The sequence below is a fragment of the Coregonus lavaretus genome (assembly GCF_964263955.1).
Source record: "Coregonus lavaretus genome assembly, contig: HAP1_SCAFFOLD_783, whole genome shotgun sequence".
Taxonomy (NCBI): domain Eukaryota; kingdom Metazoa; phylum Chordata; class Actinopteri; order Salmoniformes; family Salmonidae; genus Coregonus; species Coregonus lavaretus.
In genome coordinates this window covers 108,780-180,868 of record NW_028157426.1, presented here as the reverse complement: position 1 = coordinate 180,868, position 72,089 = coordinate 108,780, and the positions used below count along the sequence as shown (strand labels likewise).

The window sequence follows — 72,089 nt, the reverse complement described above, 5'->3', positions numbered from 1 at the left end:
GTTTGCCCACTGACAAAGACATGATCAGTCTATAATTTTAATGGTAGGTTTATTTGAACAGTGAGAGACAGAATAACAACAAAGAAATCCAGAAAAACCCATGTCAAAAATGTTATACATTGATTTGCATTTTAATGAGGGAAATAAGTATTTGACCCCTCTGCAAAACATGACTTAGTACTTGGTGGCAAAACCCTTGTTGGCAATCACAGAGGTCAGACATTTCTTGTAGTTGGCCACCAGGTTTGCACACATCTCAGGAGGGATTTTGTCCCACTCCTCTTTGCAGATCTTCTCCAAGTCATTAAGGTTTCGAGGCTGACGTTTGGCAACTCGAACCTTCAGCTTCCTCCACAGATTTTCTATGGGATTAAGGTCTGGAGACTGGCTAGGCCACTCCAGGACCTTAATGTGCTTCTTCTTGAGCCACTCCTTTGTTGCCTTGGCCGTGTGTTTTGGGTCATTGTCATGCTAGAATACCCATCCACAACCCATTTTCAATGCCCTGGCTGAGGGAAGGAGGTTCTCACCCAAGATTTGACGATGCATGGCCCCGTCCATCGTCCCTTTGATGCGGTGATGTTGTCCTGTCCCCTTAGCAGAAAAACACCCCCAAAGCATAATGTTTCCACCTCCATGTTTGACGGTGGGGATGGTGTTCTTGGGGTCATAGGCAGCATTCCTCCTCCTCCAAACACGACGAGTTGAGTTGATGCCAAAGAGCTCCATTTTGGTCTCATCTGACCACAACACTTTTACCCAGTTCTCCTCTGAATCATTCAGATGTTCATTGGCAAACTTCAGACGGCCCTGTATATGTGCTTTCTTGAGCAGGGGGACCTTGCGGGCGCTGCAGGATTTCAGTCCTTCACGGCGTAGTGTGTTACCAATTGTTTTCTTGGTGACTATGGTCCCAGCTGCCTTGAGATCATTGACAAGATCCTCCCATGTAGTTCTGGGCTGATTCCTCACCGTTCTCATGATCATTGCACACAGGCTCACACACTGGCTCTCACACACACACACACACACACACACACACACACCTGAGCGAGCGCAGGTGGGACTACAAACACGCAGCACTATACAGTTTAAACAGTAGCTGGAGAGGAATCAAAGTAGGGACGTTTTCCAACTTGTTACAGCGGCAGCCTGCTGATTAAAGGTGTTTCTGAGTTCCAGAGTTTCTCACAATGTTTTCTCTTCTTGAAGATATGCCTGCTGCAATGATCAAAGACAACGCAGTACACAGCTGGCAAACACTCAAATAGCATCCTAAAATATCCCTTTTCAAATGGCTGAGATTAGAGAACAAAGATGCCAGAAAGGGTCTGAGTCACGGAGAGAGAGAGCGAGAGAGTGTGTGTGTGTGTGTGTGTGTGTGTGTGTGTGTGTGTGTGTGTGTGTGAACCTCTATAGGGGAATGATATTATGTGGAGAAATAAAGATGGAGAGTACAAAGCCAATAGCTGGAACATACGGCTGCTATGGCACACACACACCCATGTACAGTATGCACACACACACACATGTACAGTATGCACACACACACACACATGTACAGTATGCACACACACACACCCATGTACAGTATGCACACACACACACACGTACAGTATGCACACACACACCCATGTACAGTATGCACACACACACGTACAGTATGCACACACACACACCCATGTACAGTATGTACATTTACATTTTAGTCATTTAGCAGACGCTCTTATCCAGAGCGACTTACAGTTAGTGACTACAATTTTTTTTTTTTTTTTATACTGCCCCCCCCCCTGGGAATCGAACCCACAACCGTTGCAAACGCCATGCTCTATCAACTGAGCTACATCCCTGCCGGCCATTCCCTCCCCTACCCTGGACGACGCTGGGCCAATTGTGCGCCGCCCATGAGTCTCCCGGTCGCGGCCGGCTGCGACAGAGCCTGGATTCGAACCAGGATCTCTAGTGGCACAGTTAGCACTGCGATGCAGTGCCTTAGACCACTGCGCCACTCAGGAGAGTGGCGCAGTGAGAGTGGCGCAGTGCACACACACACACACACACACACACACACACCCATGTACAGTATGCACACACACACACCCATGTACAGTATGCACACACACACACACACCCATGTACAGTATGCACACACACACACACACCCATGTACAGTATGCACACACACACACCCATGTACAGTATGCACACACACACACCCATGTACAGTATGCACACACACACACCCATGTACAGTATGCACACACACACACACACACATGTACAGTATGCACACACACACACACACCCATGTACAGTATGCACACACACACACCCATGTACAGTATGCACACACACAAACACCCATGTACAGTACACACACACACACACACACACCCATGTACAGTATGCACACACACACACCCATGTACAGTATGCACACACACACACACACCTACGTACAGTATGCACACACACACACCCATGTACAGTATGCACACACACACACCCATGTACAGTATGCACACACACACATGTACAGTATGCACACACACACACACACATGTACAGTATGCACACACACACACACCCATGTACAGTATGCACACACACACATGTACAGTATGCACACACACACGTACAGTATACACACACACACACCCATGTACAGTATGCACACACACACCCATGTACAGTATGCACACACACACACACACACTTATGTACAGTATGCACACACACACACCCATGTACAGTATGCACACACACCCATGTACAGTATGCACACACACACACATGTACAGTATGCACACACACACACACACCCATGTACAGTATGCACACACACAAACACCCATGTACAGTATGCACACACACACACACCCATGTACAGTATGCACACACACACACCCATGTACAGTATGCACACACACACCCATGTACAGTATGCACACACACACATATACAGTATGCACACACACACACACACATGTACAGTATGCACACACACACACATGTACAGTATGCACACACACACACATGTACAGTATGCACACACACACACCCATGTACAGTATGCACACACACACACACACACATGTACAGTATGCACACACACACACACACCCATGTACAGTATGCACACTCACACACCCATGTACAGTATGCACACACACACACACACACATGTACAGTATGCACACACACACACCCATGTACAGTATGCACACACACACACACCCATGTACAGTATGCACACACACACACCCATGTACAGTATGCACACACACACACACACCCATGTACAGTATGCACACACACACACCCATGTACAGTATGCACACACACACCCATGTACAGTATGCACACACACACCCCCATGTACAGTATGCACACACACCCATGTACAGTATGCACACACACACCCATGTACAGTATGCACACACACACCCATGTACAGTATGCACACACACACACACATGTACAGTATGCACACACACACACACCCATGTACAGTATGCACACACACACACCCATGTACAGTATGCACACACACACACACCCATGTACAGTATGCACACACACACACCCATGTACAGTATGCACACACACACACACACACCTACGTACAGTATGCACACACACACACACATGTACAGTATGCACACACACACCCATGTACAGTATGCACACACACACACACATGTACAGTATGCACACACACACACACACGTACAGTATGCACACACACACACCCATGTACAGTATGCACACACACACACATGTACAGTATGCACACACACACACATGTACAGTATGCACACACACACACACACACACACACACACACACTTATGTACAGTATGCACACACACACACACACACACACACTTATGTACAGTATGCACACACACACACACCCATGTACAGTATGCACACACACACACACACATGTACAGTATGCACACACACACACACACCCATGTACAGTATGCACACACACACACACACCCATGTACAGTATGCACACACACACACACCCATGTACAGTATGCACACACACACACACACCCATGTACAGTATGCACACACACACCCATGTACAGTATGCACACACACACATGTACAGTATGCACACACACACACACATGTACAGTATGCACACACACACACACATGTACAGTATGCACACACACACACACACATGTACAGTATGCACACACACACACACACACACACACACACACGTACAGTATGCACAAACACACACAGATTTGATTAAACTTCAAGTGGATGGGCTCTCGTCATAACACATTCTGCCTTTTCATCCCTCCATCCCCCACATCTCTCTGTCCCTCTCCCACCACGCCAGCCATCCCATCCACTCAGCACAGAGCACGTTGTGCTTGCTGCTTGGCTCAACAACAAGGACAGGCAGGATAAAGGCCTTTATTCACCCTCAGCACAACAAGGGCAACTTGTAGGCCAGCTAGCTAGCCAACCCTCGCTGTGACAAGAACAGAGTCAGCAGCTTTCACCTCTCACAGAGATGAAATGAGAAAAGATATGGAGGTGGAGGGCCATCCATTCACTCACTGCTAACAGAACAGCCAATAGCACATATAGCTAGATGGATATGAAGTAGGTAATTGTTTGAGAGCTTCTATTGAAGGTTTTTGACTCACTCATTTTCACAGCTGTGTATTGCTGATGCTGATGCTTTGCGAACGGTCCATTGTAGAGCTAGCTGAGAGCCCGAAGCACAGCAGACACAGATCTCATATTAGGTTATGTATTAATGGATGACCAGGGCCGGCTACAGGCATAAGGGACATAAGCGGTCGCTTAGGGCCCCCGGCCGCTAGTGGGCCCCCAACCCCCATATATATTTTTTCGGGGAACTCAGTTGGGGTTTTAACTTACTGTTGAGAGTTAGAATAGTAGAATACACAAGGTGCAAATTCGAAATGTCTTTGTGCATCAGCAGTTTTTCTCTTTGTTTTGTCAGTCACTGACAGTCACTCAATTAGCCACGTTGGCTAACTATTTTTAGATTGGTAAGTTAGTCTAGCCAGTTATCTAAACTTGTAGTAATCACGGCCGAATACTGACTGGCACGCAGGGCACGTGCCCAGGGGCCCTGACTTTCAGGGTGACCCATTGATTTTGTTAGTCACTCTCACTCAGATATCATTATTAAGTCATGGCAAAATGTGTAGAATTGCAGGAAATTAGCTTTAAAACTGCAAAAATATCTCTCTATCCCATGGCAAAATTGGTAGAATTGCAGGAAATTAGCTTTAAAATTGCACAAAAAATCTCAGCCGCATGACAAAATGAATAGAATTGCATGAAATTGGTTATAAAATGGGCAACATTCTCTCTCCGCCCCATGGCAACTCTGGTATCAATGTCTCTGGCCTAACCTCTTTAATTACTCTGGCATCCATGTCTCTGGCCTAACCTCTAGTAAATTATTCCACTTAGTCTGAGAGAGAACACCCAGCACAATAGGATATCATTAACACCCCGCAGCCATACACACGTGAGCACACGCGTGCACACACATGCACACACACAAGCACGCACAGACACACGCACACGTGCACCCACACACACATTCGCACAATCCGATTCTCTTTACTGAATCATCAACTTCATATTCATAGCTTTTCTCCTTACTTGACAGAGAGAGAGAGAGAGAGAGAGAGAGAGAGAGAGAGAGAGAGAGAGAGAGAGAGAGAGAGAGAGAGAGAGAGAGAGAGAGAGAGAGAGAGAGAGAGAGAGAGAGAAAGTGAAATAATGTGAATTATTCTGATGCTCTAATGGAAGAAAGAACCTTGTTTACGACACTTAATCTGAGATGAGAGGAGGAGGAGGAGAGAAATGGAGGAAGAGAAACCGAGGGAAGACTTTATTTAACTTTGTTTTAGATGTAGGAAGACAGTTGTAGCCCCAGGTAATAGAGGAACACAGCTAAGCTACTTCTCTGCTCCAGCTTGCAGGAAAACTGCTGAGAAAGGAGTTTCTCTGGAACGGAAGTAATTAATTATCATAGATAACATCTTATATTTTATAGTCATCATCACATACAGGGGCCTATACAGCCTCTCCAGAATAAGATAATATCTTATATTGTAAAATCTTATAATAGTATATTTTATAGTAATCTTTACATACTGTACAGGGGCCTATACAGTCTCTCCAGAATAAGATATATTATATTGTAAAATCTTATAATAGTATATTTTATAGTAATCTTTACATACTGTACAGGGGCCTATACAGTCTCTCCAGAATAAGATATATTATATTGTAAAATCTTATAATAGTGTATTTTATAGTCATCTTTACATAGTGTACAGGGGCCTATACAGTCTCTCCAGAATAAGATATATTATATTGTAAAATCTTATAATAGTATATTTTATAGTAATCTTTACATAGTGTACAGGGGCCTATACAGTCTCTCCAGAATAAGATATATTATATTGTAAAATCTTATAATAGTATATTTTATAGTAATCTTTACATAGTGTACAGGGGCCTATACAGTCTCTCCAGAATAAGATATCTTATATTGTAAAATCTTATAATAGTATATTTTATAGTAATCTTTATATAGTGTACAGGGGCCTATACAGTCTCTCCAGATAAGTTTAACACAGTCTGAGAAGACGTCATTAACGGCACAACAGTAAAGCTAAGTATACTGCAGAGACCGGCAGGACTAGCAACGACCACTGAGGAGACTGAATCTCTACTGAGAAGTTCCCTCGCTGTGTCCCAAATGGCACCCTATTCCTCTGTAGTGCACTACTTTTGACCAGGGCCAATAACCAACTCAGTGGTTTTGTGGTTAGAGTGTCCACCCTGAGATTGGAAGGTCCGTCTCTGCTTGGCACGCCGTATTCAGGAGATATATTGGGGGTAAGGCCCTGCCATTGACTAGTTTCCTGTCCAGGGGGTGTACTTGTACATCAAGCTGCCTCAACAATTAAGAAACAGGAGATAGGCTCCTACTCCTATGAGTCGTTCTGGCTCGCACAACCCAAGGCTACTTACTCTTACTTTATAGGGAATAGGACGCCATTTTGGATCCAGACCAGCCTGGTGAGATGTTATCAGCAGTAGATCAGGTCAGACACTACAGGTCAAGTCTTGCTCTGCTGCTGTCAATCTGTCTCTGAAATGGCTCAAGCTGCTTCCTACACTAATCCCCTCTGATTGTGTGTGTGTGTGTGCGTGTGTGTGCGAGCTCGCCTGTGTGTGCATGTGCATACATACAGTACCAGTCAAAAGTTTGGACACCTACTCATTCAAGGGTTTTTCTTTATTTTTACTATTTTCTACATTGTAGAATAATAGTGAAGACATCAAAACTATGAAATAACACATGTGGAATCATGTAGTAACCAAAAAAGTGTTGAACAAATCAAAATATATTTCATATTTGAGATTCTTCAAATAGCCACCCTTTGCCTTTATGACAGCTTTGCACACTCTTGGCATTCTCTCAACCAGCTTCACTTGGTATGCTTTTCCAACCATCTTGAAGGAGTTCCCACATATGCTGAGCACTTGTTGGCTGCTTTTCCTTCACTCTGCCGTCCAACTCATCCCAAACCATCTCAATTGGGTTGAGGTCGGGGGATTGTGGAAGCCAGGTCATCTGATGCAGCACTCCATCACTCTCCTTCTTGGTAAAATAGCCCTAACACAGTCTGGAGGTGTGTTGGGTCATTGTCCTGTTGAAAAACAAATGATAGTCCCACTAAGCCCAAACCAGATGAGATGGCGTATCGCTGCAGAATGCTGTGGTAGCCATGCTGGTTAAGTGTGCCTTGAATTCTAAATAAATCACAGACAGTGTCACCAGCAAAGCACACCCACACCATAACACCTCCTCCTCCATGCTTTACGGTGAGAACTACACATGCAGAGATCATCCGTTCACCCACACCGAATCTCACAAAGACACGGCGGTTGGAACCAAAAATCTCAAATTTGGACTCCAGACCAAAGGACAAATTTCAACCGGTCGAATGTCTATTGCTCGTGTTTCTTGGCCCAAGCAGGTCTCTTCTTCTTATTGGTGTCCTTTAGTAGTGTTTTTTTTGCAGCAATTCGACCATGAAGGCCTGATTCACACAGTCCCCTCTGAACAGTTGATGTTGAGATGTGTCTGTGACTTGAACTCTGTGAAGCATTTATTTGGGCTGCAATTTCTGAGGCTGGTAACTCTAATGAACTTATCCTCTGCAGCAGAGGTAACTCTGGGTCTTCCATTCATGTGGTGGTCCTCATGAGAGTCAGTTTCATCATAGCGCTTGATGGTTTTTGCGACTGCACTTGAAGAAACGTTCAAAGTTCTTGAAATGTTCTGTATTGACTGACCTTCATGTCTTAAAGTAATGATGGACTGTCATTTCTCTTTGCTTATTTGAGCTGTTCTTGCCATAATATGGACTTGGTCTTTTACCAAATAGGGTTATCTTCTGTATACCCCCCCTACCTTGTCATTACACAACTGATTGGCTCAAACGCATTAAGAAGGAAATGCATTCCACAAATTAACTTCTAAGAAGGCACACCTGTTAATTGAAATGCATTCCAGGTGACTACCTCATGAAGCTGGTTGAGAGAATGCCAAGAGTGTGCAAAGCTGTCATCAAGGCAAAGGGTGGCTATTTAAAGAATCTCAAATATAAAATATATTTTGATTTGTTTAACACTTTTTTGGTTACTACATGATTCCATATGTGTTATTTCATAGTTTTGATGTCTTCACTATTATTCTATAATGTAAAAAATTGTACAAATAAAGAAAAACCCTTGAATGAGTAGGTGTGTCCAAACGTTTGACTGGTAGTGTATATGCGTGTTGAATTGAAGTGAGCTTATTCCTTCAAGGTAGATGTGTTGCGTTAGCTTCATTAATAATGTAATGTACCGTGGCTGTGAGAAATATATGGCTGTTCTGAACTTCCAGGGTACTTGGCATCCACACCTCACTCAGAGAAATCTATAAAGATATTTATTTGGTGCAACACAAGAGAAATCAATGCTGCAGAGATACAGTGCTTAATAGCGCTCCATTAACCCACCTCAGAGGGGCTGTAGACAGGACCGCAATGATGCTATGGAGTAATAGAGGGGACTGTTATATTGTGGATGTGTCTCAAATGGCACCCTATTCCCTATAAAGTGCACTACTTTAGACCAGAGCAACATAGGGCTGCCAAATAGAGCTCTGGCCAAAAGTAGTGCACTACTCTCTGTAGAATAGGGTGTAACGTGAGATATGCTCTCAGATATGGCTTCTATGGCAGGGCAGAGAGGGCTGCTATGGCGGAGCAGAGAGGGCTGCTATGGCGGAGCAGAGAGGGCTGCTATGGCGGAGCAAAGAGGGCTGCTATGGCGGAGCAGAGAGGGCTGCTATGGCGGAGCAGAGAGGGCTGCTATGGCGGAGCAGAGAGGGCTGCTATGGCGGAGCAGAGAGGGCTGCTCTGCTGCTATAGAGGAAAGCAGAAGCAGAGGCACAGAGTTTTCAGAGGAATCATAATCTGTCCCCCAAATGGCACCATATTCCCTATTTAGTGCACTACTTGGGCCCTGGTCAAAACTATATAGGGACTATGGTGCCATTTGGGATGCAGCCAGAGAGTAGACAGAGAGAGCCAGTTTTCACCAGGCTACAATTTGGGTTGAACAGAGTCATGCTCCATTTTCAGCCAGCCCTGACAACTGCACTTTTAAATGACACCCGATACCCCGGCACTGCTAGGCTCTGCTAGCGACACACTGGAGAGAGGGGGAGGGAGGAGGGGAGGGGAGAGAAGGGAAGGAGGGGGGAGAGACACATCTCAATCCCACAGCAGTAGCTCAGTAACAGCGGTAGCTCTGGTAGCTCCAGTAGTATCTATACTCACTCTCACGGTGTTAGCACAGTTCAACTAACAGGAGGCAGCCCAGGCCAGGGTGAGAGTTAGGCCATAATGTTGAGATAATACCCTCTACTCTGCATTGTCACAAATAAACAGGTGCTTTACACTTGTCTGTTTAGGGTTAGGGTCAGACACAGGGCTACAGAACACAAATACACAGGTACGCTGCTCTATCAGGGTTCTTTCAGGGTGCAATCAGGGCTCTATCAGGGCTCTATCAGGGCTGTATCAGGGCTCTATCAGGGCTCTATCAGGGCTGTATCAGGGTTCTATCAGGGCTCTATCAGTGTCACGAACGTTACAGGAAGCGGACCAAGGCGCAGTGTGATAGGCGTACATACTTTATTTAGTGTACACAACACGAACCAAAACAACAAAACGATACGTGAAGTCCTAGGTCATACAACACAAACCTTACGAATCAAGATCCCACAAAATAACAGTGCCAAACAGGCTGCCTAAGTATGGTCCCCAATCAGAGACAACAAGCTACAGCTGCCTCTGATTGGGAACCACCCTGGCCAACATAGATATACACGAACTAGAACACAAACCTAGAAAACTAAACAATGAAACCTACACACCCTGGCTCAACATATAAGAGTCCCCAGAGCCAGGGCGTGACAATCAGGGCTCTATCAGGGCTGTGTCAGTGTTCTATCAGGGCTCTATCAGGGTTCTATCAGGGCTCTATCAGGGTTCTATCAGGGCTTTATCAGGGCTCTATCAGGGCTGTATCAGGGCTGTGTCAGGGCTCTATCAGGGTTCTATCAGGGTGCAATCAGGGCTCTATCAGGGCTCTATCAGGGCTGTATCAGGGCTGTGTCAGGGTTCTATCAGGGCTCTATCAGGGCTCTATCATGTTTCTATCAGGGCTCTATCAGGGCTATATCAGGGCTCTATCAGGGTGCAATCAGGGCTCTATCAGGGCTCTATCAGGGCTGTATCAGGGTTGTATCAGGGCTGTATCAGGGTTCTATCAGGGCTCTATCAGGGTTCTATCAGGGCTCTATCAGGTTTCTATCAGGGCTCTATCAGGGCTCTATCAAGGATCTATCAGGGCTCTATCAGGGCTCTATCAGGGTTCTATCAGGGCTCTATCAGGGTTCTATCAGGGTTCTACCAGGGTTCTACCAGGGCTTCCAGCCAGGAATAGAGTATAGGAATATACAGAATGTACCAATAGTTTTAATGTCTTCCTGTGGGTTTTTATGTTGTCTCTTACTGCCATTACGGTTGGTGATTTGAGGTGATAGAAAGCTCTATGCTGATGGGTGGAAGCCAGGTCCATGCCTCAGCATTATTGAAGTGATGGTTTGGAAAATAAAATGCTGACTGTTGAGTTCACTTGTATCTGCTTTGATAAACACCTGATAGTCCTATTGACTATTGTTCAACAGCTCAGTAAAGTAGAATATCACAGATCTACCTACATACCTACCTAACCCATATATCTAGGGGCTTGGCTACAGAAGTGGAGCAGTAGAGCAGTGGAGTCTAGCTGAAGCATGTTCTAGCTGGTCAAAGCCTCACGTGGAAACAGTGGAAAACATTAATATATATTAACCCCTTGACGGTTGACTGGGGGCTGAGAGAGAGGGAGAGAGAGAAGAGAGAGAAGAGAGAGAGAGAGAGAGAGAGAGAGAGAGAGAGAGAGAGAGAGAGAGAGAGAGAGAGAGAGAGAGAGAGAGAGAGAGAGAGAGAGAGAGAGAGAGAGAGATTTCCCTGTTGGTGTGTGTTAATTAGTACAGAGCAGATAAAGGCTGAGCCTGCTGCAGCTTGTCAGTGTGTGACCTGTAGAGATGGGATGGGATTACATCTCCAGCTGCTCTCTCTCTGATCTCCACACACACACACTTCCTGTCCCACCACACCACACCCCACCCCTCGTTACAGCCTTTATAAAGGCATGGCGTTACAGGTCATTAAAGGGATAGGCTAATAAAACGTAAGGATCGGCTAGGATCCCAGCTCAGTGTGTCAGTCGTATTACTAATAATGACGTGGAAGTCTCTGGAAACGTCCTGGAATAGAATGAGGAATACTTCAGGAGCAGATCCTTCAGGAAACAACATGATCTATGAGCAATTGTTTGGCAATAGGGGAATGATCTGTAAGGGCTTGGTGGAGACACGTAAAAGTTAAGAAATGGTAGAAAGCAGTACCATGCATCCAATATGAGGGATGGGGTGAGAGAGGACAGAGTGGTAAACCAACACCCATCCCATGAGTTGTCTATTTAAACGTATTGAGTTACACTTAAACTGTATGTGTGTAATACTTTGACATACTGCCCCCTCTTGCAAAGCCCAGCACTTGCTATTGTCATGCAGGGAAACCGGGTCCAACCCTTTTTTTACACACACACACACACACACACACACACACACACCTCCAGCTGGGTTGACACCTGGTCAGCCGTAGACATTCCTAAAGACAGGAACCTTAATCCTTAGATTAGCCCAGTGTCCTGTCTGTCTGTCTGTCTGTCTGTCTGTCTGTCTGTCTGTCTGTCAGCCTGAGAATACTGGGGGAGGCTGTGCCAAGACCATACCAAGGCAGCACTGGGACTACAACTCACTACTACTCACTATGGAGCAGTCACAGGCCTCTTTAGACTCACCTAGCAACACGCTATGGGGTGTGCAGAAATGAATGTACTAGACACCGAGGGAGTGGAATTACAGAACAGGGGTATAATCAGTAGCTTTACAGTTGTTGTTAAAGAGGATACCAGTTAAATGTGGATTCTTTGGGGGGACATTCCCATCCTCTCAGGGTCCCCATATAACATAATAGATAGCTAATACAGACCTCTCTTCTAAAAAGCTTCACAGCTTCAGACAGGCAGAGAGAGAGAAACTATTTACAGCTCTGATACGGTTCTGCTGAGTGGTCTGTAGTAGAGGCTGTGCCAGTGAAAGTCCCGGGATAAACAGCTTTTCTCTTAAACCCCTGATAGCCTCACAGTTCACAGGGCTAGCAGGTTATACAGGCAGGTTAGGCTGAGGTGTGGGACTGTAGCTGGGGCTAGGGATGAGGCTGAGGTATGGGGCTAGGCTGGGGCTGGGGCTGAGGCTGGGGCTGGGGCTGGGGCTGGGGCTGAGGTATGGGGCTAGGCTGGGGCTGTGGCTGGGGCTGAGGTATGGGGCTAGGCTGGGGCTGGAGCTGAGGCTGAGATATGGGGCTGGGGCTGGGGCTGGGGCTGAGGTATGAGGCTGGGGCTGGGGCTGAGGTATGGGGCTAGGCTGGGGCTGGGGCTGAGATATGTGGCTAGGCTGGGGCTGAGGCTGAGGTATGGGGTTAGGCTGGGGCTGGGGCTGAGGTATGGGGCTAGGCTGGGGCTGGGGCTGAGATATGTGGCTAGGCTGGGGCTGAGGTATGTGGCTAGGCTGGGGCTGAGGTATGGGTCTGGGGCTGTGCCTGGGGCTGTGGCTGGGACATCGGTAGATTAAACTGTCTGAAGGCTTAGTTTGAGTATAGGGCTGGGGCTGGGTCAAGAGAAGCTAGAGCAGTGTTTTCCAATTCTGGTCCTCGTGACCCAAAGGGATTCACACCTAATTCAACTAATCAACTCATCATCAAGCCTTAAGTTGAATCAGGTATGTTAGTACTAGGGCAAAAACAACATTGCACCCCTTTGGGTCCACAGGACCAGGATTGGGAAACACTGAGCTAAAGGCTGGAGGTCTGGAGGTTGGAGGTGGACAGAGGCGCCCAGGGACTGAGAGCTTTCTCCATTTCAGGGCTTGTGAATGCCACCCCACAGCTGTCTGGGCATGCATATCTGTGGGAGTATGTGTGGGGGGTGGTGGGGGCTCTGTGTCCGGTGGGTCAGTCTGAGAATGTAGAACCATTACCTCCCAAAGCGCCACTGACGCTTCTCCACACAACTGCTGTCCAGTCAGCACATCTCCACAACACCTGTCTGAATACCCCCGTGTGTGTGTGTCTCTCTCTCTCTTTCCCCATGGCCCCACACACAGACACAGGAATAGATAACACCCAAAGAGTGTGTGAACAGAACGTGCACGTGCACGCGCACGCGCACGCACACGCACACACACACACACACACACACACACACACACACACACACACACACACACACACACATACACACACACACACACACCTTGTGGAAGCTCAGAAAATAGATTTACTCTGAGATACAACCAGCCAAATATCTCCCCAATAATAAAGCCATTGAACCTCTAGAACACTTCTCCATGCATCTATAAGCTCTAGAACACTTCTCTATATAATTAAGGCTATGTTTACACACACACACACACTCTGCCCTTTGCTTCGTTAGGACATTGATCCCATTAAAGTTTTTTGTTAAGACTCATCATTTACTCCCGAGTGGCGCAGTGTACTCCCGAGTGGCGCAGTGGTCTATGGCACTGCATCGCAGTGTTAGCTGTGCCACTAGAGATCCTGGTTCGAATCCAGGCTCTGTCGTAGCCGGCCGTGACCGGGAGACCCATGGGACGGCGCACAATTTGTCCAGGGTAGGGGAGGGAATGGCCGGCAGGGATGTAGCTCAGTTGGTAGAGCATGGCGTTTGCAAAGCCAGGGTTGTGGGTTCGTTTCCCACGGGGGGCCAGTATGAAAAAATAAAAAAAATAATGTATGCACTCACTAACTGTAAGTCGCTCTGGATAAGAGCGTCTGCTAAATGACTTAAATGTAAATAACTCCTGTAATGATGGTTCTAAACCAAATAGCCCACCACTCAGGTCAGAGGGCTTGATCACACCTCTCTAACTAACCCATCAGCCCAATTATGATATTTTGCCCAATTATTGGCAAAAGATTTGATCTGATTGGTCAGAATACCTATTAGTGGCAAAATATCAGAATTTGTCTACCTGTGTAGAGAGCCCTGCTCTGACCTGAGTGGTGGGCTGTTTGGATGAGAATGTAGAACCATCATTACAGGAGTTATGATGATAGACTTAGCAAGAACCTTTAACGGGATCGATGGCCTAACAAAGCGAAGGGCAGAGTGTGTGTTAATGTGTTAATGTGTGTGTGCGTGTGTGTGTGTGTGGGAGGAAACACTCATTATCATTTGCTATAATAATGAACCTCTCCTCCTTCATAATGATAATAATGAAGCAACACAAACACAGCCAGAAGGCCTTGCAGGTTAGAGCAGAGACCTTGAGAGGAGTAAACAACATTATCTAACAGTGTCAAGGTCACAGAACACGGGATATTATGAGATGTGTTTGGAGTTGTTTATCCTAGTCTAAGACAGAGGCCTCATTTGAAAACATTTCAACATTCAAAGCATCAACCTCCACAAACACTAAACAGTAGAAACAGCATCTCCCCTGTGAGGCCTAATGTTGGGCAGCAGATGACAACATTACGATAGGAGCTAGAGGGATCAATACATCATGAGCTCAGAATGTCATCTACTTTCCTCAATCAACGTGTGTGTGTGTGTGTGTGTGTGTGTGTGTGTGTGTGTGTGTGTGTGTGTGTGTGTGTGTGTGTGTGTGTGTGTGTGTGTGTGTGTGTGTGTGTGTGTGTGTGTGTATACTGTCACGAGTCAGTCAGTCGCTGGTCTATGAATATGATTATGTATCCCATTCCCAGCAGGGCAACTATAATAACCACTATCATCAGCTGTCACAGATTATATTCTACCTTTACAGGCCGTTCCTCTGTTGTCACATTGTGGCAGTCATCTGGTACATCACATTACAGCAGACTGGGTCATTTCCTGGTTATTTATGGAATATACTGTATAAACCCAGATATAACTAAACAGGTTAGTTATGGAATATACTGTATAAACCCAGATATAACTAAACAGGTTAGTTATGGAATATACTGTATAAACCCAGATATAACTAAACAGGTTAGTTATGGAATATACTGTATAAACCCAGATATAACTAAACAGGTTAGTTATGGAATATACTGTATAAACCCAGATATAACTAAACAGGTTAGTTATGGAATATACTGTATAAACCCAGATATAACTAAACAGGTTAGTTATGGAATATACTGTATAAACCCAGATATAACTAAACAGGTTAGTTATGGAATATACTGTATAAACCCAGATATAACTAAACAGGTTAGTTATGGAATATACTGTATAAACCCAGATATAACTAAACAGGTTAGTTATGGAATATACTGTATAAACCCAGATATAACTAAACAGGTTAGTTATGGAATATACTGTATAAACCCAGATATGATCTAAACAGGTTAGTTATGGAATATACTGTATAAACCCAGATATAACTAAACAGGTTAGTTATGGAATATACTGTATAAACCCAGATATAACTAAACAGGTTAGTTATGGAATATACTGTATAAACCCAGATATAACTAAACAGGTTAGTTATGGAATATACTGTATAAACCCAGATATAACTAAACAGGTTAGTTATTGAATATACTGTATAAACCCAGATATAACTAAACAGGTTAGTTATGGAATATACTGTATAAACCCAGATATAACTAAACAGGTTAGTTATGGAATATACTGTATAAACCCAGATATAACTAAACAGGTTAGTTATTGAATATACTGTATAAACCCAGATATAACTAAACAGGTTAGTTATGGAATATACTGTATAAACCCAGATATAACTAAACAGGTTAGTTATGGAATATACTGTATAAACCCAGATATAACTAAACAGGTTAGTTATGGAATATACTGTATAAACCCAGATATAACTAAACAGGTTAGTTATGGAATATACTGTATAAACCCAGATATAACTAAACAGGTTAGTTATGGGATATACTGTATAAACCCAGCCAATATTTACTTTGTAGCTGGCCTATTTAAGGGGAAATCGCTCAGTTCTGCCTCCAGGACAAGACTCATGACAATAAACGTCAACCTGCATGCAGGCAGGTAGGAGGCTTGCACCTTTCAAATCCGAGTGTGGAATGCCCTTCTTCACTCGTCTATAACATTTACGGTCAAATATTCAAAAAAGTCCCTTTACAATTCAGAACGTTGAATAAACTTCATTTGAACTTACTCTACCTGTTGTCTGCTGATTTCGTCCTGATTCGGGTGGATATATGAGACAAAATATCCACAGGAAAGTGTTATTAACCCAACTTCAAAACGCGTGTCTCTGTGTGTGGCTATCACGATTTGTTTGTTAATCACCTAACCCACTGGGCACAGACATCAATTCAACGTTTATTCCACGTTGGTTCAACGGGGAAACATTGATTCAACCAGTGTGTGCCCAGTGGGAAGGCACTCGCACAAGACGTGAGTACATGCACGCGATGCACGCATACTAACTGAATTTTGAATTTCGCTGCACCTTTAATTAATACCTACTTTAAACGAATACAATTGTTTTTTATTTTATTTTGATTTAAAGTCTTGCAGGTGTTTTGCTCATGTGCCAGGTGATAGAAATCTCAACGGCAGTACCAGCGTTGTGAAAGTTGGTTTAATAATAATAATGTTTTTTCTCAAATTTCGACCCGAATAAGGACCAACTGCACAAACAACCGGTCAAGTAAGTTCAAATGTAATTTTATTCAAAATTCTGGCTTGTAAGGAAACCTTCCAAGTTTTTGCAGTGCTTTAATTCAGACTGTATTACCAGAAAGCTGGTATCACACTGATTTATTAGGCAAGCAGGAGGCAAACTATATGGTGCAAAAGTGGTTTAATTAACAAAATCATGGTAGTGATGATGATAGCAATGGTTTGGTAGAATAGGCTAAAATTACAAATGCTTAACAGAAATAAACAGGTTCTGAAATCAATCCGAACTGGATCTGGCCTAGGATCAGGCTACAGGCACTGTAACATTACAGACAACCTACCCACACGGACACTCACAAATGCTTACATAAAACAAGCAAAGCCAGGTTGAAATACCTTAAAGCCTGTTGAACTTTCCCTTTGCTCTCTAAACTCTAACCCACGTAGTGACAACAACACATACTGCCGGTTTCCAACCACCACCACGAGTAGGGGAAATCCACAACATACTGTAGGTAGCATTTCATTTGAACCTCAGCTCACAGGGTGTGCAGTAGTTGTATAGCCAAATAAGGTGAAGGAAATTATGACTTTGTTACAAAATGACTGGTTGAGCATGAGGGTGGGGGGATAAGGGGGTCTCAGGAGCACTAAACACTAGGGTGTCACATGGTCAAAAGTAGTGCACTATATAGGGTGCCATTTGGGACACAGCCTAAGTGACAAATGGTGAAATTATAGACTGATCATGTCTTTGTCAGTGGGCAAACGTACAAAATCAGCAAGGGATCAAATACTTTTTTCCCTCACTGTACAATACACAATACGGTAAAAATACTATTTATTCTTGGGGGGTAATGATGTGGTTCTGTAGCTCAGTTAGTTGGTGCTGTAATAGATTTGGATAGAAGCATCTGCTAGGTAAATGGCCATATTTCCCATGTCATATCTCAACTGCCAAACCTTCCATCTGCCATTCTGTCATCTTAATTCCTCTCAGATTTTGGGATATCCTTTGAGTGTTCTGGAACATTTATTGTGCCTCCACCTGTGTTGTTGGATAAGATACAGCTGATTCAGACAGTGACTCATGAGTCAGAGAGAGACCACAGCTCAGACAGGTACACAGCCTCACCCTGCTGGCTGGGAATTAACCTCACTGTAACCTCGTCCTTAACGTAACCTGGTCAACACATGACCTTTTGAATGGATTAATAGCTAATATCATTTCTGTATCTCCAGCCTTGTATCATCCAGCCACTAACTCATTCTCAGCCTCTACCTCAGGCCCCAGCATCAAGGCCTAGCCCCAGCCATATACCCCAGCAGCCCTATACCCCAACCCCAGCCCCAGCATCAAACCACAGCTCAGCCCCAGCCTTGCTTCCAGACCCTACCTCAGAGCCCCATCTCCATACCCCAGTCTCTACATCAAGACCCCCAGGAATGAGCCCTAGCCCTGGGACATCTGTGGAGGCATATTCTGTCTATAAATCTGGTCGCAATGTTGGCCCTCTGGCCCCTGGCCCAGCCCTATATACCCCCTAAGGTCATCCCACACACCCCCTAAGCCTCAGGCCCCTGCACACCCCCGACGGTCACCCCGCAAGTCTCTCCCTCCTCTCGGACACACAAGGGCTTGGAAGCACCACTTTCTCCTTTGTCATCTGTCCATCCTCCCCCACCATCCATCCATCCATTCCCACCCGACATACTGCTGTCCATCTAGCACCATCAATACGTTGATTTCTCCATTCCGCCAATATTGGACACATTGATCCATCCCTATTTCCATCTTCACAATAACGACAGATGCCTCTCCTTCCTCCATGCTGACACAGCAATCTGGGGAACAGACAGTGTACTAGACAGACAGGAGACTGACTGGTAGAGACAGACAGGAGACTGACTGGTAGAGACAGACAGGAGACTGACTGGTAGAGACAGACATGGAACTGGTAGAGAGACAGACAGGGGAGAGTGAGTGAAACAGTGGAGAGAGTAAAACAGTAGAGGGTGAAACAGTAGCGGGAGTGAAACAGTGGAGAGAGTGAAACAGTGGAGAGAGTGAAACAGTGGCCAGAGAGTGAAACAGTGGAGAGAGTGAATCAGTGGCCAGAGAGACAGTATGGGATCAGACAGATCAATAGTGTAAATTAGCTCTTCTTGTAGAACCATTCACATGGAAATACCACTTTCACAGTTACTAATGGGGGCCGGAGTGTGTGAGTATGTGTGTGTTGGGGGGGCAGAGTGTGTGTGTGTGGGGAGGTGGGGGGATAGAGTGTGTGTGGAGGGGGGGTCGGGGGATAGAGTGTGTGTGAGGGGGGAGGTGGGGGGGCAGAGTGTGTGTGGAGGGGGGGTGGGGGGATAGAGTGTGTGTGGAGGGGGGGTCGGGGGATAGAGTGTGTGTGAGGGGGGAGGTGGGGGGCAGAGTGTGTGTGGAGGGGGGGTGGGGGGATAGAGTGTGTGTGAGGGGGGAGGTGGGGGGATAGAGTGTGTGTGAGGGGGGAGGTGGGGGGGCAGAGTGTGTGTGGGGGGATAGAGTGTGTGTGAGGGGAGAGGTGGGGGGGCAGAGAGTGTGTGTGTGGGGGGGGGGTTCACATACATCTGCTAACCCTCCCTACTAACGGGTTGCAAATGGACGGCCACTGTTTGGGTAAGTGGCCCTAGAACGACTTGACACGGTCAATAAGGACTTTCACTCCCTTCCCAACCCCTATCTCTCTTTGTCTGTCTCTCTCCCTCTCTCTCTCTCACACACACACTGTACACACATAGAGAGAGAGCGAGGGAGAGACCCACACACTCAAACAAACACATACATTCTGATTCTCCAAATGTGCATCGAGAATCATCCGCTGCTTGAACACGGTATTGCAGATTTGATGAGTGACTGAAGCACGTTATGGGAGTGACTGAAGCATGTTATATTTGTCACATGCGCCGAATACAACAGGTGTAGACCTTACAGTGAAATGCTTACTTACAAGCCCTTAACCAACAATGCAGTTTTAAGAAAGAATACCAAATTATTATTTTTTAAACACACTAAAAAATACTATATAAAATAATATGAAATAAAAGTAACAAATAATTAAAGAGCAGCAGTAAAAATAACAATAGCGAGGCTATATACAGGGGGTACCGGTACCGAGTCAATGTGCGGGGGCATCGGTTAGTCGAGGTAATTGAGGTATAGTCCCGTGTAGCTCAGTTGGTAGAGCATGGCGTTTGCAACGCCAGGGTTGTGGGTTCTTTTCCCACGGGGGACCAGTATGAAAAAAAATGCATGCACTCACTAACTGTAAGTCGCTCTGGATAAGAGCGTCTGCTAAATGACTAAAATGTAATGTAAATGTAATATGTACATGTAGGTTATTAAAGTGACAATGCATAGATAATATACAGAGAGTAGCAGCAGCGTAAAAGAGGGGGGGGGGCAATGCAAATAGTCTGGGTAGCCATTTGATTAGACGTTCAGGAGTCTTATGGCTTGGGGGTAGAAGCTGTTTAGAAGCCTCTTTGACCTAGACTTGGCGCTCTGGTACCGCTTGCCGTGTGGTAGCAGAGAGAACAGTCTATGACTAGGGTGGCTGGAGTCTTTGACAATTTTTTAGGGCTTTCCTCTGACACCACCTGGTATAGAGGTCCTGGATGGCAGGAAGCTTGGCCCCAGTGATGTACTGGGCCGTACACACTACCCTCTGTAGTGCCTTGCGGTCGGAGGCCGAGCAGTTGCTATACCAGGCAGTGATGCAACCAGTCAGGATGCTCTCGATGGTGCAGCTGTAGAACCTTTTGAGGATCTAAGGACCCCATGCCAAATCTTTTCAGTCTCCTTAGGGGGAATAGGTTTTGTTGTGCCCTCTTCACGACTGTCTTGGTGTGCTTGGACCATGTTTGTTTGTTGATGATGTGGACACCAAGGAACTTGAAGCTCTCAACCTGCTCCACTACATCCCCGTCGATGAGAATGGGGGCGTGCTCGGTCCTCTTCTTTTTCCTGTAGTCCACAATCATCTCCTTTGTCTTGATCACGTTGAGGGAGAGGTTGTTGTCCTGGCACCACACAGCGAGGTCTCTGACCTCCTCCCTATAGGCTGTCTCGTCGTTCTCTGTGATCAGGCCTACCACTGTTGTGTCGTCAGCAAACTTAATGATGGTGTTGGAGTCGTGCCTGGCCATGCAGTCATGAGTGAACAGGGAGTACAGGAGGGGACTGAGCACGCAACCTGAGGGGCCCCCGTGTTGAGGATCAGCATGGCGGATGTGTTGTTACCTACCCTTACCACCTGGGGGAGGCCAGTCAGGAAGTCCAGGATCCAGTTGCAAAGGGAGGTGTTTAGTCCCAGGGTCCTTAGCTTAGTGATGAGCTTTGAGGGCACTGTGGTGTTGAACGCTGAGCTGTAGTCAATGAATAGCATTCTCACATTGGTGTTCCTTTTGTCCAGGTGTGAAAGGGTAGTGTGGAGCGAAATAGAGATTGCATCATCTGTGGATCTGTTGGGGCGGTATGCAAATTGGTGTGGGTCTAGTGTTTCTGGGATAATGGTGTTGTGAGCCATGACTTGCCTTTCAAAGTACTTCATGGCTACATACATGAGTATTACGGGTCGGTAGTCATTTAAACAGGTTACCTTAGTGTATGAAGCATGTTACAGGAGTGACTGAAATATGTTATAGGAGTGACTGAAGCATGTTATAGGAGTGTGTGAGGCATGTTATAGGAGTGACTGAAGCATGTTATGAGTGACTGAAGCATTTTACAGGAGTGACTGAAGCATGTCATAGGAGTGAATGAAGCATGTTACAGGAGTGACTGAAATATGTTATAGGAGTGACTGAAGCATGTTATAGGAGTGTGTGAGGCATGTTATAGGAGTGACTGGAGCATGTTATAGGAGTGACTGAAGCATGTTATAGGAGTGTGTGAGGCATGTTATAGGAGTGACTGAAGCACGGGGGCCAGTATGAAAAATGTATGCACTCACTAATTGTAAGTCGCTCTGGATAAGAGCGTCTGCTAAATGACTAAAATGTCAATTGGATCACTAAAAAAAGTTATAGGAGTGACTGAAGCATCTTATAGGAATGTGTGAGCCATGTTACAGACATTGAGTCAGTGAATCCTGGGGTCTGAGTAATGTAAGGGGCTTGTGGGGGATTTCCTTCAGTTCAGATAGAATGTAACTGTATTTGTGTGTACTTCCAGTACATCTCTCTGTCTGTATCTCTCCCTTCCTCTCCCCATCCACAACCCTCCTCACCCCTCGTCTCTGCCTAGCTAGCCCTCAGCAGACCACCGTTATCCCTCTGATGTGATTCTCACTGACAAACTGGGTTAATGGAACAAATTGTAAGAATGTATTACCAAAGGCCATACCAATTGTTCTGTTCAGCGCTGGGCTCTGCATTTGTGTGTGCATTGTTGTTAGATCAGGGCATTACTTACTGGTTTGTTAAAGAAACACGTTTAAATCCATCAGCATCATTGCGTGATGCACAGATTTACTGTGGGATCCATTTGTGGAATGGCAGAATGGGTACAAATGGATAAAGTGCATGGAAAATTATGTCTAAGTTTCATACATACAAATGCATTTGGTCTATTGCGTTCAACAACTGCAAGGTGGTGTAGAAAAGTCATAGCATTAGGCTAGCTGTAGTATAGTATAGCAGACATGGAGTTAAAGGGTTTTAAAGATAGTTCCTTTCTCAGCAAGTCCCCCTTTCCCCCTCCGAAAACAATTCTGCTGAAAAGATTTACCAACGGGCTTCACTTAGTGGCTTTGGGGGATGGGAGGAAGGATAGGGGGGGCAAGGCAGGGTCATGGGGGAAGGTGGGGGCCTCTCTCCTCTCTTTCTTTTCTCTTTCTCTCTGGCAGGAAAGAAAGCGGTCGGGGAGGGAGAGTCGCCAGAGATGGGGGAGGGACTGAAGCGAGAGCGCGGCCTATTGGAAGACAGGCAGAGCGCTGTGTGATGGATTGACTCAGTATGGATCGAGTTACACCATTTGCCGTGCATTAGATTGTTTTTCTGGCTGCCCACTGCAAGCTAACAGCGACAAGTTGGACTATTCGTGATTTTGTGATTGTATAGCAACTAAAAAGGATAAAAAAATATCTACCCCGATGAGGTGAGTTTATTCTTTAAAACCCGCAACGAGCAGCGAAAGTGTCCTTGCAAACTGAAGGGGAAAGGTTGTATTTGTTGCAGCCTGAGTCGGCTTGTAGGGCTGCCCTGCACAAGTGGTGAATGCTACAGAAATAGTTGTCGACCAGGCTATTTATACATGGGCTTTCTTCGTATTGGCTGCAGCCTATATTCTCATAGTTTATGAAACATTATCATTCTGCTTGTATCTCTTATGCCTGATTTGTTCTCTATGCGCGCTCAGTGCTGAACGGAAAGCGTACTTCTCTTATTTACGTTTTCCCTCTGGTTTTAAAGTTAATAATCAAGGGGGATGAATGGGGGCGGTAATGAAGGTACGAGGGGACTGTAGCGCTATTTGATCACGGTTGAGCTTTGAAGATCAGTAAGCAGTGAGCCGGGCCCAAGGACGCAGAGAGAGAGAGAGAGGAGTCCGCGTCTCTGAATTAATGTCCGCTGTCCGCGACTGGAAAAGAGAAGTGTGGAGACCTTATGGCCCTGGGAATAAGGAATTATATACGTTTATAACTCCACCAAATGGAATTATTATAATGGATTAACATTATAGGGATATAGCCTTCATTGGGATTGTAAAGAGATCTGCCATACGCTTTCATGAATCATTTTGGAACCACAAGGTAGGTTGTTGGTGTTCATATTAAACCGTTTGAAAAGTGCTTAAATGGGTTTGTTAAATGTTTTTTTTCTTCTTAACATTCGTTTGGCTATAGTTTTCGTCCTATAGAGATTGGTACAGAATTCAGAATAGATGTTTGCTGACGCCACTTTCATATAACATCACTTTATTGTTGGAGTGAATAAAGTAATAGTCTAATTAGATTATTATTCTTTCATGGATAGATGGTCAGGTAAACATGATATTTACAGAGAAGATAAGAGTTTGCTATTTTTCTAATACTGTGGCGCAGATAAGATAGATAGATATAAGATCAAATTGATGAGCCCTGATTGTTGATTTAAAGCGCAGGGGGAAAAAGCTTTTCTCACATTGTGTTGGGGGTCGTTACGGTGTACAGGCATGTAGGAAATGGGAATAAGATGTGAACTTTTACATTCTCACACAGTGGACTTTGGTACTGATCAACAGAACATGACCAGCGAAATTGCACCTTCATTGTGATTGTGAAACGGGCTATTTTATTAGGGCTTGTCCAACAGTTATTGGCGTTAGGTTGGATAGGTAGGCGACTACTTTACGCGTTATCCAATGCTTAATTTCATTTGTTGTTAGATTGTATTTTAGTAAGATACAGGTCTAAACATGTTGGCAAATAGGGATGGTTGATGAGCCTAAATAAATCAGTGTTGCCTGTGAACTAAGCAGCCAATGTTCCGCGATGGCAGGGATCTTTTAGCGCCGAGCCCATCCCTGCATTAGCGGCGCAATCAATTCTCTCCTATCCCCATTACTGGTGTGTCACTCCTCTGCTCTCCCTCCCTTCTTTGTTGTCTTTCGCATTTCATGTGGAGTATAAAGGTTAGCACAGATCCATTTTGAATGCGTTCCCTCCCAGCCGGGACAATAGGTGTTGTGGAGCCGGGATGTGGCTTGGGTCCACGGGCACTAGAAAGCTTCCCCCCACGCACTCTCCCTGGCCTGCCCTGTCCGCTACGGTAAATAGACAGATTGTCCCGCAGCTCTGGATCCCTAAACATCTGTGTTCTACTCCAGTGATAGGATGAATGGGTTAAGGTTAGGGGGAGTTGGGGTGGGGTAGTGTAGGGGTTAACGTGGGAGAATGAATGAAACGGCGCAATAGAGTCAGTTAATTGAATGACAGCCGTGGAAGGACTGTGTCGGAAGATAAGTTATTCAAGTCAATATTCACACGCTGTATGTAGTGTTTAGGAGGGCCGTGCTCCATTTAGTTCAGTTAGATAAATGCTTTTGGTAAAATGAGCAAATAATTTATGCAATTCTGATTATTATGTGACATATATAATATCACAAGTCCTAGATTTCTTTGTGTCTGAAATTATATGGAAAGTTTAATTTTATTTAAAACCCATGTTTTAAGGGTAAAAGTAATCCAGTAACCTCCATTCACCCTGGACAGTAGTAGCATGTCTACACGGTCTCCAGGCTCAAATCCATCAATATACAGTGAGGGAAAAAAGTATTTGATCCCCTGCTGATTTTGTATGTTTGCCCACTGACAAAGACATGACCAGTCTATAATTTTAATGGTAGGTTTATTTGAACAGTGAGAGGCAGAATAACAACAAAAAAATCCAGAAAAACACATGTCAAAAATGTTAGAAATTGATTTGCATTTTAATTTATTAATTTTTTTATTTTATTTTATTTTGTCATTTAGCAGACGCTCTTATCCAGAGCGACTTACAGGAGCAATTAGGGTTAAGTGCCTTGCTCAAGGGCACATCGACAGATTTTTCACCTAGTCGGCTCGGGGATTAGAACCAGCAACTTATCGAGGGGAAAAAGTATTTGACCCCTCTGCAAAACATGACTTAGTACTTGGTGGCAAAACCCTTGTTGGCAATCACAGAGGTCAGACGTTTCTTGTAGTTGGCCACCAGGTTTGCACACATCTCAGGAGGGATTTTGTCCCACTCCTCTTTGCAGATCTTCTCCAAGTCATTAAGGTTTCGAGGCTGACGTTTGGCAACTCGAACCTTCAGCTCCCTCCACAGATTTTCTATGGGATTAAGGTCTGGAGACTGGCTAGACCACTCCAGGACCTTAATGTGCTTCTTCTTGAGCCACTCCTTTGTTGCCTTAGCCGTGTGTTTTGGGTCATTGTCATGCTGGAATACCCATCCACGACCCATTTTCAATGCCCTGGCTGAGGGAAGGAGGTTCTCACCCAAGATTTGACGGTACATGGCCCCGTCCATCGTCCCTTTGATGCGGTGAAGTTGTCCTGTCCCCTTAGCAGAAAAACACCCCCAAAGCATAATGTTTCCACCTCCATGTTTGACGGTGGGGATGGTGTTCTTGGGGTCATAGGCAGCATTCCTCCTCCTCCAAACACGGCGAGTTGAGTTGATGCCAAGGCGTTTGCAATGCCAGGGTTGTGGGTTCGATTCCCACGGGGGCCAGTATGAAAAAAAAAGAAGAATGTATGCACTCACTAACTGTATGTCGCTCTAGATAAGAGCGTCTGCTAAATGGCTAAAATGTAAAATGCCAAAGAGCTCGATTTTGGTCTCATCTGACCACAACACTTTCACCCATTTCTCTTCTGAATCATTCAGATGTTCATTGGCAAACTTCAGACGGGCCTGTATATGTGCTTTCTTGAGCAGGGGGACCTTGCGGGCGCTGCAGGATTTCAGTCCTTCACGGCGTAGTGTGCTTTCTTGGTTACTATGGTCCCAGCTGCCTTGAGATCATTGACAAGATCCTCCCGTGTAGTTCTGGGCTGATTCCTCACCGTTCTCATGATCATTGCAACTCCATGAGGTGAGATCTTGCATGGAGCCCCAGGCCGAGGGAGATTGACAGTTATTTTGTGTTTCTTCCATTTGAGAATAATCGCACCAACTGTTGTCACCTTCTCACCAAGCTGCATGGCGATGGTCTTGTAGCCCATTCCAGCCTTGTGTAGGTCTACAATCTTGTCCCTTACATTCTTGGAGAGCTCTTTGGTCTTGGCCATTGTGGAGAGTTTGGAATCTGATTGATTGATTGCTTCTGTGGACAGGTGTCTTTTATACAGGTAACAAATTGAGATTAGGAGCACTCCCTTTAAGAGTGTGCTCCTAATCTCAGCTCGTTACCTGTATAAAAGACATTTGGGAGCCAGAAATCTTTCTGATTGAGAGGGGGTCAAATACTTATTTCCCTTATTAAAATGCAAATCAATTTATAACATTTTTTACATGCGTTTTTCTTGATTTTTTTGTTGTTATTCTGTCTCTCACTGTTCAAATAAACCTACCATTAAAATTATAGACTGATAATTTCATTGTCAGTGGGCAAACGTACAAAATCAGCAGGGGATCAAATACTTTTTTCCCTCACTGTATGAATATATTCATGAATATGTAGGTGGTCATTTATCATATAGCAGCAACTTGAACAGTTGACTTACATTAAGTGACTTACAGTTAACACATATATTCAGTATATGGCCTATGCTGGAATCAAACCCACTCTTGGTGTTGCGCCAGTACCAAACCCACAACTCTGGTGTTGCGCCAGTACCAAACCCACAACTCTGGTGTTGCGCCAGTACCAAACCCACAACTCTGGTGTTGTGCCAGTACCAAACCCACAACTCTGGTGTTGCGCCAGTACCAAACCCACAGCCCTGGTGTTGCCAGACCCATACCCACTCTGGTGTTGCCAGTACCAAACCAACCCCACAACTATTGTGTTGCCAGCCCCAATAGCAGCTGTGTAACTGGCAGCGTAACTATAACAGATCTGTGAACAGCAGCTGACCTCTGTTGGTTCTTCCATCTCACTGGCCAACCCCTACAAAGTCATATTGTGCTGAATGGGAAATTAACCAACTTTAACTCCTTTAATCAGGTTTGTTAATTCCAATAGTACTATCCCTAACCCCCAGAGAGTTGGGTCAGTGAAGGGCCACTAGTACTATCCCTAACCCCCAGAGAGTTGGGTAAGTGAAGGGCCACTACTACTAACCCTAATCCCCAGAGATTTGGGTAAGTGAAGGGCCACTACTACTAACCCTAACCCCCAGAGAGTTGGGTAAGTAAATAAATAGGTCATTTAGCAGACGCTCTTATCCAGAGCGACTTACAGGAGCAATTAGGGTTAAGTGCCTTGCTCAAGGGCATAGACAGATTTTTCACCTAGTCGGCTCGGGGATTAGAACCAGCGACCTTTCGGTTACTGGCACAACGCTCTTAACCACTACTACTAACCCTAATCCCCAGAGAGTTGGGTAAGTGAAGGGCCACTACTACTAACCCTAACCCCCAGAGAGTTGGGTCAGTGAAGAGCCACTAGTACCATCCCTAACCCCTAGAGAGTTGGACAGTGTTAGGGGCAGTAGCTCCATTGTACAGCCCAACCAAAAGCCTCTATTGTTCCCGTCACACCTGCAGCTCTGGCCTTTGTGCTTCACTACAGCTGAACTACCATGGAGAACAGCCTTTCTCCTCTTACAATCCACCTCTCACGAAGGTATATGGAAAAGGAGGGAAAGAGAGAGAACAGCCTTTCTCCTCTTACACCCCTCTACACACGAAGGGAAAGAAAGAGGGAGGAAAGGAGGCCATGAAGAGAGGAGGGAGGGAGGGAGGGTGTGAGGTGGCACAGCCTTCTTTCTCTGCCAACTCTCTCTGTAGCAACAAGTCAGACTCTTCAGATGTAATCCTCAGTAAACACTGAGATGACTGGCTGGTGTTGTTATTGAAGATCAGGAGAGGGAGCAGTAATGGTTTCTCTAGTCTGGTCTGATGGAGGTCTGCTAATCGTCTGGCTGCTCGGTCACACACTGATTACTTTCCCAAAGCCCTGATGAGGACAACAAAGTTATTTAGTACATCCAATTTGGCATGGCCGCACACACACACACGTACGCATGTAGTCAAGCACTCACATGCACATGCACGCACGTAGTCAAGCACACACTTGCACACACACTGGGAATGCTACAAGGAATATCTTAATTTTATTCAGTGAAATCCAGTAAAAGTAATACTATCAGCTTTTACTGAGGTAAACGTGAGGTCTGAAACTAAACTTCAGTTATTTGATTTCCTCTACGTTGTGTGTGTGACTGTGTGTTTTTGGTTTTACTATCCTTGTGGGGACCAGAAATCCTCACGAGGATACTATAAAACAAGAACAATTTTGACAAGTGGGGACAATTCGATGGTCCCCACAAGAAAAAAGTAAATTTTAGGCTTAGGGGTTAGGTTTAGGATTAGAATTAGGGTTTGGGATTAGGGTTAAGGGTTTGTAGGTTAGGTTTACGGTTAGAGGTTATGGAAAATAGGATTCTGAATGGGAATAAATTGTTTGGTCCCCACAGGTATAGTAAAACAAACGTGTGTGTGTGTAACATAGGGCTGGATGACAAACAGAGTTGCCCCTGGAGCAGCATCTATTGTTCAGTGGTGTTGTATTCACCCTGGTCACACTGATGGAGGGGTATTTACAACAACACACAGGGTGGAATGAGGGGGGTCACATTACTATAATCTTATTGTGTACCACAGTTGATTGGGCTGATTCCTCCACAGCACCAGTTGTACTGACCTGCAGGAGAGGAGACTGCTCTGGTGTTGTTTCTACAGGCAGACTGCGGAGAGAGAGAGAGAGAGAGAGAGAAATAACTATACATACACTATGTCCAACAATCACAGAAGCTGGACTAAATATATATATATATATATATATATAATATATATATATGCAGAGAGGAAGTCATGTCCACACTGGTTGCTGCTCCCAATCTGTAAGTTCTTTGTTATCCTTGTGCTAGTTAAAACGTTACGACAATATAGGTGTTGGTCAGGTTCTGTGATTGAAACACTGTAACTAGAACAAGCTTCATAAGTCAACTTGGTGCAGAGCCTGCCAATGAGAAACAACCAGCCAACAACCCCCGCCACACACACACACACACACACACACACACACACACACACACCCTCCTCTTGGTGTTTAAACAGAGTGAGTCTGAGCCAACAACATCAGCAGTGGGAGAGTGATTGTAGGATACTGAAAAGCCTGTAATAACAGACAGAGAGAGGAGAGAGGAGGGGGGGAAGGCTGAACAGGACAGAGTTGCGTGACTAGCTCTATTCCTGCGTCTCAGGGCCTGTCGAGGCCTACGGACACGCACACGTGCACACACACACACACACACACTCTGCAGGGCAGGAATAGGATAGTGAATAGGGAACATGTTAGGTTGGCCTCAGATTGAGGGTAATTTTAGCAGGCTGACCCCTCCATGTCTCCCCTTCCTCTCCCTCTCTGTTCTGTTTTACATTAGAGCTGCTCAAGAAAGACTGCTACTCCACCACTAGGCATCATGGGAAGTTACAGCCCAAGTGTTTTTCTCTGGAACAGTTTAGAGAGCCACAATAACAGAGAGGGGGAGTTTTAAAAAGAATGAGAGAGAGTTGGAAGGAAGGAAGGAAGGAAGGAAGGAAGGAAGGAAGGAAGGAAGGAAGGAAGGAAGAAACAGAGAGTTAGAGAGGGAGAGAATCCTTAAGAAGGGAGGTTAATGATTTACCTGTGAATAAATGATTAACCTGTGAAAGGAGCCTTGTCGTCTCTTGAGGCAGCCTTGAGGCTGTATAGTAATGCTCTATAATGATCATATCATTTCCCATGGTTTATACTTTATTGATTGTATCTGTATTCATTGTTTTCTTCTTAGCTATTTAATTATCAGTTGTTGTCTCGAGAACTGTTTCGAAAAGAAGACGTTTTATCTAGGGCAACTTTTTGGAATTGATATGATGATCTGGATTGTAGGGAGAGTAACAGCAGCAGGGATAGTGCCAGATTTTGGCAATTAGGCTAGCATGCTAGCTGTTCTGGTAGACTTCCAGTCAATGCACTAATGCTAGTTAGCAATGGCTCGCGAAACTACAGTGCCTTCAGAGAGTATTCACAGCCCTAGACCTTTTCCACATTTTGATTTGTTACAGCCTACATTTTAAAATGGGTTAAATTGAGATTTGGTGTCACTGATCTACACACAATACCCCATAATGTCAAAGTGGAGTTATGTTTTTAGAAATGAAAACTGAAAAGTCAGTTAAGAACAAATTCTTATTGACAATGAAGGCCTACACCGGCCAATTGTGCGCCGCCCTATGGGACTCCCAATCACGGCCGGTTGTGATAAAGCCTGGACTCGAACCAGGGGGTCTGTAGTGACGCCTCAAAGCACTGAGATGCAGTGCCTTAGACCACTGCGCCACTCGGGAGCCCATAAGTATTCAACCTTTTTGTTATGGCAAGCCTAAATAAGTTCAGGAGTAAAAATGTGCTTACAAGTCACATAATAAGTTGCATGGACTCACTCTGTGTGCAATAATAGTGTTTAAATGACTACCCCATCTCTGTACCCCACACATACAATTATCTGTAAGGTCCCTCAGTCGAGCAGTGAATATCAAGCACAGATTCAACCACAAAGACCAGGGAAGGAAACCGCTCAGGGATTTCACCATGAGGCCAATGGTGACTTTAAAACAGTTACAGAGTTGAATGTCTGTGATATGAGAAAACGGAGGATGGATCAACAACATTGTAGTTACTCCACAATACTAACATAAATTACAGAGTGAAAAGAAGGAAGCCTGTACAGAATAAAAATATTCCCAAACATGGATCCTGTTTGCAATAAGGCACTGAAGTAAAACTGTTAAAAATGTTTTTTGTCCTGAATACAAAGCGTTAGCCTCCCGTGTAGCTCAGTTGGTAGAGCATGGCGCTTGCAATGCCAGGGTTGTGGGTTGGATTCCCACGTGGGGCCAGTATGAAAAATGTATGCAGTCACTAACTGATAGTCGCTCTGGATAAGAGCGTCTGCTAAATGACTAAAATGTAAATGTAAAAATGTTATGTTTGGGGCAAATCCAACACAACACATCACTGAGTACCACTCTTCATATTTTTAAGCATGGTGGTGGCTGCATCATGTTATGGGTATGCTTGTCATCGGCAAGGACTAGGGAGTTTTTTAGGATAAAAATAAACCGAATAGAGCTAACCACAGGCAAAATCCGAGAGGAAAACTTGGTTCAGTCTGTTTTCCAACAGACACTGGGAGACAAATGTACCTTTTAGCAGGACAATTACCTAAAGGCCAAATATACACTGGAGTTGTTACTAAGACGACATGGAATGTTGTTGAGTGGCCTAGTTACAGTTTTGACTTAAATCGGCTTGAAAATCTATGGTAAGACTTGAAAATGTCTGTCTAGCAATGATCATGAACCAACTTGACAGAATAATGGGCAAATATTGTACAATCCAGGTGAGCAAAGCTCTTAGAGACTTACCCAGGAAGACTCACAGCTGTAATCGCTGCCAAAGGTGATTCTAACATGTAATGACCCAGGGGGTTGAATACTTATCTAATCAACATACTGTATATTCATTAGTGTTATATTTTCCATATAAAAAAAAATATGATGTTCACATTTTTCTTCCACTTTGACATTACAGAGTACTTTGTGTAGATTTGTTGATTAAAAAAATGACAATTCAATCCATTTTAATTCCACTTTGTAACACAACAACGTGGAAAAAGGGGTGTGGATAGTTTTTGAAGGCACTGTACCTTTAACTTCCTTCAAACTGCATGCAGAGACATAACATTTGTATCCATAAGTTCATCTGACTCTGGGTAAGTAGAAAAATGTTTTAAATGCCACTATCTCACATTATCCCTTTAAGTAGCTAAAGCGGCATGTCCCCATGTTGTTGTCTCTACTTTTCTCTCTTTCTCCTCTCCTCTCTATCGATTCCTCTTCTCCCCTGGTTAGGGTGAGGGATGAAATTGCTCGCAGTTGCAGATCAGTGAATTGTTCGGTATAGACCTGTGAATCGTTCGGTATAGATATATGAATTGTTCGGTATGGATCAGTTAATCGTTTGTGTATGGGATATCCTGTAGCCAGCCTCATCTATGTGTGTTAGATCACCAGAGAGATCTTTCTGCTCTGATGCTCTGATTGCTGAAACATCAGAACTCTAATTTCTCCACTAACACCACTAATTGAAGAGAAGAGCAGTTCTGCTCAGCCAGCTGGCGCTGGGCTTGTTCCTCCCAGCAGTAGTGCATCCGTACTTCCATAGTGGCTGGCGATGCATCACTGCCAGTCATACTGCTTGGTGTGACTCTCTCTCTGTCTCACTCTCTGTCTCTCACTCTCTGTCTCTCACTCTCTGTCTCTCACTCTCTGTTTCTCTCTCTCTGTCTCTCTCTCTGTCTCTCTCTCTGTCTCTCTCTCTGTCTCTCTCTCTCTCTCTCTCTCTCTCTCTCTCTCTCTCTCTCTCTCTCTCTCTCTGTCTCTCTCTCTCTGTCTCTCTCTCTCTGTCTCTCTGTCATCACCACAGTGATATAACCCTCCTCAGGCCACTCTAACAGACAGATAGATACCATAGATCTAAGGCTGTGTGTATTCAGCCAGCTAACAGTATCAGACAGGAAGAGTAGATTTAGCCTGCAGTGTGTTGATTGTTCCATCCGATCCCCCAGCAGACATCATCATTCTCATTGGTCAACTGTGCTGCTCTAACGATGACATCTGATATTCCTTACATCTAAAGTCGATGTAATATAATGTTCCTTAGGTAAACTGCTGTGGTGTGTTAACCTATAGAGGCTGCTGTAGTTAGTATAATAGTTAATATAGGTAAACATGTATATAAACCTAGTGAGGCGTACATCCTGACTGGATCAATCAGATACTAATGGGCTGGCCAGACAGACACACCGGCTGCTGCCAGCTAGCTCTGCTCTGAAGCAGGTGGACCTAGGGCTAATTGAAAACGTGTCAATACTGGTTTGTGTGCGTGTGGCCGTGTGCGCACAGAGATGGCGTGCTTATCAGTGGTACACTGGGATATTCTGCTTGTGTGCACACTTTTGTGTGTGTGTGTCTCAGTGTGCTGCTGGCTAATCCATCCCCCTGTGTGTGTGTGTGTGTGTGTGTGTGTGTGTGTGTTGTTTAGTGGTAAATTGTGTATATCCATTCAGACTGTCCACATTAATAATTTGTTTGTCTTATAAATATTTGACTGGACGTTCATTAAAATGCACACACACGCCATCTCTAAAGGGCTGCTGCCACTCCCACATACACACACATACACACAAACACACATACACACACACACACACAGACAGACACACAGTAGCTGATCAGGTCATCCAAGGTACTGCTCATGTCATAAATGATCTCAACTTAAAACCACTAAACATTCAAACGTGATCTACAATACACCCTGGTACAATAGTCCCTGGTAAAAACAGTTTACATGTAAAAGGGGTCCAGAGAGTGAGAAGGAGAGAGAAATGGAGTGTGTGTGTATGTGTGAGAGAGATATAGAGAGCGATTACAGAAAATGACAGTGAAATATATTATTTTAGAATATACATTTGGTGTCAATACTGAATTCTGTTAGCTTCTGTTAGTTCTAGACTTTCCTGACCATTTCTGTATTTCATGACTGATCGTCTCTGTGTTTCCAGGTAACATCTTGTTGGGTGAGAACCAGGCAGGAAGGAGTGGTCTCAGACCAGAAGCAGCAGTCATGGTTTGGAGAGCAGGCCTTCTATTCAGCATACTGCTAGCTACAGCCACACACACCCTGTCTGCCAGCTTCCCAGAGGATAGTATACCCCTGGACATTGTCGACGCACACTGTGAGTACACACACACACACACACACACACACAGACATACTGCACACACATGCACGCACGCTTGCACGCACTCTGTTGTCATGAATTATGTGTCCCATTGTCCTGCATGTATCAGTGAAGTGTATTGATGGTGTACTGTAAGGTCTTCATGGTAATGTAATGTGCTGACTGATCAGACATTGTATGCCCCCGTATAAAATCAATCCTGTCCATCGTCAGCTCAGGCATTAACTAGATTCCCTTCCTCTGTGATGTACACAGGGAATACAAAGACTGCTGAGCTGGCCTACCGTAACTCTCACAAACACACACACACACACACACACACACAGAGTCTTGTACAACTAACCTTGTAGGGACATACAATTCAGTCCCATTCAAAATCCTATTTTCCCTAAACCTAACCCTAGCTCCTAACCCTAAACCTAATTCTAACCTTAACCCTAAACCCCCTTAGAAATAGCATTTGACCTTGTTGGTCAAAAAACATTCTGTGTACTATACTTGTGGGGACTTCTGGTCCCCACAAGTATAGTTAAACATGTCCACACACACACACACCACCGTGCTGTATCAGCAGCCTGCATTACATTACTGAAAGATTTCTATAAAGCTGTAACACACGACATGTTTACGCTTAATCAATAACCTGATTGCTAGTGTGTGGCCCTCTGAGAAACAGAGAAGTGTGTGTGTGTGTGTGTAGCACTCTGAAAGCTTACGTGTGTGTGTGTGTGTGTGTGTGATCTCTGACTAACGTGTGTGTATGTGTATTTCAGTCTCGCGGCAGTACCCAGTGTTCCGAGGTCGTCTGTCGGGGAACGAGTCACAGCACAGACTGGACTTCCAACTGATGACCAAGATACAGGATACACTGTTCATCGCTGGCAGAGACCAGGTGTATCTAGTGAGTCTCCGAGAATCCTACAGGAATGAGATCATTCCCTACAGGGTAAGTCTGTCTAACCACAAGTTAATCACAGAGTTACACACAATTCCTCTGTAGAAAACACTACCTCATCAATCACACAATTAACAGGCTATAAATGAGAGTGGAAATGGGTCTTTCTAAAATAATGGGGCCAATGTGTGACATTGGGATCAACATTTCAAAATGGTTTCATGCAGTTCCTCATGTGTAAATAGATTGGATGCATGCATGGCCATTTTTCTGTAGCCTATGTGGCTTACGCAGGGATACATAATAAAGCCATGAATAGCGGTAGCTTTAATCTCACCATTTGAATCTCACCATCGCTGTTTTTATAATGAGAAAGTGACCAAAAACCAGGTTCCTTTTTTAATGGAAGAATTTGTATGGGAAGCTAACAGATGTTGTCGTTTACATTTTAGTCATTTAACAGGCGCTCTTATCCAGAGCGACTTACAGTAGTGAGTTCATACATTTTCATACTTTTCTTGTACTGGTCCCCCGTGGGAATCGAACCCACAACCCTGGTGCTGCAAGCGCCATGCTCTACCAACTGAGCCTCATAATAACCGCACATGGTTTTTCCACAACAGAGTAGAGCAACACCCTTCAATTGAAGCGGCGGGAAACAAATGAAAGTGACCACATCTCTCACAAAAACGGATCAAAATGAAATCACAGATAATTATAAGGGAGCAGGAGAACTTATAAATTGGCTACAATAATTACAAGTACTTTTCAAGCACCAGATTGAGGAAATGTCTGATTTTCAAGGTAGGCCTATTCCAGGTCTTGAATTTCTGAGCTCCAAATTCAAGTTCAAGTAGGTTACTTCAAGCCCCTTGTATTGTTTAAAATTGCAGGTATAACATGGAAAACAAAATGTATTTGTCATGTTATTTCATTACCAGATCCTACTGTGAATGTCATTTGTTGTCATTATATCCGGAATAATGAATAGGAATAGCGTTAGGTGTTGCGCACAGTAGACTCAGTGTCCAATCCGCGGCACAAAAACATATGAAAACATGAACTCATTATCTTTAATGTTTTCTTTGTTAAAATCTAATGAGACCCTGCTGTAAATCAAGCAGATAACAACAGGTGATCAACATCAATTCACTAGGGATATTAGATCCAACGTGGATCCAGGAACAACTGTCTTCACCGGTGTAACAAATGAGACACCAAAATATTCTTGACATTTCTCGCAAACACCTGTTTTCCAGCACTTGGGCTCTTGTTGCATCGCATGCGCTATCACAACAGATGTTCGTTCATCACTTGACGAAAATTCCTTCCTGGATCAGATGATGTAAGACAATATCACGGCGTAACTAATCAACTGGACACCGAATGCGCATCCAACAAGTATTATGCATAATTATTGAAGAACCACGTTAATGACAGTATCAATTTAGGTTTTAAGTATCAAGGTAAGGTGACTCTTTCGGTTAGAAGCATTCGATTTTGCAATCGCATACATCATTTGGGATTTGTGTGCCCATAAAAACTGTTTTCAACACGTAACATAAGGAGACACGAAATGTTACGTAGTTACACTGCATTTCTGAGATCACTATACAAAAAAACTGTCCAACAGCTAGATCCAGGATTCTTACAGGGTTAAAGTTCAATGTCTAATTTAACAGATTCATGCTTAATATATGATATAACGACACTTACACTGCCATAAATGCAAGGACAGAAAAGTAATGTTTTATGTCACATGATTTTGGACAGATCCGTCAAGACGCCAACCATGATAAAGGGTTAAACAGGTTTTAAATCAACTTGTGAATTTGATTGAATATAGCTATGATCCCCCCCTTATATCTTCATGTAATGACATGAAAGAAAATGGGCAGATTATTATCAATGACTTATCAACAACTGTAACAAGTTGTCCAGTGTAGGAAATCCCATATACTAAAGTGTATGTGTGTGCTTGCCTGAATGTGCATGCCACAATGTGTGTGTGTTTCTAAATGTGTGTGTGTGTGTGTGTGTGTGTGTGTGTTCATGTTTACAGAAGTTAACATGGAGGTCAGGCGAGGCAGACAGAAAGAACTGTGCCATGAAGGGGAAACACAGAGTAAGACTTTACTATACTTATTATTATACTATGTTTCTATAATTACTATACACTGCCTTTCTACTGTCTACTATAGACTCTCTCTACCCTTGGCTTTACCTCTCACCTCATAATGTCTTATCATTATAGCTACTGGCTATAGCTACCATTTCAATTACTGGCTATACCTACCATTATAGATAAATGGGTTTAGCAGGCATCCTTGTAATATTATCTCTCTCTCTCTCTCTCTCTCTCTCTCTCTCTCTCTCTCTCTCTCTCTCTCTCTCTCTCTCTCTCTCTCTCTCTCGCTCTCGCTCTCGCTCTCTCGCTCTCTCTCTCTCGCTCTCTCTCCCTTCCCATCTCTTTCCCTTCCCATCTCTCTCTCTCTCTTCCCATCTCTCTCTCCCTTCCCATCTCTCTCTCTCTCTCTCTCTCTCGCTATCTCTCTCTCTCGCTCTCGCTATCTCTCTCTCGCTCTCTCTCTCGCTCTCTCTCTCCCTTCCCATCTCTCTCTCTCTCTCCCTTCCCATCTCTCTCCCTCCCCCTCTCTTTCTCCTCCAGGATGAGTGTCATAACTACATCAAGGTTCTGGTTCCCAGAAATGATGACCTGGTGTTCATCTGTGGAACTAATGGCTTCAACCCCATGTGCCGATACTACAGGGTAAGACAACAGCAGAGTGTGTGTGTGTGAGAAACGTTCTCTCTCCCTCCTGCTCTGCCTCGATAAGCACCAATTGTTTACTATGCAGTCTGTGTGTCTTTGTTAACGACGCGTGTGTCTTTGTGTGTAGCTGGATAACCTGGAGTTTGACGGGGAGGAAATCAGCGGACTGGCACGATGCCCGTTCGACGCCAAGCAGACCAACGTCGCTCTGTTCGCTGGTATGACCACATACACACACACACACACACACACATACTGTGGCCATAGCAACTAGGGTTCATAAGGTGCCACATTGTCAGTGTGTAAACAAACAGTTTGAACTAGGGTGCTAGATCGACATGTCCAGTATGACAGAATGCAATGTGTTTGTCTGACCTGTGTGTGTGTGTTGTTTCAGATGGGAAGCTGTACTCGGCGACGGTTGCTGACTTCCTGGCGAGCGACGCAGTGATCTACCGTAGTATGGGTGACGGCTCGGCCCTCAGGACCATCAAATACGACTCCAAATGGCTGAAAGGTAAACACAGCAGTGTGTGTGTGTGTGTGTGTGTGTGGTGGCAGCCGTCTCTGTCCATGTCCCTGTCCTGTGAAGACGTCCTGTAGCTCTACTCTGTCAGACTATCTAGGTCAACTCTGTCACACACAGCTGTTACAGGAACACTGAAATATTCAGGATGGAGGGAGAGAGGGAAATAGGGAGAGAGAAAGAGAAGTGGGGAAGGAGGGAGAGGGGAGGAGAACAGAGAGAGAGGGAGAAATGGTTTGGAGAGAGACAGAGAGAGTCTGAAGGGAGGACAGAGATAGTTATGTATAGAAAGAGGTACAAGTAGAAATGGAGGGAGAGACAAAAGAGACGTGACAATGTAAAACCTCTGTCCCCTCTCTCTTCCAGAGCCCCATTTCCTGCATGCAGTGGATTATGGGAACTACGTCTACTTCTTCTACAGAGAGATCGCAGCGGAACACAACAACCTGGGCAAGGTAAGACGCACACACATACGTACACACGCAAACACGCACACATATGTGCACACACAGTTTACTAGACAACATTGTGTATTATAAATATGTATTTATTATAAATAGTAAACACTATATTACCAGACAACAGATAGTGTTGTAGAAAAGTGCTGAGTACAACAGAAGGTAGTGACTGAACTGTAGGTCAAACTACTTTACATGTAAACCCTTTACCCATGGAGAGGATTCACACACACACACACACACACACACACACCCTTGGTGGTAATGGATGTTTTCTGCAGCTATTAGTATGATTTAGCCGCCGCGGGCCTCAGATTTACCCATGATGCATCATTCAGAGAATGGGCGGCCAGGCTGAAACCGCGGGCTGATAAATATTTTAGCGCTAGTAATGCTGGCGTGTGTGTTTGTGTATGTCCCTGTGTGTGCGTGGCGTACGTGTGTGTGTGTCAATGCTGATGGGCCTGGGATGACACCTGGGCAGATGGAGCTTTGCACTGGTCAATTATTAAAGCTGTTTCTGCTGACTGCTTCACACACTTAATTTAAACCACAATACTCACCCAGAGCTCTAGCCCTAGTCCCCCACAGCCCAACAGTCCAACACCGAGCTCTACCCATAGTCCCCCACAACCCTGTCCTATAGCCCAGCCCTGGACTTCTACCCTAGACTTCTACCCTAGACTTCTACCCTAGACTTCTACCCTAGACTTCTACCCTAGACTTCTACCCTAGACTTCTACCCTAGACTTCTACCCTAGACTTCTACCCTAGACTTCTACTCTTAGACGTCTACCTGGTCCTAGCCTCATTTACCGCAACACGGTAAAACCTATAACTCTCCTCCTAGCCTCTATCATATAGCCCAGTCCCAGTCCTATAGCCCAGCCCCTATCATATAGTCCAGTCCTATAGCCCAACCTCTATCATATAGCCCAGTCCCAGTCCTATAGCCCAGCCTCTATCATATAGCCCAGTCCCAGTCCTATAGCCCAGCCCCTATCATATAGTCCAGTCCTATAGCCCAGCCTCTATCATATAGTCCAGTCCTATAGCCCAACCTCTATCATATAGCCCAGTCCCAGTCCTATAGCCCAGCCTCTATCATATAGCCCAGTCCCAGTCCTATAGCCCAGCCCCTATCATATAGCCCAGTCCTATAGCCCAGCCTCTGTCATATAGTCCAGTCCTATAGCCCAGCCTCTATCATATAGTCTAGTCCTATAGCCCAGCCTCTATCATATAGCCCAGTCCTATAGCCCAGCCTCTATCATATAGTCCACTCCTATAGCCCAACCCCTATCATATAGTCCAGTCCTATAGCCCAACCCCTATCATATAGTCCAGTCCTATAGCCCAGCCCCTATCATATAGCCCAGTCCTATAGCCCAGCCCCTATCATATAGTCCAGTCCTATAGCCCAGCCCCTATCATATAGCCCAGCCCCTATCATATAGTCCAGTCCTATAGCCCAGCCCCTATCATATAGTCTAGTCCTATAGCCCAGCCCCTATCATATAGTCCAGTCCTATAGCCCAGCCCCTATCATATAGGCCAGTCCTATAGCCCAGCCCCTATCATATAGTCCAGTCCTATAGCCCAGCCCCTATCATATAGCCCAGCCCCTATCATATAGTCCAGTCCTATAGCCCAGCCCCTATCATATAGTCCAGTCCTATAGCCCAACCTCTATCATATAGTCCAGTCCTATAGCCCAGCCTCTATCATATAGCCCAGTCCCAGTCCTATAGCCCAGCCCCTATCATATAGTCCAGTCCTATAGCCCAGCCCCTATCATATAGCCCACTCCTATAGCCCAGCCCCTATCATATAGCCCACTCCTATAGCCCAGCCTCTATCATATAGTCCAGTCCTATAGCCCAGCCCCTATCATATAGTCCAGTCCTATAGCCCAGCCCCTATCATATAGTCCAGTCCTATAGCCCAGCCCCTATCATATAGCCCAGTCCCAGTCCTATAGCCCAGCCCCTATCATATAGTCCAGTCCTATAGCCCAGCCCCTATCATATAGTCCAGTCCTATAGCCCAGCCTCTATCATATAGTCCAGTCCTATAGCCCAGCCCCTATCATATAGTCCACTCCTATCATATAGTCCAGTCCTATAGCCCAGACTCTATCATATAGCCCAGTCCTATAGCCCAGCCCCTATCATATAGCCCCATCCTATAGCCCAGCCCCTATCATATAGTCCAGTCCTATAGCCCAGCCCCTATCATATAGTCCAGTCCTATAGCCCAGCCCCTATCATATAGTCCAGTCCTATAGCCCAACCCCTATCATATAGTCCAGTCCTATAGCCCAGCCCCTATCATATAGTCCAGTCCTATAGCCCAGCCCCTATCATATATTCTAGTCCTATAGCCCAGCCCCTATCATATAGTCCAGTCCTATAGCCCAACCCCTATCATATAGTCTAGTCCTATAGCCCAACCCCTATCATATAGTCTAGTCCTATAGCCCAGCCCCTATCATATAGTCCAGTCCTATAGCCCAGCCCCTATCATATAGTCCAGTGCTATAGCCCAACCTCTATCATATAGTCCAGTCCTATAGCCCAGCCCCTATCATATAGTCCAGTCCTATAGCCCAGCCTCTATCATATAGTCCAGTCCTATAGCCCAACCTCTATCATATAGTCCAGTCCTATAGCCCAGCCCCTATCATATAGTCCAGTCCTATAGCCCAGCCTCTATCATATAGTCCAGTCCTATAGCCCAGCCCCTATCATATAGTCCAGTCCTATAGCCCAGCCCCTATCATATAGCCCAGTCCTATAGCCCAGCCCCTATCATATAGTCCAGTCCTATAGCCCAGCCCCTATCATATAGTCCAGTCCTATAGCCCAGCCCCTATCATATAGTCCAGTCCTATAGCCCAGCCCCTATCATATAGTCCAGTCCTATAGCCCAGCCCCTATCATATAGTCCAGTCCTATAGCCCAACCTCTATCATATAGTCCAGTCCTATAGCCCAGCCCCTATCATATAGTCCAGTCCTATAGCCCAGCCTCTATCATATAGTCCAGTCCTATAGCCCAGCCCCTATCATATAGTCCAGTCCTATAGCCCAGCCTCTATCATATAGTCCAGTCCTATAGCCCAACCTCTATCATATAGCCCAGTCCTATAGCCCAGCCCCTATCATATAGTCCAGTCCTATAGCCCAACCCCTATCATATAGTCCAGTCCTATAGCCCAACCCCTATCATATAGCCCAGTCCTATAGCCCAGCCCCTATCATATAGCCCAGCCCCTATCATATAGTCCAGTCCTATAGCCCAACCCCTATCATATAGTCCAGTCCTATAGCCCAACCCCTATCATATAGCCCAGTCCTATAGCCCAGCCCCTATCATATAGCCCAGCCCCTATCATATAGCCCACTCCTATAGCCCAGCTCTTTCCTAGTTCTAGGTTAATCAGACTGGGTCAAGAGGTGTGTGTGAATCAGGTTTAGGGTCAAGAGGTGTGTGTGAATCAGGTTTAGGGTCAAGAGGTGTGTGTGAATCAGGTTTAGGGTCAAGAGGTGTGTGTGAATCAGGTTTAGGGTCAAGAGTTGTGTGTGTGTGTGTGAGGCGTTTGTTCAATCGGAGCGCTTCAAACAAATGTCCTCTCTGACACAAGGTCCTGGATAAGCGTCAGTGTGCGTCACACTGTGAGGCCACCGGATGAGGAAGATGTATTATTTAGAGGGTGGAAGTGTTTTAGTGATGTTGATTCCAGAGTCTCACTTTTTCTCATCTCTCCCTCCCCTGCTCCCCCTTTCCTCTCCAGGCGGTCTACTCCAGAGTGGCTCGTATCTGTAAGAACGACGTAGGCGGGTCCCAGCGTGTGTTGGAGAAACACTGGACGTCCTTCGTCAAGGCCAGACTCAACTGTTCTGTTCCCGGAGAATCCTTCTTCTACTTCGATGTTCTACAGTCCATCACTGACATCATCAACATCAACGGAGTTCCTTCTGTGGTGGGAGTCTTCACTACACAGATGAACAGGTAAGGATGGACACACTGAGAGTGTATCCCAAATGGCACCCTGTTCTCTTTATAGTGCACTACTTTTGACTAGGGAGCATAGGGCTCTGGTCAAAAGTGGTGCACTCTATGGGGAATAGGTGCCATCTTGGATACACTCTTTGTAATATTGGTGTAATAGATGTGTTGTTATTGTGAATCTCTTGGGGGGGGGGGGGGGTTCTCCATATCTAGTTAATAGTAGTTGTGTAACAGTGTGTGGTTGTGTTCCTCTCTTCAGTATCCCAGGGTCTGCAGTGTGTGCGTTCTCCATGGATGACATAGAGAAGGTGTTCAGAGGACGATTTAAAGAACAGAAAACACCTGACTCTGTCTGGACCGCCTTCCCAGAGGAGAGACTGCCCAAACCCAGGTATGTACCTGTACCTTTACCCTAACCCAGGTATGTACTGTACCTGTACCTTTACCCTAACCCAAACCCAGGTATGTACCTGTACCTTTACCCTAACCCAGGTATGTACCTTTACCCTAACCCAAACCCAGGTATGTACCTGTACCCTAACCCAGGTATGTACCTTTACCCTAACCATAACCCAAAACCAGGTATGTCAGTCTCAAGTTTCAAGCCAGGTATGTCAGTCTCTAACCCAATCCCAGGTACTATACCTACAGTATGTCAGTGTCTAACCCTACCTCTAACCCTAACCCAGTATGTCTCAGTAAGTGTATGTCAGTCTGCACAACAACAGGTACATGACCCCTCCCTTCAGTTTATGATGCCAGGCTGTGCAGAGCTTTATTGTCACTATATCCTTGAGTTTAGGTCTCATTGAGATAAACCCTCTTTAACAAGAGAGACATGGTCTATGACCGCACACACACACACACACACACACACACACACACACACACACACACACACACACACACACACAGCTGGTGGTTATTAGCAGTAAATAATTAATCTAGATAATTAGACACGTTGCATATTTAACCTGCATACGGCCATTCACACACACACGTAGCTCAGCTCTCTGGCCCCACAAAAAGTCCACAGAGCTGCTCATTATCGTGGTAAATAATTAACAAACATCTGATTATAGTCCTCTATTATCACTTCATGTTTACAATGATACAGCAGCACGTCTCTTTGTTGACCTGACAGGCTTCTGCTCCTCTCTCATTCCCTAACCCCTCTCCTCAGTTAAATTCAATAGAGTAAACTTTATTAGTCCCTACAGGGTGATGGTAGCTGGGCTCATGTGTGACCTGTGTTGACCTTTGACCCCTCTCTGACCCCTATGTCTCCAGGCCAGGCTGCTGTGCGGGTCATGGCCAGGCTGAGTCCTATAAGACCACTATAGAGTTCCCTGATGAGACTCTCCTCTTCATCAAGTCCCACCCCCTCATGGACGCCTCCGTGCCTAACATAGGAGACGAGCCCTGGTTCACCAAGACACGCGTCAGGTAAGGACACACAAACACACACACACCATAAGAGTTGCTTGAGTGATCGGAATTCCCGGGTTACCGTAAGACAAACACACCATTCTACTGTAAGGACAAGCATTTGGTTTCATACACTCAACAAAAACAAGTAAAAATGCACATTTGTAGATCAACAGGAGGGCCTTTAAATACCGGCTTGATAATTCCTACTGAAGTCTGACTGTACTCCTGTCTTGTCCCTGTCTCTCTAGGTACAGGCTGACAGCCCTGGCGGTGGACAACGCGGCTGGTCCCCATGGTAACTACACGGTGCTGTTCATTGGTTCAGAGGCGGGCGTGGTGCTGAAGGTTCTAGCCAAGACTTCCCCTCTGTCCTTCGACGACAGCATCCATTTGGAGGAGATTGACCTGTTCAACAGAGCCAAGTACGGAACACTCACTACACGTTTCTCACTGTCTCTCTCTCTTAGTCTCTGTCTCTCACTGTCTCTTTCTTAGTCTCTGTCTCTCACTGTCTCTCTCTCTTAGTCTCTGTCTCTCACTGTCTCTCTCTCTTAGTCTCTGTCTCTCACTGTCTCTCTATCTTAGTCTCTGTCTCTCACTGTCTCTCTCTCTTAGTCTCTGTCTTTCACTGTCTCTCTCTCTTAGTCTCTGTCTCTCACTGTCTCTCTCTTACTCTTTGCGTCTCTCTCTTAGTCTCTGTCTTTCTCTTTTTTTGGTCTCTTATCTCTCACTCTGTGTTTTCTTTCTCTTTCCCTCTGTGTGCCTCTCAATGTCTCTCTGTTTGTCTCTCACCGTCTCAGTCTCTCCTCTCTCTTCCTCTCTCTCTCGCTCTCCTCCTCTGTCTCTCTCTCTCTGTCTTCCTCTGTCTCTCTCTCTCTCTCCTTTGTCTTCCTCTGTCTCTCTCTCTCTGTCTCCATCTTCCTCTGTCTCTCTCTCTCCTCTGTCTAACTCTCTCTCCTCTGTCTTCCCCTGTCTCTCTCTCTCTCTCCATCTTCCTCTGTCTCTCTCTCTCCTCTGTCTTCCTCTGTCTCTCTCTCTGTCTCCATCTTCCTCTGTCTCTCTCTCTCTCCTCTGTCTTCCTCTGTCTCTCTCTCTCCTCTGTCTTCCTCTCAGTCTCTCGTTCTCTCCTGTCAGTAAGGGTATCAGGGCTAAACAGTGCCACTGTGATTACATCTGGAGAGTGAAACAGTAGACAGGCCTATCTGATAAACAACTGTTCAAGTAACCTGTAATCTGATTTCTGACTCTCCTCTCCATCTCCCCCCTCCACCACCCTCCCTTTCTCGCTCTCCCCTACTCCCTCTCCTCTCCCAACCCCTCTCCTCCCATTCTTCTTTTCTCTCTGTCTCCCAGGTGTCTGTCTAACAGTGAGGATGACAGGCGTATTTTGTCGCTCCATGTTGACAGAGACACACACAGTGTGTACGTAGCTTTCTCCAGCTGTGTGGTTCGCATGCCTCTCAGCCGCTGTGAGCGACACACTAACTGCCACAAGTGAGTCACCACACTGACACACACTCGTGCACTCAGACTCAGACTCACACACACATTCAGAAACGTGCACACACTCCACTCAAAGGTTACTTTATGCTGTGCCTGGTCACAGATTTGTAGGTTTATTGATGTGTTTTTCTTTATCTACATGTTATAAACATTGAGAACACCTGCAGCACACTGGTTAATATACAGCCAGACAGAGGTTAACTGGTGCTGCCTATTTAACCCTGTATGGTGAACTGTATATTTACAGATATATGTTAACCCTGTGTTGTGTTTCTCCCCTAGGTCTTGTATAGCATCCAGGGACCCATATTGTGGCTGGATGCCTCATGGAGCCTGTGAGAGGATCCTGCCTGGAGTTCTGTGAGTACCAAGTATTACAATACTAAATAGTATGGATACTCAGGGCTCTAAAGTGTGACCAATTTGGTCGCATATGCAACAAACATTTTTGCTGTGCGACCTGGAGTTTTTAATTTGGGATCACCAGTGCGACCAAAACAAATCCAATATTTGTTTTTTAATTCATTTTAATAATAATGTTTGTAATGATAAGGCTTCGCTGTACTGTTGTTTCCTGAGCGCAGATTAGTTAGCATCATGCTTGCACCATTAATACAGCGAAAACTGCTTGTTTTTAGCCCAAACAGTTCAAAAGGTTTGACCCATATTACTGGCAAAACGTTTTTTTCTTCCGGTCATGGATTGGCGGCCGCATTTTACATTCATAAACCATGTCGCGGGCCGTTCTAAAACTACTCGCGGGCCGCATTTGTTTTACACCTTGTTCAGTCATGTTTGTTAGCTCATTAGCTAGCTAGCTAACAACCTGCTAACTTTACCTGTATATCCAAACATAGAAAGGGATAGCTTCTTCAGGGAATCAATGATCAATGAATGAATGGCACAATAAATTGCACAAGCATTTCTCTAGACCCGCAATAACACCTCCTAAATATGTGTATGCGACCAATAAAATGTTATATGATTTGAATGAGATGTCTTGCATGTCATCATCACAAACACTCTTAAAGAGACAGTGTACAATTTTCAATGTAATGCATCTCAATACGAAAATAGTGCTTTTACATAATGTAGAAACCTTATATTCCACAAAATGACTTTTTCATTTCAATGACAGGTATTTGTATCAACATTTTAGGTTTTTATAATAAACAAATGTATTTGCAGGGCACAACATGGGCTTCAGAAGTAGCTAGACTTCATATAGGCTACATCTCAATCCATTTAAAAGGAAATGTTGATGTTAGAGGGGTTTTGTTCTCTGCTCTAATCTCTCTCTCTCTCTCTCTCTCTCTCTCTCTCTCTCTCTCTCTCTCTCTCTCTCTCAGGTCTGGTTATGAGCAGGATGTAGAGTTTGGGAACACGGTTCAACTGGGAGACTGCCATGGTGAGCCCCTCCCATTCATACCAATCCAGCTCTTTCTCTCTCTCTCTCCCTGTCACACACCATCAGTCTGCACAACCAACCAGTAACACACTACCACTAACACCAGTAACAACACCATACCAACACACCAATCAGTAACCCTCCCTACATGGTTCTATGTTCAATATTAACACACACATCTACTGTACATCCACATACTGTACACACCAGGCCACCTGTTACTAATGCTACCTACCTGGAGGGAAGAAACATAGACGTGCTCTACCAGTAGCAGTAGCAGTACTAAGACAGTGCTGCTATAGGAGACACACCAGGCTGAACCATAGAACTAGAACAGGGGATAGAGGCCATACATACCTGTCTCTACTCCAGTCTAGACAAGACTGGGAGCAACAGGCCTACTCAGCCTTTAGCTTTTTATCATTTGATTAAGAAGAACTACAGTCTTAGTTATCAGGGCCTTCTTTTGTTTTGGGACTTTACTTTAGGGTTCCTTTATACTGATTTCTTGTTCCTCTAATTGTTTTAGTGTTTTTGGCCACTACATCAGCGCCAGATCACAAATCATTTGGTGACCCGACCTCTGGTTAGTTGGATCTTTTACTCCGCTGGTTTCTTTCTTTCCTTGAGTTCAGCTTCTCCGAACCCCTCTCTCCTTCCTTCCTTCAACGCTACTCACTCTTCATCTTCTTAACACACCTCATCTTCAACACCTTTTTATCTTCACTTTCATCATCATCACAACAAACAACAACATCACTGGGTCACGTCAGAGATCTCCATCTCACCGCTGCACTGACTCACTTCCTCACTTCTTCTTCCTCACGCATCACTTCCTGTTTACTTCCTGCATGCTCACTCGGCCCCTCCCTCTTCTGACGTCATCACTGCTATGACATCATCGCTGCTGTGTACCAGAGACCTTCCTAAGACAACTCTCACCCTTTTCCCCTTTCAAACTGTATCCTGTCTCAACAAAATGAATCTTACAATTGTATTTCTATTACTGTTTATGATAAATAAAATAGCTCTTGAATCAGAAAATATGTATTATTTTTTTCAAACAGCATTATCATAAAACATAAAACCTATTATGTTGTGTAAACTAACCCATACGTGCGTACACATACCAACCCATGCCTACTAACCAGGATGTAAGCTAACAGCCTGCTGGCCTCATGTCTACACACCGTGTTAACACTTTGTTTGTCACCACAGACATGGAGTTGTCATCTACGTCAGTCACAGACCAGCCCAGTGGGCCAATACACCCCCCAGTACCCCCAGTACTCACCCCCACCCTGAGCCCCCATCCTGGGCTTGGTCCCGGGGAAGGGCCTGGGTTGGGGCCTGGGGCTGGTTCTCCAGATCTGTATGGCTCAGGGTTTGTGCAGCAGGATGACCCGGCCACCTCCCATTCACTAGAGTCACTCCCAGGGGGCCTAGAGGGTAAGGCCTAGCAGAGAGAGAGAGAACTGCTGCTACCATGCTGTATGGAACCCTGACTGTCCCATAGCTGCTACACCATACACACACATACTCATACATACAGACACACTTCATACACACACACACAGGGGCAGTATTCACACAGACACAGGGGCAGTATTCACACACACACAGTGGCAGGTATTTGAGATTACCATCAGCTGATATAGCAGATTACATTTTTCTTTCTCTGATTTTGTTATGATTTATATTTCATCCAACTTCATGTATTTTGATTTATTCATTGGTTTATTGTCATGATTATAATGATTTTCTACATGGTGAAAATATTTTCTCCCATATTAAACAATTATTTCAAATCTTATCTTCAAACCTTCTGTACTTCTATATTCTTTCTTCAGACTCTTTTCTTTGACCCTCGTTTCTCTCTCTGCCAGTAGACCCTATAACCCTGGCTGGTACAGTTTAAGGTTAACCCTGTTCCTGGGTGTAAAGGGTTAACCCTGGGAGTTAGGAGTTAGAGCATGTCCCAGGCCTGTCCATTAACCCCTCCTGCTCCAGGACATCTCTCTGTCTCTCTCCTGCTCTGTGGATGACTAACTCTTCCATGTCTGTGGTTACTAACAAAGCTGCAGTCTAGAAACAGAACAGCCTCACCAAGGACAAACTACAATCCTCTTCCCTTTGACAACGCTGGAGAGTCAATGGTTCATTGTCTTTCTGATATTGGGAGAACAAGTCTATCTCTGTCCTAGTTAGGAATGCACTAACCCTCCTTTTTATCTGGACAAATGTTTGACATTTGGTAGGAAAAAAGCAACACTTCAATTCTTCCTCTTCAAACTAACATACCACTACTTCTTCTAGATTGGCTTACATCACCGGACTGGTTGTGGGATCCTAACAATTTTCACCATGTATTTACAATTTAAGAATGACGAGAGTGGAAGCCAATCTGAATGGTTTTGGTAACGTTAAAATCCCTGTTGGATAGCGGACAGAATACCTTTAAGGGGAAAAGCAGAGAAACCATGCATGACTGAGTGTCCACAAACACACACAGACTCACCTGCTATAGAGGTGTGGTGTAGAGCTATGATTGGCTGTGTCGGGGTGTTCGTTAACCAATGGGGTGTGTGACTTCAGGTGTGTGGGAGATCCAGGCGGGAGAAGCCAATCAGATGGTCCACATGAATATCCTGATCAGCTGTGTGTTGGCTGCCTTCCTCCTGGGGGCGCTAGTGGCAGGCCTGGTGGTCTTCTGCTACAGAGACTCCTTCCTCCGCCACAAGCCCCGGCACGCCCACAAAGACGCAGAGTCAGCCCCCTCCTGCAGCGACTCCACCGGATCCTTCGCTAAACTCAACGGGCTCTTCGACAGTCCTGTCAAGGTAACCTGGAGACCTGAATACAGAGTGCAATTTAAGAGTCAACACATTATTCAGTAACAGAGTGTTACTGATTGACATTGTCTTGTGTCTTATGTAGATAGATAGAAGCAGAGTGCGAATTACACTGTGACATTCGGGAGTGGGGGTGGTCTCTACTTTTTTTTTGGGCTTAATAATAAAGACATCATTTTAGGGTAAAAAATGAACTACCTTTTAATGTGGCATGAACACAACCAGTCATTATGCTTTCATCTGATTGTCAAACAAATCACTTCAAAATGTAGGCTACCTGTGCATGTTCGTCCACTCCACCATTCATTTTTCCGATAGGGGATTTTAGAAACACTTAAAATAAGGGCTTTGTTTCGTGTAGGCTTACCCTGGTGTGACGTTTTGATAACCGTATAAATCTCTCTAGGACAAGGTGATTTTTATCAATATAGTTGCCTGTATTTATCCCCCCAAAATGAAACGCTAATTAGCTGCTAATGTGGCTATCATAAAGAACTACAAATGCCATGATGATCTGGACGAGACTGCCGAATAGAGGCAAAGGTAAGAATCTCTGGATTAACTATCTAATGTTAGCTAAATGTAGCAATGAATAAATTGGCTACATTTCTTTAAATTGACAATTCTGTAAACTGTCTTGTGCACGTTTTAAATTGACACAATACCTGTTAGCAAAGGTGTCAGCTAGAGATGATGTGCAGGAGCTTGCAGGGATTTGTAGTCTTGCATGATGTCTATGTTTATGCTAATTAGCGTTTTAGAATGTAAGAGTAAATAGAGCCGAATATATTGATAAAAGTCACCTTGTCTGAGAGAGATTTACATGGATATCAAAATGTCACGCCAGGGTAAGCCTACACAAAACACAGCCCTTACTTTAACATTTACGTCATTTAGCAGACGCTCTTATCCAGAGCACTTACAGTTAGTGAGTGCATATATTTTCATACTGGCCCCCCGTGGGAAACGATCCCACAACCCTGGCGTTGCAAGCGCCATGCTCTACCAACTGAGCTACATCCCTGCCGGCCTTTCCCTCCCGTACCCTGGACGACGCTGGGCCAATTTGTGCGCCGCCCCATGGGTCTCTCGGTCGCGGCCGGCTACGACAGAGCCTGGATTCGAACCAGGATCTCTAGTGGCACAGCTAGCACTGCGATGCAGTGCCTTAGACCACTGCGCCACTCGGGAGACACGTGTTTCTAAAATCCCCTATGGGAAAAATGAATGGTGGAAAAACGATTGGAACCATTTCCCTGTATGACCGCTAGGTTTTATGGGTATTAAGCCTCCTGTAGCTCAGTTGGTAGAGCATGGCGCTTGCAACGCCAGGATTGTGGGTTCGATTCCCACGGGGGGCCAGTATGAAAAATGTATGCACTCACTAACTGTAAGTCGCTCTGGATAAGAGCGTCTGTAAAATGTAGGTACATTTATGACATCTCCACTGTGGGGCTCTATTAACATGAACTTCAAATAGGACTACCGTTAGCCAGTGATGTAGTGGTAAAACAATTGGTGGGTAAACTCTGATTGCCGGTCGCAGAGAAAAAAGTTACGCACCCTATCCTTTCAATGCATTTTTCTGAAAAAGGAGGATAAACTGCGTTTAGTTGCATTTACCCTCCACTAGGCCTATGCCTACCCTCTCAGCCGAGGCCATTTTACACACATGAACACACACAGAACAGGTAGCCTACATTCAATATAATACACAAGTTGAATCAAAACATGGTTACACCATAGTTCATGAGTTGTCCATAATTCAAGACATGAATGCTTGGAGTCTTCACAGATCGTGTGAAATAAACCACAACCTTTCCTTCCTTACATTTAATGACATTTATGACCGTGCTATTTGTAATTCTTCAGCATTTAACAATTGATTTAGAACATTGAACTTAAACCCTGTACTATTCCTGGATCTTGGAGATCTCTGAAAAAGCACTGTAAGTGTAACCATGGCTACGTAAATTGTCATTATCCAAAATAATGTAGTCCTATGCCATTGCCAAATCGAATGCTTCTAAAGACTCTACTATAGGCCTACTGTCATTCATGTTGGCTGGATTGGATGCGCATTGGTGTTTAGCTGTAGGCTAGTTGTCTAGTGATATTGGAGACAATCATCAGTGGATCCAGGCAAGAAAACAAATATTGATAGAAAATAATCAAGCTAAATAAATGGTCTACTTGTGGTCACGGACGGCACAGAGACCACCAAACCTAAACAGCTGACTGACAAAAGCAAACAATGATGAATGAACAGATACATTTAATGCATTGGAATAAAGGCTATTTTTATCAAGGGCACATGGCAAACACATGGCGAAAATGAGCAAGTACAAAGAAAAATCTATGCGTTTAAAGGAGCTCAGCTGAGGCTGAAATTCAGCACTACTGAGTGGACAGTGCTGTGGACAGGGAGACGGTTTGTGCAGCCACAGAGAAATAAATTGTTTAAACCACGACAGAGAGTTGGGGGTGTTCGATTAATTTGTAAACTTTTATTTTCATATTTACCACTGTAAAACATATTTACCACTGCATTTTAAACAAATAGGAGAATGGTAAATTAGCATTATTTAGAGACCCCCCCCCCCCCCAAAGTTGGACTTTTGTTTCATTTAGGGGAGCTAATGTCTCATTCATGGTAGCTGAGCCCCCCCTGGCTCCCCTGTAATTCACACCTGGATAGAACATTTACAGTGCCTTCGGAAAGTATTCAGACCCCTTGGCTTTTACCACATTTTGTTAGGTTACAGCCTTATTCTAAAATCGATTACATCGTTTTTTTCCCTCATCAATCTATGCACAATACCCCATAATGACAAAGAAAAAAAAGGGTTTTTAGAAATGGTTGCTTATTTATTAAAAATAAAAAACTTAAATATAACATTTACATAAGTATTCAGACCCTTTACTCATATACTTTGTTGAAGCACATTTGGCAGCGATTACAGCCTCAAGTCTTCTTGCGTATGACGCTACAAGCTTGGCACACCTGTATTTGGGGAGTTTCTCCCATTCTTCTCTGCAGATCCTCTCAAGCTCTGTCAGGTTGGATGGGGAGTGTCGCTGCACAGCTATTTTCAGGCCTCTCCAGAGATGTTCGATCAGGTTTAAGTCCGGGCTCTGGCTGGGCCACTCAAGGACATTCAGAGACTTTTCCTATGCCACTCCTGCGTTGTCTTGGCTGTGTGCTTAGGGTCGTTGTCCTGTTGGAAGGTGAACCTTCACCCCAGTCTGAGGTCCTGAGAGCTCTGGAGCAGGTTTTCATCAAGGATCTCTCTGTACTTTGCTCCGTTCATCTTTCCCTCGATCCTGACTAGTCTCCCAGTCCCTGCCGCTGAAAAACATCCCCACAGCATGATTCTGCCACCACCATGCTTCTCCGTAGGGATGGTGACAGGTTTCCTCCAGACGTGACGCTTGGCATTCAGGCCAAAGAGTTCAATTTTGGTTTCATCAGACCAGAGAATCTTGTTTCTCATGGTCTGAGAGTCTTTAGGTGCCTTTTGGCAAACTCCAAGCGGGCTGTCATGTGCCTTTTACTGAGGAGTGGCTTCCGTCTGGCCACTCTACCATAAAGGCCTGATTGGTGGAGTGCTGCAGAGATAGTTGTCCTTCTGGAAGGTTCTCCCATCTCCACATAGGAACTCTAGAGCTCTGTCAGAGTGACCATCGGGTTCTTGGTCACCTCCCTGATCAAGGACCTTCACCCCCGATTGCTCAGTTTGGCCAGGCGGCCAGCTCTAGTAAGAGTCTTGGTGGTTCCAAACTTCTTCCATTTAAGAATGATGGAGGCCACTGTGTTCTTGGGGACCTTCCATGCTGCAGAAATGTTTTGGTACCCTTCCCCAGATCTGTGCCTCGACACAATCCTGTCTCGGTGCTCTACGGACAATTCCTTCGACCTCATGGCTTGGATTTTTGCTCTGACATGCACTGTCAACTGTGGGATCTTATATAGACAGGTGTGTGCCTTTCCAAATCATGTCCAATCAATTGAATTTACCACAGGTAAATTTACCACAGACTCCAATCAAGTTGTAGAAACATCTCAAGAATGATCAATGGAAACAATGCACCTGAGCTCAATTTCAAGTCTCATAGCAAAGGGTCTGAATACTTATGTAAATAAGGTTTTTCTGTTTTTAATTTGTAACTGTCTAAAAACCTGTTTTCACTTTGTTATTGTGTGTAGATTGCTGAGGATTTTATTTTATTTTATCAATTTTAGAATAAGGCTGTAACGTAACAAAATGTGGAAAAAGTAAAGGGGTCTGAATACTTTCCGAAGGCACTGTATGTATATATGTATGTATGTACGGTATGTGTTGGCTGGAGGAACCAAATGAACAAAGCCCTCTCTTCTGTCTTCCTGTCCTGTCTTGTCTCCAGGAGTACCAGCCAGGTCTGGACTGTCCCAAGCTGTACACCAACCTGCTGAGCAGTGGTAAGGACCTGACGCCTAATGGAGACACCAAGACCATGATCCTTCGGGACGGCTGTCAGCCCCCCGAGCTGGCCGCCCTGCCCACCCCCGAGTCTACCCCTGTGCTGCAGCAGAAAGGCCTGCAGCCAATCAGGAACCAGTGGGAGCGAGCCAATCACCACGGGAAGATCAATGGATCCAGGAAGAGCTCCAACTCTACCTCCTCCTCCATCGCCAAGAGTCCCCAATTCCACCCCAGTTCCTCCCCCCCTCCTCACCCCCAGCCACACCCCCACCCTGCGCTGGGACACCCCCACATCCCTAGCGCCGTCGTCCTTCCCAACGCCACGCACGAATACCGCAGTGGTTACCATGGAAACCCAGCCGATGACGTCACGCCGCCTCGCACCCTGGACAGGAAGCCTCAGAACATGGAACACCTGCAGGCCACGCCCCCTCATTCTAAAGGAAGCAGGAAGGAGCAGAAGAGGTCACTGGATGCCAGGAACACTCTGAACGACTTGCTGAAACACCTGAACGATGCTAACACGGCTAATGCTAGCTCTAAGGCTATCCTCCAGGAGGGGGCCGGCTCAGCGCCCCGACCCAGCAGGCAACACCTGATGCTGGAGCCTCTAGGGGACATCACGGAGGTTCCCCCCAAGGTCCCCAGCCGAGAGGCCTCTCTCTACTCCCCCTCCTCCTCCTCCTCCTTGCCCAGGCACAGCCCCACCAAGAGGGTGGACGTCCCCCTACCTTCCACCCCCAGCTCCCCCACAGGCAGCCTGGGTATGGGAGGAAGCATGAGCGGCACCCTGGAGAGGAGGTACGGCTCTCATCACAGGAGCTCCTCCCACAGACACTCCCTCACCTCCACCTCTCCTAACGGGGTCAGTATGGGGGTGTCGTTGTCCCGCCAACACAGTATGAACAGAGGGGGGTACATGCCCCCCACCCCTCCCTCCAGACTGGACTCCCAGGGGGGGCTCCACTCCCCCCATCAACACCCCCACCCCCCCTCCCTGTCCCGCCAGAGCAGCTACAGTGGGCACTGCTCGCTCCCCCGCCAGGGGCTTAAACGGACACCGTCCCTAAAGCCTGACGTCCCCCCTAAACCCAACGCCTTCACCCCACAGACTCCTCAGATGAGGGTGGTCAACAAGTACAGCTACTAGGACACTATAGACACTATGGAGTGTACTACCAAGTGTACTAACTGGGACAGGGCAGGGCCTCTACTGAGTGTGCTCTAGGGCCAGACTAGTTGTGAGAAGACTTAGGGAGGGAGTAGGACCGGGTGTGTGTGTGTGTTGGGGTGTGTTCCCCATGGAATGATAGGCACATTCATTCTTTCACTCTAAAAAGGGAATATCACACCAGTGGCGAAAAATGTGACGTGGAGTTCTGTGTCTTGTCTTGTGGCTCCATGTTTCTCTCCATCTCACAACACACTGGTCTGTCTCCTCTAACCCTGACCCTGACTCACTAACCCCAGCCCAGCCCCAGGACATAAGGCAGGGTGGGGGTAGATGGGGTGTCTGTGGCTCTCCAGTATGTGTAGGGGTCCTGTAGGGGACTAGTGTGGCCCCCAGTGTGTAGCCTGGCCCTATGACCCAGACTGTGGACGGTACGAGGTCTAACTCAGAGAACTACTTGAAGAATGGGTCTGATGTCTCACTGTCACTGAGCACTGTCTGTCTGTCTGTCTGTCTGTGTCACAAATGGCACCCTATTCCCTTTGTTGTGAACTACTTTTGACCACGACCCATAGGACTGGTTGAACCTAGTGCACTATACGGGGAATAAGGGTGCCATTTGGGGGACACCCTCTGTCTTCCCATAAATGTGAACTGGACTGAACTGAACAAGGAGAGGAATACGATATAAATGTTTGTATCTTATCTGTCTGACTGATGGGGGAGAGCAGAGAAGAGACACAGTAAACATAGTGTCCCTTTAGAGGTGTTTCACTAAACTATAACGACTGGGGAGGAAGGAAGGAAGGAAGGAAGGAAGGAAGGAAGGAAGGAAGGAAGGAAGGAAGGAAGGAAGGAAGGAAGGAAGGAAGGAAGGAAGGAAGGAAGGAAGGAAGGAAGGAAGGAAGGAAGGCAGGCAACAGAGAACATCAGTGTGTGTCAGTTGGAGGGCAAAACCCAATGTACAGTGAACACATACACACACACTTTGTTTGGGGAGGTGAAAGGCTTGGCTGCCTACGTACCCTAACAGGGACCCTCTGTAACTCACTGGGATATCTACTAAACACGTTTGCTGCTATTGGTTTATGATGAGTAATGTATATTGCTATTGGTTTATGATGAGTAATGTATATTGCTATTGGTTTATGATGAGTACTGTATGCTGTGTGTATTTTGTCCTCTTATGCGTCTGTATTCTACAGCTGCCGTTGTCTCCTGACGTGTGTGTGTGTGTGTGTGTGTGTGTGTGTGTGTACAGACCATGCAATTCAGTCCTCCACCATGTCAATGCACTGTTAGAAGAGGCTCCACTGACATCAGAGTCCTGTATCTCTCTGTTACTGAAATAGCACATAACACACTCCACTTCTCCTGTCACATACAGATACAGACTGGCTTTAGTTTGGTGGCAATTGCAGAGACCTTTCCTCCAGTCTTTCAATGTAGCAGAGTGGTATTTAGAAACATTTCATCCAACCCACTTCAACATGCTGGTGTTGTTTTGGTTTGGTTTTCACATGTTCTTTATTTTATTCAGAAATGAAAGATGTAAACATTTTATGCAACACCAATGGGTTTTGTTCTGTGAGGTTGAAATGGCGTTTGTAACATTGTCTGTCTGTCTGTCTGTCTGTCTGTCTGTCTGTCTGTCTGTCTGTCTGTCTCACCTGTCTCACCTGCCAACTGCATGTCTGTCACTAGTGTTAGTCTCTGTGCTCCTGTGGGAGTTCACACACTGCTCTCTGTGTGGTAGTTGCCCCAAGGTACAGATGCAGGATCAGCTTGCCCTCTCTCAAACCTAATCTTAACCATTTAGAGGGTAAACCCATAACTGATCTTAGATCAGTGTCTAGGGGAAACTTTGGCTCTCTGGTGGCCATTTTGGTTCCAGAGGCAGTGTTGTGTGTGTGCAGTTTCCCAGTGAGTGACAAGTGTACAATCACACCAACATCTACCAATGTGTCCTACCAAGTCATGCTGGTAATGACAAGATACTGTACATATTATAAATATGAGTATACATATTTTTAGGCCAGTTAAGCCCAATCTGTGCATCGTGTGCCTTATTCAACGAATTATCGATATACAGTAATATTGAGAAAAAAAAGTGATTTGGTCTTGAATGTCATTGTTGTTACAATATAGCCTAAGCAACTCTGATTATTTGAATTCAGCGTGAAATTTGGGTTTTTATTTATCTACCAAACTGCAGTTATTTCGATTCTAGAACTAAGAGCCGGTTTATTCACCAACATTCCAATACAGAATGCAGGCTGAAGCAAAGCATGCTGGGATTACAGTATCCGTATATGACCTCATGAAGAAGAAGGCTGCTGATAGACCAAGCTGAGGTTCCATGCAGTGAATGTAATATAATGGCATGGGGATGTAGACTGACTCTTCTAAACGCTTTGCTTTGAAACACTCCGCTCAACATGGCACGATACAGCCACTATACAGTAAACAGTCAATACAGTACTCAATAAAACATCCAACCCAGTATTAAGGTAAACACTCCGGGTAATTATTATAGATCTAATGTCTTAATAAACTGTTACATTAGAGTGAGCAGTGGTCATGTGACAGGGACATGATGTAAAACAGGATAATGTTTTTAATCTTTAAAAAAAGATTTGGGTACGATCTTACATTGTGAATGAGGTTCATGATTTGGGTACGTTTACTTTATTTTGGGAATGAATTTGTCTGCCTGTTTGGAACCCGAAGCCACATTTTGTTTAAAAGAGATGATTGTATTAATTAAAGTCTTGGCTATCAGTCATCCTCTGCTAACCGGTGTTGGGCTTAGAGAGACACACACATGCAGGAACACACACACACACACACCTCTGTTCCTTTCCTCCAGACAGACGGGCTGTGCTCTAATGTCTTGTACATTGCCATATTGACCTGTGTCTCTGTGTTGCAGTGTCAGTCTAAAGCCTTTCTACCCTCCTGTCTATCTATGCTCTCCCTGTGCAGATGAACCAGACTCGTTGACATTACCTTTCTAATACTGTTCTGATTGGACAGTAGACATCCTGATGTTTGTAGATATGTTGTAAAGTTGGAACTGTGAATGTGTACATAATGATGGTCTTTTGTTTCAGGACTTTTTGTTGAATTTCTTTTTAACACGGCATGTATAGTTGAAATAAAATATTACTGCACAGAATTCTGATTCTGAGAGATATCCTTGTTTTTTTATGGTTCTCGGGAAGACAGCGGATTAGACCAGTGACTCTCTAATCCAGTTAGTGAGCACAAGATGCAGCAATCACTGAACTCACTATAGAAGTCAGATATCAACATACTGTTCATGTTCAACTGTAGTGATTTAGCAAAGCCACTCCTCAAGCTTTTGTTTTATTAGAGTTTCATGAGGGAAATCTTAACTGGGACACTAATGCCTGTATTTATCCTAAAGGGTTCCTTCTTCAACATATCCCACAGCAGAAGAACAGGCTATTGGCCTCCATGCACCACTGCTATCATCACAAACCACTAGCTAACATCAAACACTATTTACACCTCTACTAAACAATGTCCTGTTTTCCTCTGGCACTGAATGCGCTACATATCTACAGTTACACATGTAGGACAATGTTGTTTCAGAAATAGAAATTCAAAGCGTGGATGGAGATTTGTTAAGATTTGGTGTTGCTAGCCAGTTTCTGCTTAGGGTTGCCAAGAAGTCTTTGTTGTCTTGCCAATGGTATAGTGTTGTTGTCTTGCCAATGGTATAGTGTTGTTGTCTTGCCAATGGTATAGTGTTGTTGTCTTGCCAATGGTATAGTGTTGTTGTCTTGCCAACGGTATAGTGTTGTTGTCTTGCCAATGGTATAGTGCTGTTGTCTTGCCAACAACTATGTTAAGTTGTTGCATTTCCAAAGCAAAGTGGTGCTGTTGCATGCATAGGCTTTAGCTTAGTGGGCTTACATGGTCTTGAAGTGTGCAGATGACCGTGGTTCGATTCCCTCTTGGTCACGGCAGGGCGGGGTTGATGATTGCCATCTGAGAGGAGAGAAGACCTGTTGCAGAGCAGAGGGTATTTGTGTGTGTGTGTGCATGCATGGTCATGTGGGAACGTTTCCAGAGTGGTTTGTTGATGTAGAGATGAACATCTGGTCCAAGTCCCTCCCTGCTCTGGGCTTCAGATCTGAGCCTCAGCACAGTGCCAGGCAATTTAACACACACACTAACACACTGTACACATGCACACTAACCCAGTACCGTCACAGTGATGAGATGAGATATGGAAGAGCAGACCAGGCCTGGGTGGGAGTATGAGGAGACTACTCTTACCCCTCTTGATTCGCTGAATGAACAATAATTATGCTGAAGAATGACATTGTCTGTCTTACAGACACACACTAACACACAATGGGGTTCTGCTTATGTGTGTGATTCATGACGTGGTGCTATTTAATGGCTCCTCTACTTGGCTGCTACACACACATCCCCCCTCACTGTTAAGCTCTGATGTCAGGCACACACACTTATTTAAAACAATTCTAAAAAATAAATCACGGAAAAGTAGTGTGTGCATATGTATTCACCCCCTTTGCTATGAAGCCCCTAAATAAGATCTGATGCAACCAATTACCTTCAGAAGTCACATAATTAGTTAAATAAAGTCCACCTGTGTGCAATCTAAGTGTCACATGATCTGTCACATGATCTCAGTATATATACACCTGTTCTGAAAGGCCCCAGAGTCTGCAACACCACTAAGCAAGGGGCACCACCAAGCAAGCAGCACCATGAAGACCAAGGAGCTCTCCAAACAGGTCAGGGACAAAGTTGTGGAGAAGTACAGATCAGGGTTGGGTTATAAAAAAATATCTGAAATGTTGAACATCCCACGGAGCACCATTAAATCCATTATTAAAAAATGGAAAGAATATTGCACCACAACAAACCTGCCAAGAGAGGGCCGCCCACCAAAACTCACAGACCAGGCAAGGAGGGCATTAATCAGAGAGGCAACAAAGAGACCAAAGATAACCATGAAGGAGCTGCAAAGCTCCACAGCGAAGATTGGAGTATCTGTCCATAGGACCACTTTAAGCCGTACACTCCACAGAGCTGGGCTTTACAGAAGAGTGGCCAGAAAAAAGCCATTGATTAAAGACAAAAATAAGCAAACACGTTTGGTGTTCGCCAAAGGCATGTGGGAGACTCCCCTAACATATGGAAGAAGGTACTCTGGTCAGATGAGACTAAAATTGAGCTTTTTGGCCATCAAAGAAAACGCTATGTCTGGCGCAAACCCAACACCTCTCATCACCATCCCCACAGTGAAGCATGGTGGTGGCAGCATCATGCTGTGGGGATATTTTTCATCGGCAGGGACTGGGAAACTGGTCAGAATTGAAGGAATGATGGATGGCGCTAAATACAGGGAAATTAATGAGGGAAACCTGTTTCAGTCTTCCAGAGATTTGAGACTGGGACGGAGGTTCACCTTCCAGCAGGACAATGACCCTAAGCATACTGCTAAAGCAACACTCAAGTGGTTTAAGGGGAAACATTTAAATGTTTTGGAATGGCCTAGTCAAAACCAAGACCTCAATTCAATTGAGAATCTGTGGTATGATTTAAAGATTGCTGTACACCAGCAGAAGCCATCCAACTTTAAGGAGCTGGAGCAGTTTTGCCTTGAAGAATGGGCAAAACTCCCAGTGGCTAGATGTGCCAAGCTTATAGAAACATACCCCAAGAGACTTGCAGCTGTAATTGCTGCAAAAGGTGGCTCTACAAAGTATTGACTTTGGGGGGGTGAATAGTTATGCACGCTCAAGTTTTCTGTTTCTTTGTACTATTTCTTGTTTGTTTCACAATAAAAAATATTTTGCATCTTCAAAGTGGCAGGCATGTTGTGTAAATCAAATGATACAAACCCCCCAAAAATCAATTTTAATTCCAAGTTGTAAGGCAACAAAATAGGAAAAATGCCAAGGGGGGTGAATACTTTCGCAAGCCACTGTATGTGTCTCTAATATGGTCATACATTTGGCAGGAGGTTAGGAAGTGCAGCTCAGTTTCCACCTCATTTTGTGGAATGAGGTCTCACTCTCTCTCTCTATCTCTCTTACTTTGTCATACCTTATCCCCCTCTCACATGCCCCTGCTTTCACACAGCAGTGGCAAATTCTGTGTGGGGGAGAGAGTGGCAATCAGGCTGGGAGAGGGCTGGGGTATACAGCTGGGGTTTGGGGCTGAGAGAAGGGGGAATCAGGCTGGGAGAGGGCTGAGGTATACAGCTGGGGTTTGGGGCTGAGAGAAGGGGAATCAGGCTGGGAGAGGGCTGGAGTATAGAGATGGGGTTAGGGTCTGAGAGTAGGGGGAATCAGGCTGGGAGAGGGCTGGAGTATAGAGATGGGGCTAGGGTCTGAGAGAAGGGTGAATCAGGCTGGGAGAGGGCTGAGGTATACAGCTGGGGTTTGGGTCTGAGAGAAGGGGAATCAGGCTGGGAGATGACTGGGGTATACAGCTGGGGTTTGGGTCTGAGAGAAGGGGGATCAGGCTGGGAGAGGGCTGGAGTATAGAGATGGGGTTAGGGTCTGAGAGAAGGGGGATCAGGCTGGGAGAGGGCTGGAGTATAGAGATGGGGTTAGGGTCTGAGAGTAGGGGGAATCAGGCTGGGAGAGGGCTGAGGTATACAGCTGGGGTTTGGGGCTGAGAGAAGGGGAATCAGGCTGGCAGAGGGCTGGAGTATAGAGATGGGGTTAGGGTCTGAGAGAAGGGTGAATCAGGCTGGGAGAGGGCTGGAGTATAGAGATGGGGTTAGGGTCTGAGAGAAGGGTGAATCAGGCTGGGAGAGGACTGGGGTATAGAGATGGGGTTAGGGTCTGAGAGAAGGGGAATTAGGCTGGGAGAGGACTGGGGTATAGAGCTGGGGTTTGGGGCCTGTGGGCTGAAAGTTTGACGTTTATTGTCATACAATTTTCCTCTAGAAGCAGAACTGAGCGATTTCCACTAGATGGGCCAGCTGCAAAGTCGAAAATGAGCTATTTGGTCTTAATTTAAGGTTAAGGTTAGGGTTAGGCATTAGGGTTATCTGTGTGGTTAAGGTTAGGGTTAAGATTAGGGTTGGGTTTAAAATCAGATTGCATGACTTTGTGGCTGTGCCAGCTAGTGACCACTCTGCAAAGCTGCCTCCAGAGCAAGATTCATGACAAAAAACGCTAACCTGCGAAAGAAGGGGGAATCTGACTAGGACAGGAGCTAGAGGCTCTCTCGCTCTCTCTCTCTCTCTCTCTAGATTATAATGCAGGTCCCATCGCCCCTGTCTCATCAGATGTCCAGGCTGAATAGGCGAGGGCAGAGCAAAGTAAACACAGAGCTATTCTGTCCTCTCCTTCATTCATCCCTCCACCCCCACGCCACACTCCTCCTCCGCCTCGCTGTGTGTGTGTGTGTGTCTAAGGACATAGCTAGGAGCTCATTCCCAAATAAACCCTTTCACCCACAGGTTGAAAGGAACACACTAAGGCACAGTCAAAGACACACACACACACACACACACACACACACACATACATGCACACACACAAACGCAGGAATAACTAGATGACAGTAATTGTAGTACGTGGATCTAGTAAAGCGTGTTGACACACAGCTAGAGGAGTGAGAGAAAATAAAAATGCTGGCCTGGATGGTGGAGCTCCACAGCAACCCTTCAGTGAGGAAAACAAGCAGTGTTACTGTAGTAGAACCCCACCCCCTTTTACCTACACTCTCTATGCTCCATATAGTTTACCTCTCTCTCCCTCTCTCTCTCTCTCTCTCTCGCTCTCTCTCTCTATCTCTCTCTCTCACTCTCTCTCTCTCTCTCTCTCTCTCTCTCTCTATATATATATATATATATATATCTCTAGACCTCCTTTGGAGATTGAAAGTAGCAATTCAACTAAATAATCACTCTGTACTCGTTCACCGTGCTCTCGTTCCAACTCCCCTCCTCTTCCCCTCTTCTCTTCTTAAGAGCAGTGGATGAAAACCTGCAATTACAGTTAGGGGCTGTAGTTATGGAAAGGTGTGTGAGAGGTTCTGTGTGGGATTCTCTTTGATAGTCTCTCTCACACACTCAGGTGCAGTCACGCACACAGGCAAATGTGAACACACACAGACACAGACACAGAAACACACACACACGCACGCATGCACGCACAAACACACACACACACACACACACATAACACACAGAAAAGATTCAACAGCCACTTAAAACCCCAATTATAATGACAGGGAGATTAAATACCCTGGTCGGCCTGGCAGCAGCAGCAGCCTGGAGTGAAAAGAGAAGTTCTTCAGCAGCTATATGAGGAAGGAAGGCCTGGAGAATCTCTCTACTATACTATACACACTGCCATCTAAACTAATCCATATCCCACAGAACCGCAATATGGAGGGTTAGCCTAGTTAGTGGCACACAGAGCTTTGAGGACACACTTAAAAGACTGCTGTGAGGACATGAGAAATAGAGAGGAGAGGGAGAGGGGGGAGATGAGATGGAGAGGGAAGGAGAGCGATGAGAGAGTGGGGATTTCTAAGGAGACTTTGATCCGTTTAAGTCCTTTAAAATTATGATCAGTCGTACAGACAGTGAAGGTACGTATATTTACATTTTAGTCATTTAGCAGACGCTCTTATCCAGAGCGACTTACAGTTAGTGCATACATTTTTCATACTGGCCCCCCGTGGGAAACGAATCCACAACCCTGGTGTTGCAAGCGCCATGCTCTACCAACTGAGCTACAGGGGACGTATACATTGACAGTTAAAGGAAACAAAGTGGTGTCTAGCCCCGTGTAGCTCAGTTGGTAGAGCATGGTGTTTGCAACGGCAGGGTTGTGGGTTCGATTCCCACGGGGGGCCAGTATAATTTTTTATTTTTTTATGTATGCACTCACTAACTGTAAGTCGCTCTGGATAAGAGTGTCTGTAAAATGTAAAACATGTATGTAAGGCCTTCTGCTAGTCACCCTCTTCAACAGAACCTCAGCCGGAGAGAAATCAACTACACACAGAAACAAGAGCCATTAGAGAGAAATATAGACATACTGTAGAGATGGGGAGATGGAGAGAGCGATTCCGTTCCATGAGTTTCTACACTCTTAGAACAAAAGGGTTCCAAAGGGGTTCTGCGGCTGTCCCCATAGGAGATTTCTTTTTGGTTCAAAGTATAACCCCTTTTGGTTGCATGTAGAACCCTCTGTGGAAAGGGGTCTACATCGAACAATATGTGGACAGCCGAAGATAGCACCTATTTTTTCTAAGAGTGTTGTTGTAAAAGGTGCAGGCATGCGTATGAGTCAGGGCTGTCATAGGATTTTGGTTTAAAGGCAATAAATTATTGACAGACTAGTGTGTTTATAAGGATACTGCTGTAAGACGTGTGACTCTGATTTATCTATGATCACACAATATTGATTATATTCCATGCATGGATGGTAAAGTAGAGAGAAAGAGAAAATATGGACTCATTTTGTTTTGGTACATGAACAAAAAAAATTGACCAATACACAATAAACCTAGCTGGTTTATAGTTATTGGCAGGCTAGCTGGTTTGCTATTGGCTAGCTAGCTGGTTTTCTTATGGCTATTGGCAAGTTAGCTGGCTGGTTTTCTTATGGCTATTGGCAAGTTAGTTGGTTTGCTTATGGCTAGCTATTGGCAGGGTAGCTGGATTGCTTATGGCAAGTTAGCTTCTGGCTAACTATTGGCAGGATTGGTTTGCTTATGGCTAGCTAGCTGGTTTTCTTATGGCTATTGGCAAGTTAGCTGATTTGCTTATGGCTAGCTATTGGCAGGCTAGCTTGGTTGCTTATGGCTAGCTATTGGCAGGCTAGCTGGTTTGCTTATTTACATTTTAGTCATTTAGCAGACGCTCTTATCCAGAGCAACTTACAGTTAGTGAGTGCATACATTTTCATACTGGCCCCCCGTGGGAATCGAACCCACAACCCTGGCATTGCAAACACCATGCTCTACCAACTGAGCTACACGGGACTATGGCTAGTTATGGCAGGCTAGCTGGTTTGCTGAAAGCTATCAGGACGTCTGCCAGGTCATTCACCTGCTGAGGCCAGCACACTGCTGGCCTCAGCAGGTGACTACTGGACTAACTATAGTGTCTCACAGATGAGGAGAGGAGAGAGGAGGGGAGAGGTGTGGAGGAGCGTGAGGAGGGTAGAGAAGTGGATTGAGTGGAGAGGAGGAAAGGAGGAGGGGAGAGGTGGGTGGGGAGGGAGAGAGAGGAGGATTACAGAGAGGTGGAGAGGGAGAGACCAGAGGGGGAGCTGGGTAGAGAATGGGAGATGAGAGAACGTGTAGATGAGAGACGGGTAGGGAGGAACAGAAGAGGGTTGAGGAGAGGTGGAGAGGTGGAGACAGGTGGAACAGAAGAGGGTTGAGGAGAGGTGGAGACAGGTGGAACAGAAGAGGGTTGAGGAGAGGTGGAGAGGTGGAACAGAAGAGGGTTGAGGAGAGGTGGAGACAGGTGGAACAGAAGAGGGTTGAGGAGAGGTGGAGAGGTGGAGAGGTGGAGAGGTGGAGACAGGTGGAACAGAAGAGGGTTGAGGAGAGGTGGAGAGGTGGAGAGGTGGAGACAGGTGGAACAGAAGAGGGTTGAGGAGAGGTGGAGAGGTGGAGACAGGTGGAACAGAATAGGGTTGAGGAGAGGTGGAGAGGTGGAGACAGGTGAAACAGAAGAGGGTTGAGGAAAGGTGGAGAGATGAAGAGGAGGGTTGAGGTGGATTGATGGGAGTAGAAGAGGGTCGAGGGAAAGGATGAGACGAGTGGAGGGTGGGCAGGATTGAAGGGGCAGAGCGGGATGAGGGGAGAGGTGGATTGATGTGAGAAGTGTAGAGGGGAGCCAGAGTTCTGTTTAATGTGTGTCTTTAATATGAAACACACAGCAGTGTTCCTGGTCCAATACCTGCAGCTAAACCTGCTTACCTGTCACCTCTCATCTGTGTGTGTGTGTTGGTGTGTGTGATGGGACAAGCAGCAGCATGCCTATCAGAGACAGTGAGTCAGCATACACCTGGGAAGAGGTGCGTGTGGAGAGGGAGGTGCATGTGGGGAGGGAGGGAGGGAGGGGGGAGGGAGGGCGGTGGGGCAGGTGGGAATTGGGAAAGCCCCTCAGTGGGGGGTAGCCAGGCTAGTACGTTCCTTGACTCTGCTCTCACACACACACACACACACACACACACACACACAGACACATACAGTCACAGAGACACACAGACACACACACACACTGTTTTCCTCTAACTCCTTATTGATTTTCCCACAATGGAAACTGCAAAGGGCCACTAAGGAGTAGGTTGGTTCCTTGACTAAACCAGCCACAGAGTTTAATGCTTTATGTTATACCACACAACGTCCCCACAACACACACCCTGAAAACACACCCTCCCCCCAGGGCACCGAGACCTGACAGATCTCCTCCTCCTCACCTGTGACGCTCTAAGCCCTGGGAAAGCCCCCGATGGCCTCAGGAACTGGCAGCATACACACAGTTGGTTTACTGGTCATGTGCCAACACGTCTGTATAATTGGGATGTTGTAGAATAAAATGTTCAGCCACATCTGAAGAGCAGTACCATGACACATCAAACCAGATCCAGACAACCAGACAGTAGTGATTATGATGAGTACTGACTGAGTCCACAGCAGAACTGCCTATCCCTTCACTTCAGACACACACTATTCAGACATACACTATTCAGACATACACTATTCAGACATACACAATTCAGACATACACTATTCAGACATACACAATTCAGACCTTCACTATTCAGACATACACTATTCAGATATACACTATTCAGACATACACTATTCAGACATACACTATTCAGACACACACTATTCAGACATTCACTATTCAGACATACACTATTCAGACATACACTATTCAGACATACACTATTCAGACATTCACTATTCAGACATACACTATTCAGACATACACTATTCAGACATACACTATTCAGACATACACTATTCAGACATACACTATTCAGACATACACTATTCAGACATACACTATTCAGACACACACTATTCAGACATTCACTATTCAGACATACACTATTCAGACATACACTATTCAGACATTCACTATTCAGACATTCACTATTCAGACATACACTATTCAGACATACACTATTCAGACATACACTATTCAGACATTCACTATTCAGACATTCACTATTCAGATATACACTATTCAGATATACACTATTCAGACATTCACTATTCAGACATACACTATTCAGACATACACTATTCAGATATACACTATTCAGACATTCACTATTCAGACATACACTATTCAGACATTTACTATTCAGACATTCACTATTCAGACATACACTATTCAGATATACACTATTCAGACATACACTATTCAGACATACACTATTCAGACATACACTATTCAGACATTCACTATTCAGACATTCACTATTCAGACATACACTATTCAGACATGCACTATTCAGACATACACTATTCAGACACACACTATTCAGACATTCACTATTCAGACATACACTATTCAGACATTCACTATTCAGACATACACTATTCAGACACACACTATTCAGACATACACTATTCAGACACACACTATTCAGACATACACTATTCAGACATTCACTATTCAGACATACACTATTCAGATATACACTATTCAGACATACACTATTCAGACATACACTATTCAGACATTCATTATTCAGACATTTACTATTCAGACATTTACTATTCAGACATTCACTATTCAGACATTCACTATTCAGACATACACTATTCAGACATACACTATTCAGTCATTCACTATTCAGACATACACTATTCAGACATACACTATTCAGACATTCACTATTCAGACATTCATTATTCAGACATTTACTATTCAGACATTTACTATTCAGACATGCACTATTCAGACATGCACTATTCAGACATACACTATTCAGACATACACTATTCAGACATTCACTATTCAGACATACACTATTCAGACATACACTATTCAGACATTCACTATTCAGACATACACTATTCAGACATACACTATTCAGACATACACTATTCAGACATACACTATTCAGATATACACTATTCAGACATTCATTATTCAGACATTCACTATTCAGACATTCACTATTCAGACATACACTATTCAGACATACACTATTCAGACATACACTATTCAGACATTCACTATTCAGACATACACTATTCAGACATACACTATTCAGACATTCACTATTCAGACATTCACTATTCAGAAATTCACTATTCAGACATACACTATTCAGACACACACTATTCAGAAATTCACTATTCAGATATTTACTATTCAGACATTCACTATTTAGACATACACTATTCAGACATACATTATCCTGGAATACACTATTCAGATATACACTGAGTGGACAAAACATTAGGAACATTGGTGGACCATTCTTGAAACACACGAGAAACTGTTGAGTGTGAAAAACCCAGCAGCGTTGCAGTTCTTGACACACTCAAACCAGTGCGCCTGGCACCTACTACCATACCCTGTTCAAAGGCAATTAAATATTTTGTCTTGCCCATACACCCTCTGAAGGGCACACATACACAATCCATGTCTCAATTGTCTCAAGGCTTAAACATCCTTATTTAACCTGTCTCCTCCCCATCATCTACACTGATCAAAGTGGATTTAACATGTGACATCCATAAGGGATCATAGCTTTCACCTGGATTCACCAGGTCAGTCTATGTCATGGAAAGAGCATGTTTAATGTTTGTCTGAATAGTGTTTGTTTGAATAGTGTATTCCAGGACAATGTAATGTTTTGTACACTCAGTGTACATTAGCCTGGAATACACTATTCTGACATACACTATTCAGACATACATTATCCTGGAATACACTATTCTGACATACATTATCCTGGAATACACTATTCTGACATACATTATCCTGGAATATACTATTCTGACATACATTATCCTGAAATACACTATTCTGACATACATTATCCTGGAATATACTATTCTGACATACATTATCCTGGAATATACTATTCTGACATACATTATGCTGGAATATACTATTCTGACATACATTATTCTGACACACTATTGACTATTCTTCTGACATACACGATTCCAACATACAGTACATACAACATACATACAGTAGATTCTGCTTACTGGATGAATCAAATATATAGAAGCCCTGAAACAGAAACAATGATGTAACAATTCTCTGTTAATCAATAGGTGTGTTTTAATCAGTGTGCTATAACAGTCTAATAGGACAGATGTGACCGCTGTGTGTTTCCTCAGTATTAACTCTGTTAGTTAGTGGGCCTAATAGAACAGAGCTACCCAGGTCCCAAATATCACCCTATTCCCTACATAGTGCACTACGTTCGACCAGAGCCCATTGGACCCTAGTCAAAAGTAGTGCACTAGGGAATAGGGTGCTATTTGGAACACAACCCTACAGTGTGATGCTGGGACTAACAACATGGAGTTACTGAGCTGGGTTAGAGTCAGACCTGATTAGTCTACCATACAGATCAATGGTTTTATAATCTACACACACACACATGCTTGTGCGCACACACACACACACACACCAACATGCAGGAACACACACACACAAACACACTCACACACACATATACACACACACACACAGGAACACACACACACAAACCCTCCCCCAGCCTGTGCATTACTGAGTGAAGAAACTAGATGAATGCTGATGTCTGATAAAGTGGTGGTGAGAAGTAACCAACACATACAGATCTATATTCTCTCTCTCCCTTTTCCTACCCCACCCTTCTCTCTCTTCCATCCCTCTCTCTCCTCCTGTCTCTCTGCCACCACCTCTCGTTCCATCTCCCCTCCCCTCTCTCTCTCTCTCCCACCTCCTCTCTCCTCATCCCCCTCCACAGTGAACACAGCCCTGTTGTTCTGTGGAGGATCACCTCCAAGGGAAGGGAGAGAATGAAAGAAGAGGAGTAAATGAGAAAAGGAGGAAGAGAGAGAGAGAGAGAGAGAGAGAGAGAGAGAGAGAGAGAGAGAGAGAGAGAGAGAGAGAGAGAGAGAGAGGGGGGGGGGGGGGGTGGTGCAAGGCTCTTACACAACAGCCCCACCCTGTCCAGCAGTAGGCAGAGTCATCAGAATCACCATTCAGATAAACCACGTCAACATCTAAGTTGGTAAAAGTGTGGCGCAAGCAATGCCAAGGTTGTGGTTTCAATGCCTGCAAGGATAAAATGCAGATACTCACTATACTGTAAGTTGCTGTGGAGACTAAAGTCTGCTAAATGGCATATAAATATATAGACACACACATGCTATGAGTAGCAGGTCTCCCTCAGCGTCTTGTTGTGCTGACTCTCCCCAGTCTGTGTGTATGCATGGTCAACAGGCAGCAGTCTGGCTACTAGCCCCAGGAGGCCTTCAGAGACCAGAGCTGCTCCCTCTGAGCTATGGTAGAGTGACAGAAATACACAGGGGCTCCGTGTCTGTGTGTGTGTGTGTGTGTCTCTGTGTGTGTGCTTTATGTGTGTATGCATGCG

At 45.0% G+C, this 72,089-nt stretch overlaps 1 protein-coding gene across 3 annotated transcripts; it reads left to right on the top strand.

The window, feature by feature from the left end:
* Positions 1-34,858: 34,858 nt before the first annotated feature.
* LOC311125442 (semaphorin-6D-like) lies at positions 34,859-56,507 on the top strand (the record flags this gene model as incomplete). Of its 3 annotated transcripts, none has more annotated exons than XM_084199491.1 (18): positions 34,859-34,970; positions 35,750-35,922; positions 37,934-37,996; positions 38,540-38,641; positions 38,772-38,862; positions 39,042-39,161; positions 39,537-39,625; positions 43,424-43,641; positions 43,901-44,032; positions 44,932-45,087; positions 45,321-45,494; positions 46,426-46,566; positions 46,858-46,935; positions 47,925-47,983; positions 48,513-48,569; positions 49,202-49,432; positions 50,579-50,823; positions 55,240-56,507. In XM_084199491.1, the coding sequence occupies 18 exons, from the start codon at positions 34,859-34,861 to the stop codon at positions 56,446-56,448; spliced, it is 3,450 nt and encodes a 1,149-aa protein (XP_084055617.1). In that variant the 3' UTR covers positions 56,449-56,507. The 3 variants fall into 3 exon arrangements, with proteins under 3 accessions (XP_084055617.1, XP_084055618.1, XP_084055619.1); XM_084199492.1 differs by having other exon boundaries at positions 50,579-50,847; positions 55,249-56,507; XM_084199493.1 differs by lacking the exon at positions 49,202-49,432.
* Between the last annotated feature and the right edge of the window lie 15,582 nt (positions 56,508-72,089).